The sequence below is a fragment of the Muscardinus avellanarius genome (genome assembly GCF_963383645.1).
Source record: "Muscardinus avellanarius genome assembly, chromosome: 12".
Classification (NCBI taxonomy): Eukaryota; Metazoa; Chordata; class Mammalia; order Rodentia; family Gliridae; genus Muscardinus; species Muscardinus avellanarius.
The window spans coordinates 30,219,680-30,280,627 of NC_137798.1; the positions used below are offsets into that span (position 1 = coordinate 30,219,680).

General features: G+C 49.7%; 4 protein-coding genes across 5 annotated transcripts in view; 1 reads left to right on the forward strand and 3 right to left on the reverse strand.

The window, feature by feature from the left end:
* The window catches only part of GMPR2 (guanosine monophosphate reductase 2), a gene marked incomplete at both ends in the record, with an annotated part of 7,203 nt that extends 4,769 nt beyond the window's left edge, over positions 1-2,434 (forward strand). The window contains 5 exons of the mRNA XM_080707106.1: positions 261-342; positions 424-530; positions 715-757; positions 1,875-2,034; positions 2,245-2,434. Of these exons, the coding sequence (XP_080563232.1) occupies positions 261-342; positions 424-530; positions 715-757; positions 1,875-2,034; positions 2,245-2,434 (582 nt within the window). The remainder of the gene's footprint in view (positions 1-260; positions 343-423; positions 531-714; positions 758-1,874; positions 2,035-2,244) is intronic.
* Positions 2,435-3,359: 925 nt separating this feature from the next.
* On the reverse strand, positions 3,360-5,824 carry TINF2 (TERF1 interacting nuclear factor 2; the record flags this gene model as incomplete). Of its 2 annotated transcripts, XM_080707272.1 has the most annotated exons (9): positions 3,360-3,482; positions 3,605-3,696; positions 3,791-3,858; positions 3,946-4,399; positions 4,796-4,892; positions 4,976-5,083; positions 5,175-5,276; positions 5,397-5,501; positions 5,633-5,824. In XM_080707272.1, the coding sequence occupies 9 exons, from the start codon at positions 5,822-5,824 to the stop codon at positions 3,360-3,362; spliced, it is 1,341 nt and encodes a 446-aa protein (XP_080563398.1). The 2 variants fall into 2 exon arrangements, with proteins under 2 accessions (XP_080563398.1, XP_080563399.1); XM_080707273.1 differs by lacking the exon at positions 5,397-5,501.
* Positions 5,825-18,814: 12,990 nt separating this feature from the next.
* TGM1 (transglutaminase 1) lies at positions 18,815-38,957 on the reverse strand (the record flags this gene model as incomplete). Its single annotated transcript, XM_080708078.1, has 15 exons — positions 38,785-38,957; positions 37,750-38,055; positions 37,413-37,601; positions 36,129-36,377; positions 35,708-35,826; positions 35,486-35,593; positions 34,919-35,093; positions 34,417-34,555; positions 34,175-34,278; positions 27,372-27,460; positions 26,716-26,869; positions 26,328-26,609; positions 26,019-26,179; positions 25,486-25,622; positions 18,815-19,040 (listed from the first exon to the last, which is right to left on the reverse strand). Exons 2-15 carry the CDS (start codon positions 38,048-38,050, stop codon positions 18,815-18,817), a joined length of 2,433 nt encoding a protein of 810 aa, XP_080564204.1. The 5' UTR covers positions 38,051-38,055; positions 38,785-38,957.
* Positions 38,958-42,877: 3,920 nt separating this feature from the next.
* RABGGTA (Rab geranylgeranyltransferase subunit alpha) lies at positions 42,878-60,560 on the reverse strand (the record flags this gene model as incomplete). Its single annotated transcript, XM_080707107.1, has 19 exons — positions 42,878-43,026; positions 43,900-43,987; positions 44,121-44,234; positions 45,152-45,268; positions 45,363-45,451; positions 45,592-45,680; positions 45,847-45,898; positions 45,987-46,092; positions 46,199-46,300; positions 46,620-46,702; positions 46,787-46,870; positions 47,640-47,843; positions 47,979-48,166; positions 48,353-48,477; positions 48,889-48,999; positions 49,160-49,172; positions 49,267-49,491; positions 49,578-49,701; positions 60,500-60,560. 19 exons carry the CDS (start codon positions 60,558-60,560, stop codon positions 42,878-42,880), a joined length of 2,124 nt encoding a protein of 707 aa, XP_080563233.1.
* Between the last annotated feature and the right edge of the window lie 388 nt (positions 60,561-60,948).

The window sequence follows — 60,948 nt, forward strand, 5'->3', positions numbered from 1 at the left end:
TCAGACGTGAGCTTGCTCCTTTGCCTCTCTGAATGCACCTCCATGTCACCTCAGTGTCTCCGCAAGGTCCTTTGAAGACGCTAGTGTAGAAGCCCTTAGAAGGCCCAGTAAAGGAGACCTAGACTACTTTCTTTGTAGTCACAAAGGGAAGGTCATAGTCTAGGCATACTATACATGAAAGCATACAAGCTTGTCTTCATTCCTGATCTTTAGGATGGAGACTTCCATTTAGGATCCTGATCTTGATTGCTCTGTCTTAGGCAGGAAACGTCGTAACAGGAGAAATGGTGGAAGAGCTAATCCTCTCAGGGGCTGACATCATCAAAGTGGGAATTGGGCCAGGTAAGCTGGTTCCATGGCTGCTCCTTCAGTGGCAGACACCCATGGAACATTTCAGTCTCACCCATGTCATTGTCTTCCTAGGCTCTGTATGTACAACCCGGAAGAAAACTGGAGTGGGGTATCCACAGCTCAGTGCAGTGATGGAATGTGCAGATGCTGCTCATGGTCTCAAAGGCCACATCATTTCAGTAAGGCCCAGTGTCTGGGTAGGGTACAAGTGTGGTGGCTCTAGTAGAAGAGGGGTCAGGACTCCCAAATTCTTGTCAGCTTTGAGGTGGGCCATTGGGACATCGTTGAAAGAGTTTGGGAAATCTGCACAGTCTTCTCACAGTGGTCCTTCTTTTTTTTTTTTTTTTTTTTTTTTTTTTGCAGGATGGAGGCTGTAGTTGTCCTGGGGATGTGGCCAAAGCTTTTGGTAAGGAAAGGCTATCGGGAGGACACAGAATTGTCCAAGGGTGTAGGCTAGAAGAAATTCAGGAAGTCATTCAAAAATTTTCATAATACGAACTAGTGATTCTGAAGCTTGTGGTATCTCCTGCAGCAAGCCAGCAGGGGAAATCCTAAGACTGATTTAGACTCTCCAAGTGTGAGTCAGGGCCCCTAGTTGTTGAACAGTATAGATTGCTGAGCCCCAGCAACTGAGGAATGAGGCTATAAATCTGTATTTTTGTTTCCCAGGTGATTATTTTTCTTCCCCCCAGTACTGGGGACTGAACCCAGGGGCATTCTACCTCTGAGCTACACCCAGAGTCCTCTTTTTTATTCTTTACTTTATTTATTTATTTATTTTGGTGGTACTGGGGTTCCTGGAAGCCCTTCTACCTCCGGGCTACACTCCCAGACCTATTTTTGCATTTTTATTTGGAAACAGAGTCTTCTAAGCCAGCGCGCGCACCTGGCTTCGAACCTGCGCAATCCTCCTGTCTCTGCCTCCCAAGCACAGGGATTACAAGCGTGCGCCACTACACCCGGCCTTATTCTTTACTTTAAAACAGGAATAGAGATCAGGAACAGAGCAAGCCTGTGTAGACTGGGAGTCAGCTAGGGAAAGAGAACTGGGAAGACTCCGGAGTCATTGTCAGGACTGAGTTTCTTTTTTGTGTGTGTGTACGGTACTGGGGATTGAACCCAAGGACATTCTACCTCCAAGCTATACTCCAGCCCTATTCTTTTTTTGTGTGTGTGGTACTGGGGGTGGAACCCAGAACATTCTACCTCCAAGCTACACCTCCAGCCCTATTTTTTATTCTTTATTTTGAAACAGGGTCTCACTGAGTTGCAGAGGGCCTCACTAAGTAGCTGAGGGTGGCTGCAAACCTGGATCCTCCTGTCCCGGCCTCCCAAAAGTTGGGATTACAAGCGTGCACCACCACGCCGGCTTTCTGTTTTATTCTTTATTTTGAATCTGGGTCTCACTAAGTTGCAGAGGGCCTCACTATAATGACTGAAAATTTGATGTGAGTTGCCTCTGAGTGTGGCTGTGTGGGTACCCCGGCCTAGATGCATGTTTCCTACCTCCTTGATTTTGGCAGGGGCAGGAGCTGACTTTGTGATGCTAGGTGGCATGCTGGCTGGGCACAGTGAGTCAGGTGGTGAGCTCATTGAGAAGGATGGCAAGAAGTACAAACTCTTCTACGGGATGAGTTCTGAAATGGCCATGAAGAAGTATGCCGGTGGCGTGGCTGAGTACAGGTATGTGCTCCACAGCCATGTTCCAGCAGCTTCAGGTTCTTGGAGAATATGACTATGTAGTGTGGTGGCAGAACTCATGGCTGCTGGGATATGGGTAGTATAAAGCTCAAAAGAAAAATAATGAAGTGAGGCTGAATGCTAAAGGCAAGAAGAGTCACTGTGCTTAAGGAATCTAGAATGAGAAAGTAATAAAGCTTTTTTTATTCCAAGGGCCTCAGAGGGAAAGACAGTGGAAGTTCCCTTTAAAGGGGATGTGGAACATACTATCCGTGACATCCTAGGAGGGATCCGATCTACATGTACCTATGTGGGAGCAGCTAAGTTGAAGGAATTGAGCCGGAGAACTACATTCATCCGGGTTACCCAGCAGGTGAATCCAATCTTCAGTGATGGGCGCTAGACCTGACTGTTCTGCCCTCCAAAGGCACCAGCACTTCACAAGAAGAACTCTCAAGTGGGCTTCTCACCTGCCCCAGCTCCTGTGGCTATGCACCTATCAGTTTCTATCGTCTCATTCCTGAGGGTTCCTGCAGTAACCCTGTACTCTATCTGCACACACAAGATGTCCAGGGCTCTCACTGGGGAGGAAGTGAGGAAGAAGACAGTGAGAAGATGAAGTAAGATGATCAAATGGGAATCTGGGGACCTAGCATCCCGAAGATTATTAAGAGGGAGAGGCATGTATTGATATATAAATGTTTTACATGGCCTTGGTCTGGAAGAGGCAAGCTTTGGAATCATGTGTTGTTAATCAGCTTCATTAAATAACATCTTTAGCTAAAAAGCTCAAAAGAAGCATTTCCAGATTTTAGATGTCTCAATAAAGAGAGATCCCATGGACTATAAAGAGACACTGGGGCTTTCTATATAAGGCTGGCATTTAAGTGCCGCTCCAAGGTAGGGAGATTGGGAATTTCCACTTTAGTGCCACAACCCCCAGATAACCTGGCAGCATGAGATTTGCAAATACATTCTGATGTTAGGACACAGATTTTCAAAACAGCAAAAGGACATTTTTCCTACATGCTCTCAACCCTGGTAAATCTTCTGGGCACATCTAAATAACATTTTTCAAAGAAGTAAAAGTCAAAGAGATTCTTCCAGCTCTAGAGGAGCTGGTTCTGCTTCTAAGGAATGATATCTACTGACCCAGGGATTCCCCTCCTCACATCAACACAGTTTTAACAAATCCAGATTTAATTACCGAGCATTACAGAGTTTTTAGTAATGTAATCAGGCAACCCAAGCCTGTTTCATTCCCACTAAACTGCTTGCAGAGCTGAGGAACCAGAATGCAGAGAGCACCTCAGTGTTATCATAGGGGTCTAGAGCTGTCTGCGGTCACAGCAAGGGACAGGCACTGTGCTGGGGCCAGAAGTGGGGAGGTATTCACAGAAGGTGGGGATCAAGGTGTCAAACTTTGTCTTCTGATAGTTTTCCAGAGACTCCTGTAGAGAAGGGAGCAGGGAGATCCTAACATTGGAAACTATGCTGAGCCCTCCCTATTCTGGAGCTTGTGGATTTGTCTTGTTCTGACACTCCTTTTCCAGCTTTCTCCTCTCCTACTCACCTTTCCTTCCCTCTGGCTATTTTCTTCTTCATCAGAGTCCAAAACCAAGTCTCCTATGGTAATGACAGAGCTGCACAGAGATGGAGACCACGCTGCAGGAAGGAAACCAGAATCAAACTACTTCTCGGTGAACACAGACCCTAAGAAAGCGGGCTGTCTGATCCAATCCTGACTCAGCCCACCTACCTGGTTTCTTAGCCCTAGGGGGCGATAATGAAAGTTTGAGGGGGTCCACGTAGCAATCCAAGCAATTCCTGAAGTGGAAGCAAGCAAAGGATAGAGTGAAAGAAAAGCAGGCAGAGAATGTGCTCCTGGTAGGGAGAAGCGACTCTTCTACTCACTCCTTTTGCCGTAGGGTGGACATGTCAGCAGGGTTTTCCTTCAGAGCCCGTTCCCCTCTGATGTGAGATGGACTCTTACACTTCCCAGTGGAGGCTGCTCTTGTGCTCATAGCACCTGCTGGGTCTGTTGAGCATACCCTATGCTCTTCTGTTTTCTCAGGGTTAGATAAGACCTGGGTTGGTGAGCCCAGATTCCTAAAAGGGAACAGCATGACTGTGGGGCGTTCCTTACGGCCTCCCCTTGCAGATGTCCATCGGGACCGGATTCTTCGCCGGCCTAGTGGGGCCAAATTGAAGTGGTGGCCAGCTAAGGGTTCTGGGTATTTTCTTGATTCTGTTCCCCGAAGACCAGGCTTGGCTTTCGGCTGAGGACTGTGGAGTGCTTGTCTCGGTTGCTGGGGAGGATTTTGTTCCGTGGGATCTGTTAGGTCCACTGGATCAGAAACAGAGCACTCTGAAAGAGAAAAGGATGCTCCTTATAAAGAGAACTGATAGTAATGGACTAGTTAAATCAGGTTTCTTGTGCTTCTAGCCCACCTGTCAAAAGGCTCACTAAAGCCGGGCATGGTGGCACACGCTTGTAATCCCCGTGCTTGGGAGGCCGAGACAGGAGGATTGCACAGGTTTGAAGCCAGCCTCAGCTGCTTAGTGAGGCTCTCAGCAACTTAGTGAGACCCTGTTTCCAAATAAAGTATAAAAAATAGGTCTGAGAGTATAGCCCAGAGGTAGAAAGCCTCTGGGTTCCACCCCAGTACCACCACAAAAAAAAAAAAAAAAAAAAAATTCACTAAAAAGGTGTCAAGCTAAACACTACACCCCAAATTCGCATTATCCAAGATGGTCCTGGTACCTGGAAATGGCCACCCCATGTCCACACCATATTGGCTCAAGGCAAGAGAAGAGGTGATAGAAACTCCAGGCTGCATCCAACTCAGCACATCCTGAAGCTGTGGACAGGAAGAGAGGCATAAGACTAGTCTTTACTAGAACCACCCCGCACTCTGCCTTTAGGTGTTCTGCCCATCAAAACCTGCTGTGCGCATGGTGGAGGCAATGCTTTCTCCAGTTGACACAAATATTCAAAAAACAGCTTTTCCATGGCAGCCAGGAAGGATTCCCCATACTCTTGTTCAAGTTCCTGCAAGGTGATAGGGGTTGGGGAGAGAGAAGTAGATGAGGATCAGAGAAAATAGGAGCCACCAAACGGCCTCCAAGCCATCTAGACTCACCTGTAGCTCTGAGGCTAAATCCACAGAAGCCTCGGACAGCTGCTTCACCTGCTGGCAAAACGTTTCCTGTGCTTCCAAAATCTTCCTCAGATTCTGCTCTGTCTGTTGAGGATATAAAAGACAGAAAAGTTGGGGAGACCAGGATCAAGTGGCCAGGAGCAGGAGCCGCTTTGCTGCATTAAGTGTAACTGGGGCTAGAGCATATTCCAGGGATTTACTCACAGCTTTAGGGTCCCGCACTACAGGTCCAGACTCTGAGAAGTGGTGATTCAGGGTATTCAGGACTTGGGCCCAAGGCCGGCCCTGCAGGATCTGCTCCACCACCACCTGCACGGTACTGAGTTTAGAGTCTCCACATCGGTGCAAGCTACCCTTTTCCAACTGATTTCACCCCCCAACCTTCAGCCCTCAGGTCCTCGCACCTCCCTCCCCTCTCCAGGTCCTACTCGCTTCAGTACCTTGGCCTTTAGGCCCATACACAGGCGTTCATGATGCCGGTACTGAACCAAGCCGGGAGCAGTAGCGCGCAGGGATCGAAGAAACTCCAGTACTCGTGGAAAGTGCTCCACGCTGCGACATCGCACAATCTGCCAGCAGGCAGCCGCGGTAAAGCGCAAAGCCGCGGGACCGGCTCCCGGAGGCGGGGCCATGGCCGGCGGGCTCCACCTCAGGGAGGTTCTTTCAGGCTTTTTCCATCCGGCAGAGTCCCCGGCCCCTCCAGGGGGCGGGTTTTCCGGCCGCCCTCCTTGGCGCGGGTCTTTAGTTCTGCGCCGGATCCATCGCGATCTAACCCTTCTATGGTCACTAGAATTCTGGGGTCTTCTCTGCAGCTCGCGCTGGAGCCCGAATGGAGAAGCAATTCGTCTCCAATGGTACCAGGAGGCTCAGCTTTAAACGCCTCCGCTCTCTGGAATTCAAGGGTACCTCACTTCCGCCCCTGCGACTAGTTCCGCTGCCCCGGAAAAGGGCGGTAAGAGAGAAACCACCAATGGCTGGCCCGCAGAGGGGCGTGTGACGCGTCATCAGGCCGCGCCGCGCAGGCCCCGCCCCTCGCTGTGACTTCGTGGGCCGCGGTGACGGCTGCACCCGCCCGGTCCTTCCCCTGCCTTTTTGAGCCTGCAGAGACATGGAACCCAGGGACATTTTACCTCCAAGCTACACCCCAGCCCGCCTTTTTATTCATTTATTTTTTTGAAACAGGTGTCAGTTGCAAAGGGCCTCACTAAGTTGCTGAGGCTGTCCTCGAACCAGATCCTCCTGTCTCAGCCACCTGAATGCTGGGATTACAAGCGTGCACCACCACGCCCGGCTGTCTTCTCACTATTTATTTATTTATTTATTTATTTATTTATTTATTGTGGTATTGGGGATGGAGCCCAGGGGCCTTCTACCTCTGGGCTACACTCCCAGACCTATTTTCTATTTTATTTGGAAACAGAGTCTCACTAAGTTGCTGAGAGCCTAAGTAGCTGAGGCTGGCTTTGAACATGCGTGATCCTCCTGTCTCAGCCTCCCAATGTCTTGTCACCCCCCATTCCTGGAACCCACAAGCTACACCTCCAGCCCTTTTTTTTTTAGTCTTTTTAAATTTTTTGAAACAGGATCTCACCGAGTTGCAAAGGGCCTCCATAAGTAGCTGAAGCTGTCTCAGAACCCGGATCCTCCTGTCCCAATGCTGGAACTACAGGCTTGCGCCACCATGCCTGGCACTATCTTGTCACTTTAAAAATATTTTTGTATTTATTTTGTGTGTGTGTACCTAGGGATTGTGCGTGTAGCGGGGTTTTGTGTGTGTGTGACTGGGTGGTTATTTATATTTGTGCGTAAATGGGGATTGTGTGTATAACGTCCAGTCCTATTTTATTTATTATTTTGGAACAAGGTCTAGCTAAATTGCTGAGACTGGCCTCAAATCTGCGGTCCTTCTTAGCCTCTCATATTGGGATCACAGGCATATCATCACCCTCATCCCCACCCCACTTCTGTCACTGTGTGTGTATGTGTGTGTGTGTGTGTGTGTGTTTGTTTACTGGGGATTGAACACAGAGGCATTCTACCTCCGATCTACATCCACAGCCCTATTTAAAAAAAATTTTTTTTGTTGTTTTGCTTTGAAACGGGGTCTTGCTAGGTTGCTTGGAGTCTCACCACATTGTCAGGGCTGTCCTTGAGCCTGCAATCCTCTTGTTTCAATTCTGAAGTACTGGAATTAGCAGCGAGCACCATGTCCAGCTGTCACTTTTTGAGACCCGATTCCTAGTTTGTAAACCAGGGATCCTACTACCTTCCCTGCTCATAGTCTTCACCCATTGAAATATGATTCTTTAAAACCCAGCTGTCAAAACAGTCTGCAAAGCCTTTCCAAGTGGCAGGGTGCTTCCATGGAGAATTCGGCAAAACAAGCCAGGCACCCACACGCCTGTAATTCCGGTATTTGGGAAGATCGCAAATACGCTGCCAGCGCACAGTAAAGTATCAAGTGTTTCAAAATAAAAAGCCGATTGTGGTGGCGCACTCTTGTAATCCCAGTACTTAGGAGGCTGAGGCAGGAGGATCGTGGGTTCGCGGCCAGCCCCAGCTACTTAGTGAGGCCCTCCACAATTTAGTAAGACCCTGTTTCAAAATAGAGAATAAAAAATAGGGCTGGAGGTGTAGCTTGGAGGTAGAATGTTCTGGGTTCCACCCCAGTACCACAAAAAAGAAAGAAAGAAAGAAAGAAAGAAAGAAAGAAAGAAAGAAAGAGAAATAAAGGCAGTAAAACAGGAGAGGACGTGCTCCCCTTTTAAAAAAAAATGAGAATGAGCCGGGCTAGTGGCCCATGCTTATACTTCCAGCAACTCCAGAAGCTGAGGCCAAAGGATCCTTGGTTCCAGGCCAGCTTTGGCAATTAGTGAGACCCTGTCTCAAAATGAAAAGGGCTGGGATGTAGCTCAGTGGCAGAGTACCCCTGGGTTCAGTCCCCAGTAACACACACACACACACACACACACACACACACACACACACACTTAAAGTTAATAAAATACAAATTTTGAAAATTATCAGGTTGTTAGCTTGGTTTTCTCTGGATGGTAGGAGTATAGGTAATTTTTGTGCTTTGTGTTATCTTTCCTATTTCATAGAGTATTTTTTTCTTTTTTTTTGTGGTCGTACTAGAGTTTGAACCTAGGGACATTCTACCTCAGAGATACACTCCCAGCCCCCTCTTTTTTTTTTTTTTTTTTTTTTTTTGCTAGGTTGCTAAGGCTGTCCTTGAATCTGCTATCCTCTAGCCTCCCAAGTACTAGAATTACAGGTGTGGGCTACTACTCCCAGTTGATATTTTTGTTGTTGTTGTTGTTGTTGTTGTTTGTTTGTTTGTTTTACAGTACTGGGGATTAAACCCAGGGTATTCTACCTCCAAGCTACATCTCCAGCCCTATTTTTTATATTCTTTATTTTGAAACAGGGTCTCAGTTTCAGAGGACCTCACTAAGTAGCTGAGGCTGGCTGTGAATCTGTGATCCTCCTGTCTCAGCCTCCCAAGTACTAGGATGACAAGTATGTACTACCACACCCGGCTCTGATAATTTTTATTTTTCCTGCAGTATTGGGGATGAAATCCAGGGGCATTCTATCTCTGAGCTACACCCCTAGCCCTGTTTTTAGTCTTTATTTTGAAACAGGGTCTCACTGAGTTGCAAAGGCCTCACTAAGTAGCTGAGGCTGCCTGCAAACCACGATCCTCCTGTCTTAGCCTCCCAAAGGCTTGATATTGTTTTAAAATAAATTTAAAAACGGATTTTTTAAAAAAATTTCAGATGTGCACTTAACTAGAGTCAGTCCCTTAATGAATTGACTATTTTCTTGTCTGTTTCTTTGTCATCTGCTTGGTACCTCTTCTTATTTCTGTTAACAAATACAGAACCTGCACACAGTATATAGAGTTTGTTGACTGAATTAGTTATTTGTCTTGGCCACCTTACAAGGATTTAGTGAAACTACTCATTCTTTGGGATGTTTCTTTTATTCTGAGATAGAGTGCCTCACACATTCCTGTCTCCACCTCAGATCAGTCTTCTGAGCTGGGCCACACATTTAACTACCCCTGGGACACCTAGTTCCAAAGTATCCCAAGATGGACACATGTGAAATCCTGGTTATTTTCCATTTTCTCCTTCACTTATTCCTTCTCTAATGGTCTTCCTTTATGCAGACTTGAGTTTTTGACATGTATAATTTCATCCTTTTTAGAGTTTTCTTCTAACATGTCTTGCAAAGGTGATCTACTGGTGACAAAATTTCCCAATCTTTTTTTTTTTTTTTTTTTTTTTTTAGTATTGGGGATGGAACATGAGTATTCTACCTCCAAGGTACACTCACAGCCCTATTTTTTAATCTTTATTTTGAAACAGGATCTTACTGAGTTGCAAAGGGCACTCACTAAGTAGCTGAGGCTGTGTTCAAACCACGATCCTCCTGTTTCAGCCTCCCAAATGCTGGAATTACAAGCGTGTGCCACCACATCCAGCTTCTTGTTTTTTATTTTGAAACAGGGTCTCAATAAGTTGTTGATGGCCTCATTAAGTAACTAAAGCTGGCTGCAAACCTGATATACTCCTTTCTCAGCCTCCTAAGTACTGGGATTACAAGTGTGCACCACTGTGCCCAGCTGTATAAATTTTAAGTAATAAGCACAGATTGTGCTTATATGCTAGGTCTTGTTTTAGGTTCTGGGACATGGTTATAAACAATACAGATGATGAGTGTGTGTGTGTGTGTGTGTGTGTGTGTGTGTGTGACTGTTTTTCAAACCCAGGGGCCTTCTACCTCTGAGCTATATCCCCAGCCCTATTTTATTATTTTTTTTGAAACAGTCTCCCTAGGTTGATGAGAGTCTCACTGCTTGCTGAAGCCGTCCTCAAACCTTCGATCCTCCTGTCTCAGACTTCCAAGTACTAGGATTAACAACCATGTACCACCACGCCCCACTGAATTCTCAGTTTCTTAAAGCTCATGTTTTAGAGAAAGAAAAGAGAATCTAATAAATATACAAATAAACATGGGGGGGTACTGGGAATTGAATCCAAGGGCATTCCATCTCCAAGCAACATCCTAGCCCTTTTAATTTTTGAAAGAAAGTCTCACTAAATTGCTGAGGCTAGCCTAGAATCTGTGATCCTTTTGTCTCAGGCTCCCAAGTACTGAGATTACAGCTGTGCACCCTTATACCCACCTCAAATAAACATTTTTTTTTGATGGTATTGGGGTTCTTGGAAACCCTTCTACCTCTGGGCTACACTCCCAGACCTATTTTATACTTTTTTTTTTTTTTTTTTTTTTTTGGAAACAGGGTCTCTTAAGCCAGAGAGGCTGGCTTCAAACCTGCGGGATCCTCCTGTCTCCGCCTCCCAAGCAGGGGATTTCAAGGGTGTGCTACCACGCCCAGCTCAAATAAACATTTTAAAGTTAAACAATAAGTAAGTGCTGTGTAGAAGCTGGGCATGGTGATACACACTTGTAATTCCAGCATTTGGGAGGCTGAGACAGAAGGATCAAGGTTTGAGGACAGCCTCAGCTACTTAAAGAGGCCCTTTGCAACTCAGTGATGCCCTGTTTCAAAATAAAGAATAAAAAATAGGGCTTGGGGTGCAGCTTGGAGGTAGAAGGCCCTGGGTTTCATCCCCAGTACTGCAAAAATAAAATTGTGTAGGGCACAAAATAAAATAGTGATATACTAGAGACTGATCAGATTGGATGGTCAGGGCCCAGACCCAGACAGCAGGCAGGGTTGGCCCATGGGCCTGGGGGAGAGCAGTCCTCCAGAAGGAAAAGCAGAGGACAAGCCTTGGACTAAGGGTGGAGAGTTTGAGAAGGGTAAGTCCCATGTGGCTGGAACAGAGAGCCTGGAGCTCGGGTGCAGACGAGGCTGGGAAGAGCCACAGGAGCCCAGCATCAGGGTAGGACTTTGAATCCCACAGGTAATGGGAAGGCACAGGAGGAGACCAGGGTTTAATTTACAGTTTAGGAAGATCGAAAGGAAACCCGCCAGAGCTCATAGCAGTTCCATAGGGAGATCATGAAACAGTGTAACTGGAGAGAATGAAGACTCAGATTCAGATGTATTTTGAAGGTAGAATTGATGAGCTTTGCTGATGGATTAACGATTAGAGTGGAGGAAAGGGAGGAATGAAGAGTGGCTTGTAGCTTTGGGGTTTGAACAATTGGGTCATTTTAGTAACCTTGAGATGGGGGAAACTAGGGCAAGAACGATCTGAGTGCCACATGCAGTTTGAGGTAGAATATAGGTTGTGGCTCCAATCTTATTCCAGAATGCGACATGACTTTGGGCAAATTACCTAACTCTTGCCTCAGTCTCTTCATCTGTAGGGGGAGTATAATAATACAGCCTACTTTATCAGGTTTTTATGAAGAGTACATGACATATATAGATGAGTACTTACATTCTTATTTATTCAGCAGGTGTTGAATGAGTTTATCTATGTACTGACTTCCATGGATGCGAGAACGAATCGACATAAATCACTGCTCCTGTGGAATTTATATTTTAGATGAGGAAGAGGAGACACAATAAACCTGCATAGTTAAGACATTTAGTGTAGCCGAGCTTGGTGGTGCACGCTTGTAATCCCAGTATTTGGGAGGCTGAGACAGGAGAATTGCAGCTTCGAGGACAGCCTCAGCAAGTAGTGAGACTCTCATCAACCTAGTGAGACCCTGTTTCAAAATAAAAATAAAAAATAGGGCTAGGGATATAGCTTAGTGGAAGAATGCCCCTGGGCTTAATTCCCAGTACCATAAAAATGTTATATATTCATATATGTATATATATGAATATATGAATATATGTATATATATGTATATATATGAATATATGTATATGTATATATGTATATACATATATAGTGTGTGTATGTTTTTGTGTGTGTGTGTCTGTGTGTCTGTGTGTGTCTGTGTTGGATGAGGATAAATGCTTTGGGAGAGAAAGCAGGAGGAAATGGTAGTGAGGATGGGAGTGGGCTGCATTCTAAAATGGGATGGCCAAAAAAGTCCTTATTACAGATGAATGGATAGCAAAACTTTGGGAAATACACACAATGGAATTCTATTCAGCCATAAAGAAGAACAAAATTATATCATTTGCAAGAAGATGGAAAGCCCTGGAGAACATTATGTTAAGTGAGATCAGCCAAGCACAGAAGGAGAAGATACATATGTTTCCTCTAATATGCCCAAACTAGGAAACACAGAGGATACCAGTGGGACTCCAGATAATGGAGGGGAAATATCAGCAAAGTTTGAATGGAAAGATAGGAGAGGAGGAAGGCTAATCTTGATTAATGAGGGTCTACATCTGAACATGTGTAAAATTATGAATATGACATGGTTACCCTGGACAATCATTGGTGGGAGGGGGGAAGGGAAAACGGAGGCGGCGGGGGGAAAGGGCACCAAATATAGTTTAAATGTATACCATTTATGTTCAATAAAAAATTTATTTAAAAAAATTAAAAAATAAAAAAAATAGTAATCTTAAGCCAGGCATGGTGGCGCATGCTGGTAATCCCAGCATTCAGGAGGCTGAGACCTGAGGATCGCAGTTCATGGACAGCCTCAGCTACTTAGTAAGGCTCTCTGCAACTTAGTGAGACCCTGTTTCAAAATAAAGAATAAAAACAAAAAACAGGGTAGGGGGTGTAGCTTGGAGGTCAAATGCCCCTGGGTTCCATCCCTAGACCCGCAGTACTAGAGATTGAATCCAGGGGCATTCTACCTCCAAGCTATACCCTAAGCCCTAATTTTTATTCTTTATTTTTATTTATTTATTTTTTATTTTATTTTATTTTTTGGTGGTACTGGGGTTCCTGGAAGCCCCTCTACCTCCAGGCTATACTCCCAGACCTATTTTTACATTTTTATTTGGAAACAGGGTCTCCTAAGCCAGCGCGTGCAGCTGGCTTCGAACCTCTGCAATCCTCCTGTCTCTGCCTCCCAAGCACGGGGATTACAAGCGTGCGCCACCACGCCTGGCCTTTTATTCTTTATTTTTAATTTTAATTTTAATTTTTTTTGTGGATCTGGGGATGAAACCCAGGGGCATTCAACCTCTGAGCTACACTCCCTGCCCCCACTTTATTATTATTATTATTATTATTATTATTATTATTATTATGTGTGTGTGTGGTACTGGGGGTGGAGCCCAGAGGCTTTCTACCTCCGGGCTATACTCCTAGACCTATTTTTACATATTTTATTTGGAAACAGGGTCTCACTAAGTTGCTGAGAGCCTCACTAAGTAGCTGAGGCTGGCTTTGAACCTGCGCCATCCTCCTGTCTCAGCCTCCCAAGCGCAGGGATTACAAGCGTGTGCCACCATGCCCTGCTTATTATTCTTTATTTTGAAACAGGATCTCACTAAGTTATGGAGTGCATAACTAAGTAGCTGAGGTTGTCTGCGAACTGTGATCCTCTGGTCTCAGCTTCCCGAATGCTGGGATTACAAGGGTGCGCCACCATGCCTCGCTCTATTCTTTATTTTGAAACAGGGTCTCATTAAGTTGTGGAGGGCCTCACTAAGTAGCTGAGGCTGTCAATAACCAAGATCCTCCTGTCTAAGACTTCCAAGTACTGGGATTACAAGGGTGTACCACTACATCTGGCTTAAAATAGTAATCTTTAAGAAAAGGCCTTAAAAGCTGGCTGGTGGTGCACACTTGTAATCCCAGCATTTGGAAGGCTGAGACAGGAGGATCAAGGTTCAAGGATAGCCTCAGCTACTATTTAGCGAGGCCCTTTGCAACTCAGTGAGACCCTGTTTCAAAACAAATTGGAGGTTGAATGCTCCTGGGTTCCATCCCCAGACCCGCAAAAAAATAAAAAAAAATAGGGCTGGGGGTGTAGCTTGGAGGTAGAATGCCCATCCCTACATCCCCAGTACAGAGAGAGAGAGAGAGAGAGAGAGTCTCTTAAAGGAGGAGAGAGGGAAGAACACCGGCCATACTGGTGTATGGGGAAGAGTGTACCAGGTAGGGGAAACAGTAAATCCAAATGCTCGAGGTAGGAGTGGGCCTAAAGGGCTCCCCATATACCAAGAGAGATGAAGGGGATGCTGGAGGTCAGAGGAGTGGGGCCATCCCTGCAGGGGCTACAGGGAAGTCTCTGGCTTCTGTTCTTCACAAGATGAGGAGCAAAGTGGATTGGTGACATGACCTCCATGACATTTAAAAGCCCGCCTCTGACTGCTAAGCTGAGAAGGGACAGGATGCAGAAGGGCCAATGAGACAGCTGGTGTGTTGGTCCAAGTGAAAGAGGATGGAGGCTTGGACTGTGGTGGGCAGATTGGAGAAAGAGAATTCTGTAAGCCAATAATACAAGGAATTATATATGTAGCATGTCAGATGGTAATATGAATTATAAAGAAAAATAAAGCATGAAGGGCAATAGGGAGTGTGGAGGGAGTTGCAGTTTTAAAATAGGATGGTAAAGCTGGATGAGGTGGCGCATGCTTGTAATCCCAGTGCTTGGGAGGCTGAGGCAGGAGGATCACAGGTTTGTGATCAGCTTCAACTACTTAATGGGGGTCTCCTCAACTTAGTGAGACCCTGTTTCAAAATAAAGAATAAAAATTAGGGCTGAGGATATAGCTTAGACATAAAATCCCCTGGGTTTAATCCCAAGTACGGCAAAATAAATACCTATATGCATGCTTACATTCATACATACATAAAATAAAAAAATAGGATGGTAAAGCTGGGTGCTGTAGCACATGACCAGAATCCCAGTACTCGGGAGGCTGAGGCAGGAGAACTGTAGGTTCAAGGCCGGTCTCAGCAATTTAGCAAGAGCCTTCTTCCTCTTTGTTTTGCTTGTTCTATTGTTGTTTTGTTTTGTTTTTGTTGTTGGGCGTTAAACCCAGGGGCATTCTACCTCCAAGCTACACCCCTAGCCCTATTTTATTTTTATTTTGAAACAGGGTTTTGCTCCATTGCTGAGAGCCTCACTAAGTTGCTGAGACTGATTTTAAACCTGTCTCAGCCTCCCAAGACCTGGGATTACAGGCATGTGCCAGCATACCTGACAAGATCCTGTTTCAAGATAAAATAGGGCTTGGGGTGTAGCTCAGAGGTAGAATGCCCCTGAGCTCAACGCCCAGTACCACACATGTGCACATGCTCACATACGCACAAAGGTCTTCCATCTTTGCCATGGCTTCTAGGTAAGGAAGACCCAGATGGTCACACTTCAGCAGGACTTAAAGGAGGCGAGTCATGGAGACATCTGTGAAAGAGCTTCTCAAGCAAGGATGCAGCTCCGCAGGTGCCTGAAGCAGGACTGGGCCTGGCACTGTGTCTGGAAGCAAAGGGGCAGGGCCTGGTGCAGACTGTGCCTGGGGTAAGAAATGGGGTGAGGCTGGACTCTGGCTTTGGGTGAAGCCAGTAGGTTTTGAGCAGTGGGCTGACATGATCAGGTTCCCTCCGGCTGCCACGAGTTAGGTAGAGAATAGATGGGCAACGGGGAAGCTGGGAGAATGATTGGGAAGCGGCCGCAGTATTCCCGGTGAGATGAGGCAGCGCCGGCAGGGTGGTGGCTGCGGAGGCAAATGGGCAGTCAGATTCTGGACCGTCAAGATTTGCTGACAGACTGGATGTGGGATGTGAGAGAAAAAGGAAGCAGGGATAACTCCAAGATCTCAAGGCCAAGAAACTTGGGGAGGTGGAGCTGCTGTTTACTAGGATGGAGAGCTGCAATTGGATACGCTGGAGGGACACCACGATTTGATTCTGAACACATGCCACCTGAAGCATGCATTGGACATCCATAGAGATGTTGAGAAGGTAGGTGTATAAGTTTGAGGGGATCTGAGGAAAACAGAACTAACTCCTCATGAAACAAGTATAACTGCTAAAAAAAAGACCAACCTAGCCAGGCGTGGTGGCGCATGCTTGTAATCCCCGCTCTTGGGAGGCGGAAACAGGAGGATCGCGCAGGTTTGAAGCCAGCCGCGCTGGCTTAGGAGACCCTGTTTTCAAATAAAAATATAAAAAATAGGTCTGGGAGCGTAGCCTGGAAGTAGTAGGGCTTCCAGGAACCCCAGTACCAAAAAAAAAAAAGACTGATCCATCCAGTCTTTTTATTTGGAAACAGGGTCTCACTAAGTAGCTGAGGCTGGCTTCGAACCTGTGCGATCCTCCTGTCTCAGCCTTTCATGCGCAGGGATTACAAGCGTGCGCCACCACGCCTGGCTTACCATCCAGTCTTTTTAAATGTTTCCACTGGGCATGGTGGTGGTACAGGCTTGTAATCCCTGAGACAAGAAAATCACAGGTTTATGGCCAGCCTCAGCAATTTAGTGAGACCCTGCTTCCAAATAAGAAAATCAGGCCAGGGATATAACTTTGAGGTAGAATGCCTCTGGGTTCCATTGCTAGTGCCAAAAAAAAAAAAAAGTTTCCAAAAGAATACCTAGTACTGTAGAAAAATATTCAACATAAGTTGTGTGTGTGTGTGTGTGTGTGTGTGTGTGTGTGTGTGTGTGAAACCAATACATGAAGCACAATGCCAACAGTTACAGTTATATTCTTAGGCAAGTACTTTACCACTGAGCTACATGCCACTCCTTTAAAAAAAAAGACAAAGCAGGGTGTGGTGGCTCATGCATATAATCCCAGTACTTAGGAGGTTGAGACAGGAGAATTGCAGGTTTGAAACCAGTCTCAGCACTGGGTGTAGTGGTGCACACCTGTAATCCCAGTATTTGGGAGCTTGAGACAGGTAGATTGCAGGTTCAAAGCCAGCCTCAGCAACTTAGTGAATCTCAGCAACTTAGCGAGACCCTGTTTCCAATAATAAGAAAAAAAAAATCAGCCTTAGTAATGTAGCAAGATTCTCAAGCCGGGTGTGAGGGCGCACACTTGTAATCCCAGCACTTGGGAGGCTGAGACAGGAGGATCCGGATTCGCGGCCAGCCTCAGCTACTTAGTGAGGCCCTCTGCAACTTAGTGAGACCCTGTTTACAAAAAAATTTAAAATAGGGCTGGGGGTGTATCTTAGAGGTTGAATGTGAGTTCCATCCCCAGTACCACACACACACACACAAAAGATTCTCAGCAACTCAGCAGGACTCTGCTTCAAAATAAAAAATAAGGATGCTGAGACAGGAAGATCACAGCTTCAAGGCCAGCCTCAGTAACTTAGACCCTGTTTCAAATTAAAAAATAAAGCTGGGAGTGTTGGCACCCACTTGTAATCCCAGAATTCAGGAGGCTGAGACTGGAGGATTGTGGTTCGCAGACAGCCTCAGGTACTTAGTGAGGCCCTCAGCAACTTAGACCCCTGTTTCAAAATAAAGAATAAAAAATAGGGCAGGGGGTGTAGCTAAGAGGTTGAATGACCCTGGGTTCCATCCCCAGACCCCCTCCCCCCACACACACAAAAAAAAAATAGGGCTAGGGATATAGTTTGGAGGTAGAATGCTCCTGGGTTCTATTCTCAGTAACACAAAAAATAATAATTAAAATAGGGCTGAGCTGGGCGTGGTGGCGCACGCTTGTAACCCCCGTGCTTGGGAGGCAGAGACAGGAGGATCGCGTAGGTTCAAAGCTAGCTGCGCGCACTGGCTTAAGAGACCCTGTTTTCAGATAAAAATGTAAAAATAGGTCTGGGAGTGTAGCCCAGAGGTAGCAGGGCTTCCAGGAACCCCAGTACCACCAAAAAAAAAAAAAATAGGGCTGAGGGTGCATCTCAGAAGTGGAATGTCCCTGGTTCAATCCCCAGTACCACTCAATTAATTAATTAATTAATTAATTAATTGCAGAGTGCCTCACTAAGTAGCTAAGGCTGTCTGGGAACTGCGATCCTCTGGTCTCAGCCTCCCAAGTGCTGGGATTACAAGCGTGCGCCACCACACCTGGCCTTATTCTTTATTTTAAAACAGGGTCTCTCTGAGTTGCAAAGGGCCTCACTAAGTAGCTGAGGCTATCTGTGAACTGCGATCCTCCTGTCTCAGCCTCCCAAATGCTGAGATTACAAGTGTGTGCCACCACGCCTGACTAACGGGTATATTTTAAAATAAATATTAGAAGGTGGGTTTGCCAGGCGTGGTAGCACACACTTGTAATCCCAAAAAAGGTTTGTTTTATTTTCTCGGAAAGTACTCCAGCCTATGTCTACCTCCAATTTATTTCTACAAAAGGAAATTTAGGTCTTTCTCTGCCACAGTGGGTACCGTGGGAACTGGACAGTCTTGTCAAACCCCAGGGCCTTCAGGAGGGAGGTGGTCAGCCACAGCACTGGGCCGGGGGAGGTGGAGGGCTGCCCGGACACTAAGCTGGCCCTGCCCCGTGGGCTACTGAGCGGGCACCACCCTGCCAGCCGTGATTCTCAGAGTCAGGGAACAGCACGCATCCCTGGCACACACTGGCCCCACACGCCTTGACCTGGCATGGACTGACAGAACAATGGCTTCATTAAAAAATAGTTTATTGTCATCCGTGCCACCCAGTGCAGGTGTAGCCTGGCTCCCGCCCCGGGTGCCCCAGCCTTCCCACCTGCGCTCCTGGGGAGCCGCTCTGGGGTGGGCCCCCATCTTGGGGCAGTGTCCTTGTTCATCTGACTCCAGTCCCATTGTTCCTGGTCCAGGGCTAAGCTCCGCCTCGAGATGCCATGGGGATGGTCTCCCCTGAGCGACTGTCTCCTCCAGCTTCTGACAATACCCCTCCCCCAGAGGCGGGGGCCACGTCCACCTGGATGACGCCGTGCACTTGAGACAGCTGCGGGCTGTCCAAACTGGCAATGAGCTGGCGGGGGCCCGGGCGCACAGGCACAAACGTCTGGCGCAGCGTCACTGTCTCGTTGCCCCCGATGTCCCTGTGGGTAGAGACAGGGTCATGGGCTTAGACACATGGCGAGAAGTGGGGGTAAGAAGTGAGGGCATCCAGGAAGGAAGGAGGGAGAGGTGGGGCCATTCAGGCGTTTCTAGGATTAACTAGAATGTCTACACCCATGGTCAGGACAAAGCCTGAACCCCAGGGCTGCCTCCACGTGGCCAGATCAGCAGCCATATATCCAGCTGCCTGAGCCAGAACTCTCCCTGTCTGCCGGAACTCTTCCCAGGGAGCTCCCACACCCACCTGGACAACCTGGACTGCTGGTGCCACCCAGAGGCGCTCACAGCCTCCCTTCTTCTCCATCCCCACCGCTCCGCCCCGGCCAGACCATCCCATCTAACAGTGTTCTGAAGGCCAAAGAAACTTCAAACAAGACTGTGGGACCCGACACAGTATTGCCAAATCCTTTCGGCTTTGCCAAAAGAGTAAATTAAGGAAAATTAATTGCTGGGTGTGGTGGCACACACCCCGTAATCTCAGTACTTGGGAGACAAGAGGATCACAGGTTCAAGAGCAGCCTCAGCAGCTCAGCAAGCCCCTGTTTCAAAATAGGAAACAAGCTGGGTGTGGTGGTGTATGCCTGTAACCCCAGTACTTGGGAGGCTGAGACAGGAGGATTGCAGGGTCGAGGACAGCCTCAGCAAGTAGTGAGACTCAGCAACCTAGTGAAGCTCTGTTTCAAAAATAAAGAGTAAAAGGGCTGAGGAGTATTGCTCTAAGGTAGAATGACTCTGGCTTGCTTCTTTCTTTCTTTCTTTCTTTCTTTCTTTCTTTCTTTCTTTCTTTCTTTCTTTCTTTCTTTCTGTGGTACTGGGGATGGAACCCAGGGCCGTCTACCTCCAGGTACACTCCCAGACCCATTTTTTATATTTTATTTGGAAACAGGGTCTCTTAAACCAGCTGAGGCTGGCTTCGAACCTGCGCGATCCTCCTGTCTCAGCCTCCCAAGTGCGGAGATTACAAGCGTGTGCCACCACGCCCAATGACTCTGGTTTCAATCCCCAGGACCGCAAAAAAAAAAAAAAAAAGCGTTGAGGATGTGACTCAGAGGCAGAACGCCCCAGGATTCAACCCCTAGTACCAAAAAAAATTGTACACGTGTGCACACACATGCACACGTGTGTGTGAGAGAGAGGGAGAGGGAGAGGGAGAGGGAGAGGGAGAGAGAGAGAGAGAGAGAGAGAGAGAGAGAGAGAGATGAGGTGTAGCTTGGAGGTAAAATGCACCTGCGTTCAATCCCCAATACCAAAAAAAAAAAAAAAGAGGGGGGGTGCAGTGGAGTATAGCTCAGTGATAGAGCGCTTGCTTAGCGTGCATGAGGCCCTGGGTTCAATCCCTGGTACCAAAAAGAAAAAGAAAATTAATTATGTACAACAATTCTATTTTTAAAAATGTGCTCAGACACACATACTACAGTGTCTTCCTTTCTTCATGGCCCTCTGAAAGTCTATCTCTCTGGGAATCAGGATTTCACGAGGTTTTTTTTTTTTTTTTTTTTGGTGGTGGTACTGGAGATGGAACCCAGGGCCCTATATTTTATTCTTTATTTTGAAACAGAGTCTCACTGAGTTGCAACGGGCCTCTCTAAGTATCTGAGGCTGTCCTTGAACCACGATCCTTTTGTCTCAGCCTCCCAAATGCTGGGATTACAAGTGTGTGCCATAATGCCCGGCTCTTGTTTTTTTTTTTTTTTTTTTAAATCTTATCTCTGGCCACTATTTAACACAAGCCTGCCTTGAGCTCCAGCTTTGGAGAAAGACCCTGGGTAGTCATCACTGTCTTCCAAGGGAATGTGCCAACATCCCTTGCTCTGAAGATGAGCTTTCTGTGGGTAAAGTATTTTGCTCAGAGCCTGTCTCTAAGAGGTTTTCCTGGGCTGGTCTACTCCTTTTTCTATTACTTGTTAGCTGTGTGATTTATGACAAATTACTTCACTAATCTTTACTTTCTCATCTATAATATTAGAAGTGAATATAAAATGATGTGGTGGTATCAAGATGCCTTCAGAGTGAGTGCCTCTGTATGCTACGTGAAAGGGGGAAGGAGTGTCATGATAGGAAGTTTAACAAGTCTATAACTTAAAAAATAGATTATAGGTTTTTCAACTTGGAGAGAGGGTGCTGAGAATCTAACTCAGAGGTACTCTACTCTAAGCTATATTCCCAGCCCCACCCCCCATAGGCCCTCACAAAGTTGCTAAGGCTGGCCTGGAACCTGCGATCTTCATTCTCCCAAGTACTGGGAATACAGGTGTGTGCCACCATGTCCCGCTAGATAGGTTATGTTTTGACTGGTTATAAGTTTGCGTTCTTAGCAGGGGGTGATAGTGCAAGCTTGTAATCTCAGGCTGAGACTGGAGGATTGCAGGTTCTAAGACAGCTGCAGTAATTTGGCAAGGCCCTCTGCAACTTAGTGAGACTCTGTTTCAAGATAAAAGTTAAATAGCCGGGGCGTGGTGGTGCACGCTTGTAATCCCCGCGCTTGGGAGGCGGAGACAGGAGGATTGCGCAGGTCCGAAGCCAGCCTAGCTGGTTTAGGAGACTGTTTCCAAATAAAAATATAAAAAAATAGGTGTCTGGGAGTCTAGCCCAGCGGTAGAAGGGCTTCCAGGAACCCCACTACCACAAAAAAAAGTTAAATAGGGCTGAGAGTGTAGCTCAGAATGCCCCTGGGTTCCATCCCTAGTAACACACACACACACACACACACACACACACACACACACACACTGTGTTCTTGTTTTTTGCCCTCTTCTCTCTGTAGATACAAAGTTGGAGTTATTTAGGCTCAGAATAGCCTTCAAACATCTATTTTAACTGCATCCCTACAGCTTCAATTAGTCTGAATACTAAGGCAGGAGGATCACTTGGACCCAGGAGCTAGAGGTCAGCCTGGGACACCTACTGAGATGGTCTCAATTTTTTTTTCTATTAAAAAGGTCTTTTTAGTTAGATGTGGTGGCATAAATTGGTAATCCCAGCACTTGGGAGGCTGAGACAAGAGGATCACAGGTTTGAGGACAGCCTCAGCAAGTAGTGAGACGCTCAGCAACCTAGAAAGACCCTATTTCTCCCTTCCTTCCTTCCTTCCTTCCTTCCTTCCTTCCTTCCTTCCTCCCTCCCTCCCTCCCTCCCTCCCTCCCTCCCTCCTTCCCTTCCTTTCTCCCTCCCTCCTTCCCTTCCTTTCTCCCTTCCTCTCTCTCTCTCTCTCTCCCTCCCTCCCTCCACCCCCCCTCTCTTTTGCTGTACTGGGGAGAGAATCCAGGAGGATTCTACCTCCGAGCTACACCCCAAGCCCTATTTACTTTTTATTTTGAAACAGGGTCTCACTGAGTTGCAAAGGGCCTCACTAATTATCTGAGGCTGGCTGCAAACCGGGATTTTCCTGTCTCAGCCTCCCTAATGCTGGGATTACAAGCGTTTGCCACCATACCCAGCTCAAAAGACCCTGTTTCAAAATAAACAATAAAAACTCCCAGTACCACAAAATAAATAAATAAGTCTTAACTATAGTTGAATTGTAATGTTTTAGAAATTAACCTTTATATTCCAGTAACTAACATTTTTTTCCAAAGAAACTGCCTTCTAGTTTCCAGCTGGGAATGTCAAGGCCCCTTCCTGCCCTGGTCTCTATCAGGTGAGGCTTTTGCCATACCTCTGTTTTTGTTTGTTTGTTTGTTTGTTTTTGTGGCACTAGGGGTGGAACCCAGGGGCTTTTCTACCTCTGGTCTATACTCCCAGACCTATTTTTATGTTTTATTTGGAAACAGGGTCTCACTAAGTTGTTGAGAGCCTCACTCAGTAACTGAGGCTGGCTTCGAATCGGTGCGATCCTCCTGTCTCAGCCTCCCAAGCGCAGGGATTACAAGCGTGCGCCACCACGCCTGGCCATACCTCTATTTTTTAAATTTAAGCGGAGTGCAAGTCAACTGCCCAAGTGCAATGTGCCTGTGATAGCATGCAAATACTCCCTGACAGCTCCCTAACAAGGCCACTGGGGCTAAGACATCCCTGTGAGTACTCTCCTTCTGCTATACCCATTCAAACATGTTGCCAGGACTTGAAACATTTAAAAACTCTTCTTGGGCTTTTTTTTTTTTTTTTTTTTTTGGTGGTACTGGGGTTCCTGGAAACCCTTCTACCTCTGGGCTACACTCCCAGACCTAATTTTTATATATTTTTTAAATTTGGAAACAGGGTCTCCTAAACCAGCGCGCGGCTGGCTTCAAACCTGCGTGATCCTCCTGTCTCCGCCTCCTCAGCGCAGGGATTAAAAGAGTGTGCCACCAGCCCGGCTTCTTAGGCTTTTTGTCACAAAAGTTTATGGTTTTGTAATCCCAGCATTCAGGAGGCTGAGACTGGAGTACTGGGATTCACGGACAGCCTCAGCTATTTAGTGAGATCCTCTACAACTTAGTGAGACCCTGTTTCAAAACAAAGAATAAAAAATAGGGCAGGGGGTGAAGCTCGGAGGTCGAATGCCCCTGGGTTCTATCCCCAGACCCGCAAAAAAAAAACCAAAGGAGAAGTTTATGTTTGCTTAAGCATAAACACATATATATGCATGCACACGCTCATGTACACACACACACACACACACACACACACACACACACACACACACGGTCAGTTGCTCCTTTTCTGAGTGCCTCATTTCTGAATGAGAGAACACGATTACCCACCTGTTTGTTTACCTTGTTAATTAGTCTCAGCTCCAGATAACTTCAGGCTTTTACAACCAAGGTCAAATCCACCCCCGAAGAAGGAAAATCGGCCACTCTTAAGGACATGCTAGAGAGCATGATTCAGGCTCCGGGGGAAACTCCCAAGAAGGCTTGGAACAGACTTCCAGCCTCCCTGTGACTGTTTTGATGGTGACAACAGTCATCTGGAGGAGTAAGTTCTGGAATGTTTATTAAGTGGCCAGTCACCACTCTGCGGCACGCCTAGTGGTATAATGGGGTTCCATACCACAGGCTTTGATGTGCAAATGAGAGGCGAAATAACACCCTTCCTGGAATCTAATACATCTGAACCAACAGCCTCCTCAAGGCTCCCAAATGTTCTGGAGGCTCTGGTCTGGGTTCACAGCAGACAAGCAGCCATAGAATGTCTACGGAGCCTTGAGAAACCGTCAACCAACTCGTTTCCTGTAGGCGGAGTGGAGGCTGCCGCTCACACAAGCCCCTCAGCTGAGGAGAGGGCCAGGGTATTTTTTGCCTGCCTTTTTTTTTTTTGTATTGAGGATTGAACCCAGAGGCATTCTACCTCCAAGCTACACCCCCAGCCTTTTTAATTTTGAAACAGGATCTCCCTAAGTTTCTGAGGCTGGCCTCAAACTGGAGACCCTCCTGTTTCAGCCTCCCATGTACTGGGATTCAAGTGTGCACCTGCTGCCAGATCTCCCGATGCCCAGTACAAGGGCCATTTCCTGACTTTCAGGCTTGGGCAAGAGTCAAAGCCCTGGAGGGACTGCTGAGGGCACTGGCCCTGGGGAGCCCCCAGAGATGGGCAGGAGGTGCCCTCCACCCTGCTGGGCGATGTCTCAGGGCAGGACTAGCAGGCAGAGTACCTGGAGTCTCATGCTCCACTGAATAACCTCTGGCTACCTCTGCAGGGTGACAGGAGGACACTATTTGTAACACATTTCAACCTTCTCGTTGTTGGTCTGACATCAAGAGTAGCGGCCACACCAGGAGGCGTGATGGGCTCTTTCCCCGGAAGCTGGTGCTCAGCCCATCTGGCACAACCCGGGCGTTAAGTTTGAGAGCCTGGGCAGTATGTGTCTGCCCAGAGTCTGCCCCTTACGAGCCCCGAGTCCCTGTGAGACATGGCCACCAGCTCCCCTCTATGTAAAGTGTGTGTAAATGGGGGGTGATGACAAGAATAAAAATAGCTAGTCACTGAGCACTAACCTTGTGCTATGAAGGAAGGACCTAGGACCAGACACTACGCCCCCCTTCCCCTCGACAGGTGAGAACTAGGAGGCTTAGAAGAGCCACATCACTTGCCTGAGGGCACCTGGTCAGAGGGGATGGAGCTGGGACTTGAACCCAAGTCTCTAGGGTTCTACAGCTTTGCTTTTAATCACATGTCAATCTCTAATTTACTTTAAAGGGCTTCTGTGATCTCCAAATGAGATAATTTTGCTGAAAGTGCCTGGTCAACTCAGTGCTGGGCAAATGTTAGTGACAGATTACTAATGACTCCGGCGTGATGTTTCAGCTCCCTAATGAGGTGGCACGGCCGGGCAAGAACACAGCGTGCCAGGGTGCCACGCAAGGCAGGTCTCCGTAAATGCTGGTTGGACTGGGCTGAACTGGAGTGAGGAGGGATTGCTAGCTGGCCCCAAGCTGCTCTGTGGGGTCCTGACAGAGAGCTGGGGCCCGGGGCCACGGCAGGGATAGGAGGAGAGGCTGGACTCACCCGACGTTGAGGACTTTGGGCCTCTGTAACCCGGAACCCTCGAGCCGGAAGACGACGTTGGTGAGGGTGATAGGCAGGGGGTTCTTGAAGACAATCTGTACTTCGCACTCCTGGCCAACCACCGCTGCTCCCAATAACTGAGAGAGAAAGAGACCCGCCCCACAGTCAGAGACCCTGTTTAAACACACTGGAACTGTACACTGCACTTGAGGGAAAACTCCTTAGAACCCAAACCTCCCCTGAGTCTCAGAGTGTGCTCCTGAAAAAAAAGTTCCTCAAAAGTCAGAGAGGAAACGTCCAACCCGCTTCATAACTAAGGCTACCACAGAATCAGGGATACAGAACCCCATTTTACAGATGAGGAAAGCGAGGCCCAAGAAAGAGCCCAGAGCTGGCCCTTAACCTTTTTCTCCTAGAATGGCTCATCAGACCAGTCTGTTCCCAGCTTAGCACCCTGCCACCTTCTCCAATTTCCCTCCGCACCTGGCCACCGCTCCCTGAACACCCCTCAGGCCCCAGCAAGCTGCACTCACCGAGAGGGAGAGGTCTGGGGTGCGCACACGGAAGGTGTGCTGCTTGGCCAGGACCTGCCCGCTCTCCTTGACGTGGCCAGACACGTTGAGCAGCATGGCCCCCTGGTCCACCAGGTGGGGCCGGTATTCATTGTAGGCCACCGGCATGGTCACGCGTTCCGCTGGGCAGAGGAGGCATGGTCACTCAGGCCCGCTTCCCCAGAAATGACCTTCCCAGGGGAGCCCCCCTGCCATCATTCTGGGGTCTCCATGTCCACAGCCCCGGGTGCTTGGCCATGTAGGGAGCAGGCCCGGGTAAGGGACACTTACACGCTCCTGGTGCCAGTGCCACTTCCTTCTTGCTCTCCTTAAAGATGGAGCCGTTGACACCGGTGTAGAAGGTGACAGAAAGGTAGAGGTGCATCTTCACAGTGCGGCTGCTGCTGCCGCGATTGGTCAACACCACGGAGACCGTCAGGTCCTGCCCCATCACCGCATCCTGGGCCTCCACCTGCATCGACACATCCTCGGCAGAGTCTCGGGTGGCGTACACATTGGGTTTGCTGCCATGGGCAGCTGCCGTCTCCACGGCCTTCCGCTCTGCTTCTGAGCCTGGGGGTTGAAGGTCAAAGGTGAGGCTCCAGCGCTAGCTGGCCGGGGCGCGAGAGCACCCAGCAGGGACACTTGGCATGGAGCTGGTGGGCTGGGGGAATGGTACCTTCTGGGTGCTTATACTGGTGGGTGATGTCTTCCCGCATGTTGGAGCTGATGCCCTTTGTGACAATGAGTGTGCCAATGGCCTTTTCCTCCACGTACACGATCTTGAAGCTGCCATCGTCCTGCCGCTGCCAGTATACCTTGTCACTATTCACCTGTTAGAGAGGCAATAACAGGAGTGGATTGAGCGGGCCAGAGGTCTGAGGGCAGCCCTGACCCCCGAGCCTTCACCCAGCCCCAGGGGCTGTGGGCCCAGCCTAGGTCCTAAGGGTAGAAGCTTCATGGTAGGACCCAAGTGGAAACTTCCCAGGTGAGCCAGACAAGCCCAGAGAGCAGGGAGCAAGCTGGTCTGAGAGGCTCATTGCAGTGAATTTTGACATTAATAACAGTAATCCCTTACGCTTGTTCACTGGCTTTACGACTTATGAACCAGTTTCATAACCATTATCTCTTTTGATCCTGAGCACAGGAAGCAAGGCAGCCATTATTATCCCCCTTTTTACAGCATATGAAACCAAGACTCTAGAATGAATGACTTGCCCAAGGTCATATAGCTAGTCAGTCAGCGGTGAAATCAGGACCAGAGGACACAGGGCTGCAGCCAGCGCTCTGGTCACTCCAAACTGTCCGAGGAGGCACCCAGAGCCCAGCCCTCACCTCTGCAAAAATGAAGGGCGTGTCATATTTCATGTAGACTAAGCCATTCTTGATGGATTGCACGGAGCAGGGGCCACAGCAGAAGATGCCTAGGGAATGAGGCAGGATGGAAGTGAGGAATCTGAGGCTAAGAGGGACCCGCAGTGCCTGGGCAGAAGCCACACGGGGCCCCAGGCCCACCTTCCAGGCCCAGGACCCACTGGCTGGCAGTCTCCAGACCAGTCGATAGGTGCCCAGCCCAACTAAGGAGGGAAAACAGAAGGGAGTGGCCGCCAGCTTTCTGCAGCCCAGCCCGCTCTGCAGAAAGACACTGTTGGGGCAATCGTGCCCAAGCCCGCCTTCACTGCCTTGTCATCAGCACAGGTATCTGGGCTGGTTGAAGTCAGGTGCCCACTGTCTCTGACCCCCAGAGGAAGGGACCCCCTTCCCTTTATCAAGATCGACCCAGGGCCCATGGTGACTCTGCTGGCTAGGAAAATACCATTCCAGAAAAATTCAGAACATCATCTCAGCTCTGCAGTCCACTCTGTCCTCTTTACTGGGGAGTAGTGTGTGTGTGTGTGTGTGTGTGTGTGTGTGTGTGTGTGTGTGTGTGTGTTGGTAGGAAAAAATAGAGTCTGTCCTTATTTATGGGAAGACTTCCTGGAGGAGAGGGGCTGAGGAGGGGAGGAGAGGCAAACAGGAAGTGAGGCCATCCAACCAGGAAGAATCTTAACCACACCCCACGCTGTGGCCTCCTTCTACTGCGGAGGAAAGAGGTCCAGCGAGGTGATCTTGTATGTCAGCCAGAAGGCGCTGATACTTACTGAGGGGCTACCGTGCTCGGGGTTTGCTGCTAGTCCTCCTGGACACACGATTTCTCACTGAATCCTCCAGCTGCCCTCTACGGTATACATCATCCCCATATCGTACACAGGACACCACCGCCCAAAGGGGCAGGGAATCACTCATCTATGAAGTGATGGTGGTGCGGTTCCCGGCTTGGCCGCTGCCCGCCACCCAGCCCACCACCTCTCAGATCCCCCAGTGCCTGAGAGGTGGTTCTAGCATCACAGGCATCTCTGGGTTGCACAATCCAGGGGCATCAATTACACAGATGTTTGAGAGGGAGGGGTCTGAGGAGAGCAGAGTAGGAATGCGGAGCAGGCCAGGGAGGGGCAGGAGGGAAGCGGCTGGAGGGGCGGCTGCACTGCTGGAGCTGGAATGACAAGGTTGGAAGGAGGTGGGACCTGTTGAGAAGCTAATGTGCGGTAGGCTTCATTTTTGCAAAAATGTGTAGGCGGTCACAGAAAAGAGGTAAGAGGCCACAGGGCCACATTTTAGGGCTGGGTTATAGGGCTACTCTCTTCCTTTATATTTATTTATTTATTTATTTATTTATTTATTTATTTATTTTTTCAGTACTGGGGATTGAACCCAGGGGCATTCTACCTCCGAGCAACATCTCCAGCTCTTTATTTTGAAACAGGGTCTCACTAAGTTGCAGAGAGCCTCACTAAGTAGCTGAGGCTAGCCTCGAACCTGCGATCCTCCTGTCTCAGCATCCCAAGTACTGAGATTACAAGTGTGCGCCAGCACGCCCGGCTTGGAGCTGTTCTCTTTAAACCTACCTGAACTCTCCTACACTGTATATATATACTATATAGCGAACAATGGAGTCATCTGGAGAGAACTCGGTAAAAGCGAGAGTGCGTGTCAACAAGGGAGAGTCAGGACTGGATTTGCTCTGTTGCTGACCCAGTGCACTGTGACCCAGACACAGTCACTCCACCTCTGCTGGTCACCGTCCCTCATGTGTCTCCTAGGGCTTGGAGTGGGTCCCCGCTGAGTGATCTTCAGAATCGCCAGGGGAACTTTGAAAAGTATGGACTGCAGCCAGGCGTGGTGAGGCACGCTTGTCATCCCAGTACTTGAAAGGCTGAGACAGGAGGATCGAGGGCGTGAGGACAGCCTCAGGAAGTAGTGACACTCTCATCAACCTAGCAAGACCCAGTTTCAAAAATAAAAATTGAGCCGGGCGTGGTGGCGCACGCTTGTAATCCCCGCGCTTGGGAGGCTGAGACAGGAGGATCGCGCAGGTTCGAAGCCAGTCTCAGCTACTTAGTGAGGCTCTCAGCAACTTAGTGAGACCCTGTTTCCAAATAAAGTATAAAATAGGTCTGGGAGTATAGCCCAGAAGTAGAAAAGCCCCTGGGTTCCATCCCCCATACCACACCACACCACACCCCCCACACACACGCACACACACACATAAATAAATATTGGTGGGCGTGCTAATGCATGCATGTAATTCCCAGTAGTTGGGAGGCTGAGACAGAGGATGACAGTTCACAGCCAGCCTCAGCTACTTGGTGAGGGCCTCTGCAACTTAGTGAGACCTTGTTTCAAAATAAAGAATAAAAATAGGGCTGAGGTGTATCTTGGAGGTAGAATGCCCCTGGGTTCCATCCCCAGTACTGCAAAATAAATAAATAAACAAACAAGTAAATAAAATTTTAAAATAAAATAAAAATAGGGCTGGAGAGCTGGGTGTGGTGGCCTTGGAAGACTGAGACAGGAGGATCACAAGTTCTTAGCCAGCCTCAGCAACTTGTGAGGCCCTCCATGACTTAATGAGACCCTGTTTCAAAATAAAAAATAAAAAATCAGGAGTAGAGTTCAGAGATAGAATGCCTCTGGGTTCTATTCCTGGTACCACAAAATAAAATAAAATAAAATAAAATAGTGCTGGGGCGTAGCTCAGAGGTAGAATGCCCCTGGGTTCAATCCCCAGTACTACACACACACACACATACACACACACACACACACACACACACACACACACACAGAGGCTAAAAATATAGATTGCAAGATGGGTATGTGGGCACATACTTGTAATCGCAATGCTTGGGAGGCTGAGACAGGAGGATTGCAGGTTTCAGGACAGTCAGCTATGTAGCAAGACTTTTAGAATATCGCAAGACCTTGTTTCAAAACAAAAAATAATGTTGGGCATAGTGGTGCATGCTTGTAATTCTAGTACTTGGGAGGCTGGGACGGGAGGATCGCAAATTTATGGCCAGCCTCAGATATTTAGTGAGGCCCTCTGCAACTTAGGGAGACCCTGTTTCAAAATAAAGAATAAAAAATAGGTGTATCTTGGAGGTAGAATGCCCCTGGGTTCAATCACAGTGTCAAAAAGAATAAATAAAAAGGACTTGGGGTAGCCAGGTGTGGTGGCATATTCTCATAATTCCAATACTTGGGGGGTGAGACAGGAGGATCACAGGTTCAAGGCCAGCCTCAGCAACTAGGAAGACTCAGCAACTTAAGAGAGACCCTGTTTCAAAATAAAATAAAATAAAATAAAATAAAATAAAATAAAATAGGGCTGGGGGTGTATCTTGAGAGTAGAATACCCCTGGGTTCAATCGAAACAACAACAAAAATAAGACAAAAAAAAACCCCTGAGTCTAATTCCCAGCACTACACCCACACACAAAAGAAATATATATGTAATATAAATATATATGTAGTATATAAGTGTAATATACATTGTTTACTTATCTACTTATTTATAGCTAGACTCTATCCTTGGAAAGTTTGATGTTTTAGGTTTGGGGTAGGGCCGCAAAAAGAAGGTAGAAATTTACTTTTTTTGTGATATGAGGGATTGAACCCAGGGGCTTTCTACCTCTGAGATACACCCCCAGCCCTATATTCTATTCTTTATCTTGAAACAGAGTCTCATTAAGTAGCTGAGGCTGGCCATAAACCTATGATCCCCCTGTCTCAGCCTCCCAAGTACTGGGATTACAAGCGTACGCCACCATGCCTACCTTAGAAATTTACTTTAAAAAATTCTCCTAAGCCAGGCGTGGTGGTGCACGCTTGTAATCCCTGCGCTTGGGAGGCGGAGACAGGAGGATCACGCAGGTTCGAAGCCAGCCGCGCTGGCGTAAGAGACCCTGTTTCAAAAATATAAAATAGGTCTGGGAGTGTAGCCCGGAGGAAGAAGGGCTTCCAGGAACCCCAGTACCACCAAAAAAAAAAAAAAAAAAAAAAAAAATCTCCTAAACTGGGCGTGGTGGCACACAGTTTGTAATCCCAGCGCTTGGGAGGCTGAGACAGGAGGATCACACCGGTTTGAAGCCAGCCTCAGTGACTGAGTGAGGCTCTCAGCAACTTAGTGAGACCTTGTTTCCAAATAAAGTATAAAATAGGTCTGAGAGTATAGCCTGGAGGTAGAAAAAACTCTGGATTCCACCCCTAGTACTATGAGCACACACACAAAAATCTCCTAAAGCCAGGCCTGTTGGCGCACGCTTGTAATCCCAGCATTTGGGAGGCTGAGACAGGAGGACTGTGGTTCAAGGACAGCCTCAGCTACTTAGTGACGCCCTTTGCAACTCAGTGACACCTGTTTCAAAATAAAGAATAAGAAATAGAGCTGGGGGTGTAGCTCTGAACTAGCATGACCCTGGGTTGCATCCCCAGTACCACAAAAGAAAACAACAACAACAAAAACTCTTAGATTGGAGGTTCACAGCCAGCCTCGGAAACTTAGTGAGGCCCTGTTTCAAAATAAAGAATAAAGCCGGGCGTGGTGGGGCACGTTTGTAATCCCCGCGCTTGGGAGGCTGAGACAGGAGGATCACACGGGTTCGAAGCCAGCCTCAGCTACTTAGTGAGGCTCTCAGCAACTTAGTGAGACCCTGTTTCCAAAAAAAAGGTCTGGGAATATAGCCTGGAGGTAGAAAGCCCCTGGGTTCCAACCCCCAGTACCACCATAAAATAAATAAATAAATAAACAAACAAACAAATAAATAAATAAATAAATAAATAATAGGGTGTAGCTCGGAGGTAGAATGCCTCTGGGTTCCATCCCCAGTACCGCCAATAATAATAATAATAATAATAAATAATAATAATAATAATAATAATAATAATAAATAAATAAGTAAATAAAGCCAGTGTGGTGATGCACGCTTGTAACCTCAGTACTTGAGAGGCTGAGACAGGAGGATCACAGATTCAAGGACAGCTTCAGCAAGTAGTGAGACTCATCAACCTAGTGAGACCCTGTTTCCAAATAGAAAATAAGCCGGGCGTGGTGGCGCATGCTTGTAATCCCAGCGTTTAGGAGGCTGAGACCAGAGGATCACGGTTCGTGGACAGCCTCAGCTACTTAGTGAGGCCCTCCTCAACTCAGTGAGACCCTGTTTCAAAATAAAGAGTAAAAGATAGGGCAGGGGGTATAGCTCAGAGGTAGAATGCCCCTGGGTTCCATCCCCAGACCCGCGAAAAAAACAAAACAAAACAATAAATAAAAAATTGAGCCGGGTGAGGTGGCACAGGCTTGTAATCCCAACATTTGGGAGGCTGAGACGGGAGGATCACAGTTTGCAGACAGCCTCAGCTACTTAGTGAGGCCCTTTGCAACTCAGTGAGACCTGGTTTCAAAATAAAGAATAAAACATAGGGCAGGGCAGGGCGTGGAGGCCCATGCTTGTAATCCCCACACTTGGGAGGCGGAGACAGGAGGATTGTGCAGTTTTGAAGCCAGTCTTGCTGGCTTAAGAGACCCTGTTTAAAAAAAAAAAAAGGTCTGGGAGTGTAGCCCAGAGGTAGAAGGATTTCCAGGAATCCCAGTACCACACACACACACACACACACACAAAAATAGGGCAGGCGGTGTAGCTCAGAGGTCTAGCTCAGAATGCCCCTAGGTTCCATCCCCAGACCACCACCCCCCAAAAAAATAAATAAAAAATTGGGCTGGAGGTATAGCTCGAAGGTAGAATACCTCCGAATTCAATCCCCAGTACCATCATAACAAATAAATAAATTAATTAATTAATATAATAAAAACAGGGCTGAGGGTGTAGCTGGGAGGTAGAATATCCCTGAGTTCAATGCCTAGTAACACACACACACACACACACACACACACACACACACACACACACACAATTGGCTGGGGGTTTAGTATATAGGTAGAATGCCCTTGAAGTCCATCCCTACTACAGAAAAGAAAATAGTGAATTTGTCCATGGAGGAAGTCCTCTCACTGACTATTCTTGAATTTTCTTTTTTTTGCAGGTCTGGGGATGGAACCCAGGGTCATTCGACCTCCAAACTACACCCCTGCCCCCCCCCCTTTTTTTTATTCTTTATTTTGAAACAGTGTCTCATTAAGTTACCGAGTGCCTCACTAAGTAGCTGAGGCTGTTCGCCTGTGATCCTCTGGTCTCAGCCTCCCAAATGCTGGGATTACAAGTGTGCACCACCACACTGGCTTTATTCTTGATCTTTTTACTTTTTTTTTTTTTTTTTTTTTTTTTTGCGGTTCTGAGGATGGAACCCAGAGGCATTCTATCCCCAAGCTACATCCTTAACCCTATATACCACATCCAGCAAATCTTTTGACTTTTAAACCATTGGAATATATTAGCTATTATAAATAAATACAAGCTGGCTGTGGTGGCACACACCTGTAATCCCAGCATTTGGGAGGCTGAGACAGGAGGATCTTGGTTCACCAATACCCTTAGCTACTTAGTGAGGCCCTCTGCAACTTAGTGAGACCCAGTTTCAAGATAAAGAATAAAAAATAGGCCTGGGGATGCAGCCCAGAGGTAGAATGCTCCTGGGTTCCACCTCCAGTACTGCAAAATAAATAAATAAATAAATAAATAAATAAATAAATAAATAAATAGGTAGTAATAAGCTAATGTGCGTGGCGGTTCAGTTGGAGTGGGTTACCCAGCTGGAGGAGATGGGGAGGGATAGAGTCCATGAGCTCCCAAGTCCTGCCTTACCACTGCTGGTCTCCTGGGGCGTGGCGTCCACAACCTGCCACCCATCAAAGCCCGAGGGCAGATCCGGCCTCTTCATCCAGCAGTCATTCCACACGTGGAAGTTCCTGGATGGACGTGGAGGGACAGCTGGGTCTGAGACTCTCACCCTGGGCACCAGGCCTGGCCCCGTCTGCCCCTGGGTCCCAGCCCCAGGTCACCGTTCCTCAGCGGTTGTGGCCGTGCGGCCCCAGCCCAAGGCTCACCACACAGAATCATGGTTCAGGTGCTCCAGTGGCTTCATGTTCTCATCGAAGTAGATGTCCATGGTGAGGGACGTGTCTGTGTCGTGCGCGGAGTTGAAGTTGGTGACGGTGCGGGTGGCGAGACCCAGGCATCGCAACACTGAGAAGGAGCCAGAGTGGGGTTCAGGGCAGAAGCGGGGGGGGGGCAGCTGAGGCTTCAGGCAGGGGGGAAAGGGTAACTTAGCTTGCCAAGATGGGCATGGACCATCAGGGCCAGGGGCCACTGGGCCACAGAGCCGTTGGGGTTAGGCCACCTGCCTGGCTCAAGCCTGGTGCTTCTTCCTCCCCTCCCTGAGGCCTCTTTCTGTTGTTAGCACTAATTAATGATAATTAAGGCCAGCCTATCACCCGCCCTTGCCTGCACCCTGTGCCACCGTCGCCTGGGCTGGGCAAAGATGGAGCCTGGTTTCCCTCCTGCCTCCTTGTAAGGCCCAGACCACTCCCGTCCTGGTCCCTCTACTACCTGTGGTGGTTACTCCAGCAAAGACCCAGCACTGGCCGTAGGGGACGGAATAGCCGGTGCGTAGATAGCTCAGCAGAATCTCCACGCTGCCCACCCACGCTGAGGGGTTGGTGCCTCGGGAGTAATCGCCAGACCAGTTCCCAATCAGGACTCCATTGTCATCCAGGGAGTTCACCTGCCCAGGACAAGATGGGAAGGGCAGAGTTGGGGGACAGGCTCAGGACCTGGCTGGGCCCCCAGCCCAACCCCTGACCCTAAAACCGCCCCTCACTCCTAAAAGCCTCAGGATCTGGGCATCGGCCTCTCCCCTGAACCATCTGCCCCCTCCTATCCCCGGTTTGACAAAGGAATGTGAACCCTGGGTGTGCCAAGTTGTGGGTTTGGCCCTACATTCCACAGGAGCTGGGACAGGAGCCAGGAAAGGTGTGGGGGGGCAGGCAAGGGAAGAAGAGGAAGAGCGAGACCCCTTTGCAAGGGCGGGGGCTGAGGGAATCCAAGGGCAGGACCCCGGGGCAGGGGCAGCGGGAAGACACAGAGAAGGGCTCTGAGACGAGAGTGATCACTCACCATGGCAGAGATAACCCGGGAGACACTGACTGGGTCCCCGCGGCCTCCGTAGGGCATCCCCCGCCGGTCCAGGATGTACAGGCAGGCATCCAGCACCCCGTGGTCAAACTGGAAGGAGGGAGGGCAGAGGTGACCACACACCGCTCTGGAGGTGCGCAAATCCCAGGCCAGCACCCTGCTCCGCCCTCTCTCCCCTCAGTGCACACGGCCTGGCCGCCATACCTGACCATAGTTCCAGGTCCGCTCGCCAATCTGCGCCTCAGTGCCGTAGTAAATTCTCCCAGACTCATTAAGCACATACTCCTGCCGCCAGTCCTCGTGGTCCACGTAGACGATGTCCTCTGTGTCCCCAGAAAACACATACCTGGTTTTCTAAACTCTCCCTGCCCCTTGGCCCCATCTGCAGAACTCATATCCACATGAGAAAATGGGCTGCCTCCAGCCGGACAGGACTGCGTTCAGGAAGGTCAGAGGGAGCGTGATGTTGGCCGAGCCAGGGCCCTTTATCAGGAGAAGGGAGGCACGTCATCTTTCTACATTGGAGGCTGGCTTCTCTTATGTCCAGGCAACTAGGGGCCTGCTTGGATCCTAGGAAAGGAGGCCCTGACCTGCCTACCCTCTGCTGCTGCTCCGGCTGGCTCACCTGGGCACCAGGGGTTGAAGAGGATGTAGATCTCGTTGTGGGGGTCAAAGGGCAACTGGAACTCCCCAGCCTCTGAGCGGGTGCGGACGGTGAACTGGAACTTGCCGATGATGGCATTGGGCGAGGTGTGGACGCGCAGGTTCAGATTCTGCCCATTGGCCTTGGTCACCTGGGCCTTCCAGCCCCCGCTACCCCCCTTGCCCACTGGGATGATCACGTGGGTGCCCTTGCCCACCTCGGGGTTGTTACCTAGAGTGGAGAAATCAGCAATTAGCCAGTGAGGCCTTGCTTGGGAGTGGGGATGGAGCTTTAGACTTCTCCCAGCCCCACCCAAAATGTCTATGAGCCAGTGTGTATGTGTCCCCAAGCTGGGTCACTCTGTGACAGTCTCCCTCAGAGCTGTTCTGTGTCCGCCCGGTGACTGCCCACATGTTAGGGCAGAGCCCCAGTCTAACGTCCCAAACCTGTTCTTCTGACATTGAACTCAGAGGTAGGGAGGGGAGACCAAGGCCACTGCCACCCTCTGCCTGCCCGCCTGTGCCAGTCCTGGGTTGGGGAAAAGAGCCACACTGGCTGGTAGAGATTCCCCTGCACTCGTAGGAAAGGGCAGTCCATTATTGAAGGCCAACTCTGCCTGCTCCCAGGACTGTGGCTTCCAGAGCCCAGGGCATCCCTGGTGGAGGTGGTGGGGTACCTAGGAAATTAGAGGCTGGGGTGGGCAAGGTCAGGCTCTAATCAGAGGGTAAGAGGAGTCGCCCGCCCCCGGCAGCTGCATAATCACCAGCCTGAGCAGTCAACGGGTCACCAAGCAACGCCGTGAGGGAGGCACCTGCCCTGGGTCATGGGACAGGGACAGAGACAGAGAGAGTCAGAGAGAGATAGAGAGAGAGAAAGAGATAGAAAGAGAGATGGTGCCATCTCCAGCTGCATTTATGCCACCGCCCTGGGAGTCAGGTCTTTGGCCCCTGAGAGCTGAGTGTGTGTGTGTGTGTGTGTGTGTGTGTGTGTGTGTGTGTGTTTCAGACAGATGGAAAGAGAGAACCAGCTACATCCTGGAGAAGGAGAAGACCCAGAAAGAAGGGCACGGAGGCCAGCCCTGAAGAGCAAGTGCCTTGTGACAGATTCCCTGGATCCCGGAGGAGAGGGAGCTTCAGAAAACTGCAACACTAACATCTTCCTGGAGTCACATCCCTAGAGGTGAGTGTGTGGCAGAGGCGATGAGTGGAGGGCATGGACTTAAGACCTCTCTGGTCTGAATGCCCTTCCCATCCAGGACCCACTCACCGATGAGCAGCTCAAGGGCGATGCGATCAGAGGACTCATATTCCCGGTTCAGGAAGAGGATCACATGGAAAGGCTGTCCGCGGCGCACAATCAGCTCGTCGTACTCGAACTCATCCGTGTGGTGCTCTCGGCGGTTCTGGTCAGAGCGTGAGCTCAGCAGATCCACGCCAGTCACCACCAGCATGCCCTCTGCAAAGTCACATCTCTGGGTCAGAGAAGCACCCACGAGGAGCCAGATCTCCCTCACTAGCTTCCCAGACCCCGGGAGATGCCAGAATGAGACTGGGGTCCCCTCGAAGCTTATCAGCCATCAGCTAAGGCAGACCGGTGGCCTCACCTCGGATGGTGCCATCTCCAGCCGCATTTACACCACCGCCCCGGGAGTCAGGTCTTCGGCCTCCCCGAGAGCTGGACCCTCGACTTCTGGGCCCAGAGGGCACAGGCCCCCAGTCGTCATCATCGGTCCTATTCCGGCACGAGCAGCAGCTACAGCAGCGAGCCCAGAAGGACCGGCCACTGCTGCCTCCTCCTGGGCGAGAGCGCCTGTCCCGCTCTGGCTCTGGCTCTGGAGAAGGTGTGGTAGGGGGCTGCAAGGGGTTCCCGCCCCAGCGGCCCATATCTGAGCGAGGGCCTTCCATGGTGCCTGTGAGGAAGAGGCAGGGAAGACTCTGATAGCCACTCAGATCTCCTGCACCAGCCGGTGCTCTCAGAAACCTTCCATCCTGAGAGCTGATCCAGTCTCAGCCTGTCAAATGAGGCAATCTGACCTTGACTTGCAGACTTTCCTAGACCCGTCAGAGACCTTCCTCAGAGACGCCATTCAAATTCACCAGAGAAAGTCTCCCACAATGCAGAGGAAAGCCTTCCCTCTATCCCCACATAGATATGTACCAAATCACATTAAAAAAAAAAAATCCAGGTGCCTAGTAGAGAAACCCGCTCCAGGACCCATCTGAGGAAATGCATGCAGCTCCTTGAATGAACACCTGTCAAGACCAGAGCCCCTCAGGTCCCAGGCGCGGTCCCTCCACCTGCTGACTTTTCAATCTAGAGGTCCACGATGCTGACAGCTTCTAAGGACCTATTTTTAAAAATGTTTAGCAGAGATTTCCCCAGTTCAAGGTGTCCCATATGATGACCCACGGAGTGTGGAGGGTCTGGGGTCCTCCAAATTCCTCACATCAAGGAAAACCCAGCAGGGCTGCTGGGAGGGCAGGGGCGTGGCAGGTGGGGAGCGGGTGCTGGGTCCAGGACAGCTGCATCTCAGCCCAGCTGACAGATCCCCGGGGCCCTTGCTCTTCCTCTCTGTGGCAGGACCTTGGTGTTGTGCCCTCAGAGGGTGACACCTCGGTGACCACCTGGAGCTCCTCACCTGGCAGCGGTGTTGGCAACGGCAGCACCAAGTCCCTGGGCCGGGGCGGAACAGGTCCGGACTGATGGGATGGGACGGGATGGACGGGCTAGACGCCGCCGGCCGGCCGCCCGAGTGGAAGGTGTGGGGCGGGCCGGTAAGTGGTTTATGAGGGGAGGGAGGGCGGGGCCGGGCTGCTGGGAAGAAGGGGAAGCTGGTTGCTCCATCCCCTGGGGGGTGGGGGGGAAGGCGCCTGGCCTCTGGGGCCGTCTCAAAAGATAGGGGCGGGAAATGGGTACCAGCCACACCCCCTTCCCCCTTTCTAGGAATAGGGTCAGAGATGGTGCTCGGGTGGTGGCGGGCCCGGGTCTGCTGGGGCTGAAGCTGGGATGAACAGGAAAGGCTTTCGTGAGCCCTCAGCGTGACGGAGCCCATGCTGATTCTTGCAGCTGGGTGTGTGGACAGCAGTAGAACATGAGCCCAGTCCACCCACAGCCCTGTCTGGCGGACCTTCCCTCCCCAAGCTGAGGATGCCTTCCCCTGCTCTCACAGACCCCTGCTGCCAAGCTCCCTTGCAGCCCAGGCTGTGCTCAGCCCTGTGAAACTGGCCCACAGACCGGGTCCTGGAACTCATCCGACCCAGGGAGGTCTCAGCATCCCGGGCTGCGGACTGGTGACATCAGTGGCCAGGCCCTCAGGCCGGCTCCACCTGCCAGCCCCTGACCTGCTGGCTCTACCGGATCTTCTGACCCCCCACCCATGTGACGCCTTCCTCCAGCGGCTCCACAGTCCCCAGCATGAGTGATCTGCCTCTCAGCTTCTTGTGTCTCCTCTTAGAGACAGTGGGGGTGGGGTGGGCTCAGAGTAGAGGCGATCTCTTGTTTTCTCCTCCCAGTATGGGAGTGGGAACTGAGGCCCCTTCCCCAGGCTATAACATAGCCCCTTCTCTTACTGAGAGGAGTGTCTGGTCAGCTGGAGTTGAGGATTCTCCTTCTTTTCCATCCTGAACTTCTTCCTGGGAATCCAGACCAACCGGCTCCAGGCGCCTACCCTACGAGCTTCCTAACTCCACCCCTGGTGCTGGAAGAAACACCTGAGATGCCACGGAGACAAGCCCAAGGCAGAGGAGCCAGGTGTCTTCAGACAGGCTCTCTTGGGTCCTGTTCTTGTGCCCATCAGCCAGGGCCACCTTCCCTTGTCCCAGCTCTGCCTGTGGGCCACTGAACAGAAGATGATAATGTAATCATTATCTTCTGTTCGCTAAATTGCTCATCTGTAGAGATGTATCGGGTAGGAGCAGGCAGGGAGGTACTTTCAGGACTGGGCGCAGAAAAGCTCCAGGAGCTGGCAAGGAGCCCCCCTCCCCCCAGCCACCCTGATTTTTTTCTTGTCCCATTGCAAACCCCAGAACCTCCAACAGCCTCAATATCCACACACTGGTATAAATCAAAATTCTGGGCCAGCATGAGGCAGGTCAGCCAAAGGGCTTCGCTGTGGGGCTGTTTGCCTTATCGCCTGGATACGGGAAGGGGCAGGGCCTACGGTGGCCGGATGTGTGAGAGCCCTTGTGGGCCCAGGCACATCCCAGAGAAGCAGGAAAATGCCTTTGTCACATTCTCTCTCTCATTTCAGGTTTTTTTCTTTCCCACCCAACTAGGTTTGACTCAGTGCCCTAGCCCTCATGCCGCTCCCTTTTCTCTCTCCTGTAGGCCTGGTGCCTCAGGGTTTCAGAGTCAGGACAAGGTGTGGGTGAGGGGGTCAGGGAGCAGAGGCCTAGCCCAGAGACTCAGGGAGCTGAGGCCAGGACTCTGACTTTTTTTTTTTTTTTAACTGAGGATTAAACGTAGAGGCATTCTGCCTCAGAACTACATACCTGGCCCTATTTAATTTTTTTTTTTTTTTTTTTTTTTTTTTGTAGTAGCAGGTATTGAATTCAGGGGCATTCTATCTCCAAGTAGCTTGGCAGCCTGTGGGAGCCTCTCCATTCTTTATTCCTTTTTTTTTTTACTCTATTTTAAAACAGAGTCTTGCTAGGTTGTCTCACAACCTGCCGAGCCTATCCTTGAACCTTGCAATCCTCCCGTCTCAGCCTCTCAATGACTGAGATTACAGGGTACGCCACCATGCCCAGCTGAGTTTTTTGAGACAGGGTTTTGCTAAATTGCTCAGGGTCTTGCTAAGTTGCTGAGGCTGGCCCTGAACCTGCAGTCAGTCCTTGTTTTAGCCTTCCAAGTGCTGGGAGTACAGGCCTGGACCACCAGGCGTGGCTTTCCTGACCATTTTATATTAATACAGAAGAGAAGGCTGGTACTAAACAGAGGTGTAGATTACTTTGGCTTCAGCACCTAAGAGCTCAGCAACCCTGGGCGAGTCTTTACCAGCGGTTGCCTCATCAGTACAAATGGGCATAATCACCTCATTCCTGCCAGCTCGAGGATCAAATGGGATCAAGAGTTTCTAAAGGGTTTTCAGCCACAGACTGCTGCTCATGGGGACTGATACTGTTGCTGTAACAGGCAGGGTGGAGCAAGGGTGCCCTGCCCTGCCCTGCCCCGCTCCGCCTGGGCTGTGAAGCACCTGGGACTGCTCGGTTTTGGTGAATGAGAACCATGGCAAACAGGGCATCTGAAAGGGGCTGAGGACACGGGGGAAACATTCATTCATTCATTCATTCATTCATTCATTCATTCATTCAGTAGTACTGGGAATCAAACCCAGAGGCATTCTACCTCCAAGTTTCATCCCCAGGCCTGTTTTTTATTTTTATTTTTAAACTCACTCTCATTAGCTGAGGCTGTCCTCAAACATGCAATCTTCCTGTCTCAGTCTCCCAAATACTGGGCTTAAAGACATGCACCACCACACCCAGCTCCAGGAGAAACATTTACTTATTTATTTATTGTTGTAGTAGGGATTGAATCCAGGGGCATTCTACCTCTGTTATACCCCCAGTCCTGTTATTTATTAATTTACTTATTTATTTTTGTGGTACTGGTAATGGAACCCAGGGGTATTCTACTTTTGAGCTACATCCCAGCCCTATTTTTCATTCTTCACTTTTGAAACAGGCTCTCACTGAATTGCAGAGGGCCTCACTTAGTAGTTGAGGCTGTCTGTGAACAGTGATCCTCTTGTCTCAGCCTCCCAAAATGCTGGGATTATAAGCATGCGTCACCACGCCCAGATCCTGTTTTTTTTTTTTTTTTTTTGGTGGAACTGGGCATTGAACCCAGGGGCATCTACCTCCGAGCTACACTCTCAGCCCCATTTTTTATTCTTTATTTTGAAATAGGGTCTCACTAAGTTGCATAGGGCCTAAGTAGTTGAGGCTGGCTGTGAACCTGTGATCCTCCTTTCTCAGCCTCCTAGGTACTGGGATTACAAGCATACACCACCATGCCTGGATACTTATTGTGGTATTGGGGATGGGATCCAGGGGAATTGTACCTCTGAGCTACAACCCCAGCTCTAATTTTTAGTCTTTTTAGTTTTGAAACAGGGTCTCACTAAATTGCGAAGGGCCTTACTACATAGCTGAGGCTGTCCATGAATGGGATTACAAGTGTGCATCACCACGCCTGGCTGGGCTTTTTATTTTTATTTTGAAACAATGTCTTGCTAGGTTGATCAGTCTCACTACTTGATGAGGTTGTCCTTGAACCTGTGATCCTCCGGTTTCAGCCTCCCAAACCTCCCAAATACTGGGATTAAAGGCATACATCACCATATTTGGCTCCAAGAGAAACATGTATAAACCCTTCCAGTTGGGGAGACTTTCAGCTGTTTTGTACCTCTGCCCAAATTAGAACCTGATCCCAATCTCTAACCCAGGCTGGAACCTGGACCCAATCTCAAACCAGAAGATAAATTCCTGAATTCTCCCCCAAACCTTGACACTTTGGTCTCCATGATAGGGAACAGCAAGGTAGAGAACATTAAATGAAAGCAGAGATACACCCAAGTCTCTTCCTTTCTTTCCCCAAAATATGTGGCAGTAGTAATGGGGGTAGTGGCAGAGTGGTGGCAGAGACAGCATCTTGGCAACCTGAGGGGGCCTCTCCATTCTTTATTCAGTCCCAATAAATTAAAGTGCAAGGGTGCGGGGTGGGGCCTCTTAGGTGAGGATGCTGTTTACGGAAGGCAGCAGTTCCGACAGGTGCTCCAAGATGCCTCCTTCTTGGCACAGTGGGTTACCCTGCAGGCTGACGAGGACCAGCCTGGGGCAGGAGGCAAGAGGCTGGAGTGCTGCAGGCTGCTGGAGGCCTGGGCAGGAGCGTCAAGGAAAGCTGGCAGGTTTCCTCTGATCCATCGGCCCCAGGGGCCCTTGAGAACTGGGACTGCTGCCTGGAAGCCTGCTCGCTGATGGTCATCTCCCATGTTGCCCTGGAGGGAGCGAGGCTCTAGGTGGAAGCTGCAGACACCCACCCTCAGGGGTGAGGCAGAGCACACGAAACAGGCCAGGTGTGGTTCCAGGAATGGTGGAGACGATGGCAAAGTAGAAAACTATTTGGGCTCTAAGCATTTTCTATTCAGCAACGATCCCGAGCAGGAGTACAGGTGCAAGGTTGTTCTAACTTCCAACTTTTTCTTCTTTTTTTCTGGTACTGGGGATTGAACCCGAGAGGCATGCTACCTTGAAGCTACACCCCCAGCCAAACTTTATTTCTTATTTGGAAACAGGGTCTCACTCAGTTTGCTGAGAGCCTACGTTTCCCACACTGGCTTTGAACCTGCGATCCTCCTGTCTCAGCCCCCCAAGTACAGGGATTACAAGTGTGCGCCATCATGCCTGGCTTCTGACTTTCAAGTTTTAAAAGAGGAATTAGAGTTCCAGATTTTTAAAAATATAAAACTTCTCGATTTTCATAATATCACATGGTCCCCGAGAACATGTGCTGGTTGTCCGTTTGTGAACTCTGGCTTGAGAAAGTCACTTACACTGCAAAAATCCACCAGTGCGAGTTAATGATAGCCCCCGACAGCCCCAGGCTGTCATGTCCCCTGGGCTCACACTGCCAGAGCGCCTGTCTCCTGCCCTGCTTCAGGGAGGAACCCTGTCTGTGTCTGCGGTCTGCCCCTCCCAGGGTGCACCTCACCCTACCCTATGTATTGTCTGCAAGGCAGACAGAAGGATACGGTTGTTGCACAGTGACAGCTCCTGCAGCCGGGGCAGGTTGGCAAGGCCGTCCAGGGACTCTATGGCGTTATCACTGGCCTGCAGCACCTGTGGAGGAGGGAGCCAAAGGCCGTCACATAGCCATCTGTCAGCCCAGGGCGATCTGCTCACAGTGCACAGAAGGGCTCGTGGGGTCAGGCTGGGAGATGGAGGGTAGACCACAGCAGAACGAGTGTTTTACCTCAAGGCAGCGAAGAGCAGCCAGGGCCGGGGGCAGGGCTCGGAGACGATTGTGTGACAGGTCAAGATGGGTGACCAAGAGCAGCTGTTCCAGATGGCAGAGCACGGTCAGATCCTGGGGTGTGAAGGGGATGAGATACCACATGGTCTGGGGGAGTGTCCTTAGCCACCGGCCCCTGCAGACCGCTGAGGAAAGCTCGCCCTGCAGTGCCTGCTACCGCAGAGAGTGCCAGGGGCTGGGTGGCCAGTGGGAGTGAACGGGAGGACGCTAGGGACAAAGGACAGTGGAGGGTGCCAGGGCGAACCAAGACTGCAGCAGGAGGGAGCCTTCTGAGTCAGGAGAGGGGCTTGCCAGGAGCAGAGGCGGGTGGGTGATGGGCCGGGAAGACTGATCAGGAAGGGCAGATAACAGGAAAAGTGGAACCTGGAAAGCTTCTCCTGCATCTCAAGAAACTATGTGAACTTAGGGTTTGGGGCCTCCAGGGTGAGAGCACAGGAACGTGTGGGAGGGGCGGGTGAAGGGTCACTCTGGAGGAAGAATGAAGATGTGGTCAGCACAGTGGAAGGCGAAGCCTGAGGCCCTGGTGACTCAGGATTTGAAACTGGGAATCCAGAAGGAGGAGGGCCAATGACAGAAAGAAAGGCCTGAAGCTGGCCTTGGTGGTGCACACTTGTAATCCCAGCATTCGGGAGGCGGAGACGGGAGGATCGCGGTTCGCAGACAGCCTCAGCTACTTAGTGAGGCCCTCTGCAACTCAGTGAGACCCGGTTTCAAAATAAAAGAATAAAAAATAGGGCAGGGGGTGTAGCTCGGAGGTTAAATGCCCCTGGGTTCCATTCACAGACCCCCACCAAAAAAAAAAAAAAAAAAAAAAAAAAAAGGCCTGGGAGGGGAACAGGCTGAAAGGACGATGGATGCAATCTGAGTCAGGCAGAAGTGTCCAGAAGGGAACCTGAGACTAAAGGCAAAGCCCGGAGTCGCTGAGGCCAGTGGGCGAGGGCCTCAGGGAAGGCACGCCCGGTAGCCCATACCTTGTGAGCCAGGTGCAGCACACGCACCTCCGCGTACTCCATCTTGAGCACGCTGTTCTCCAGCAAGAACTTGCTGCGCAGGTCATCCAGGTAGGCTGCCCTCATCGGGTCCACGGCCTGGCGGGAATGGGTAGGCAGGTACGTGTGTCAGCTGCCTTCACCCAGCCCACGGGGCCTGTTCCCCTGGCCTGTTCCCACAGGCACAACTTGCCTTAAGGGTCTGAAAGTACTGCAGTGTCTCCTTCTCATATAAGAGGGGGTCCAGGGCGCGCATGAGCAGGATGATGGTGAGCAGGCACCCTGAGGACAGGCCAGGGAAAACAGGTGTTCTCCTGCAAACTGCCCTCTTGAGACCCTTCCTCCTCTCCCCAGGGGGCTGCCCTGGAAAGGGGCTTCCTTAGAGGGTTTCTGGGAAGCGGGCTTGAAGGAATGGACCTCACATTTATTCTCAGGCTCCAGCTCCTGAAGCTCCTTACAGGATTCGAGCTCAGACTGTAGCACCGTGGACTTCTCCACTGACAGCTCACACCTGGGGGCGGGCAGGGTGGGGAGGGGATGATGCCCACAGTCCTGGGGTACAGGTTATCCCCAACATCCAGTCTGAGACCGTCTACCCCAGGACCAAGCCTTCAGCCCCAACTGCCTGATGGCCAAAGTCTAGAGCCCCCTCCTCATCTGTGCGCTCCTATCGTCACCTGAACAGCTGCTCATCAGTAGCCGAGTCCCGACACCAGCCCTCCGGGCGGCCTGAGAGAAAGGGTAGGTAGAAGATACCCGTGAGGGGAGTGGAGGAGTTGGGTCTGCTGAAAGAGCTTGGGGCTGGAGGTTGCATTACCTTTTAAAAGCACACATTCCTTCTGGGCATCGCCTGCCGTCCAAATGACACAAAATTTATGTTGGGGCAACTGGTCGTTGAGGGAGGCGGCAGGCAGGTCACAGAGCTGGGAGCGCTGGGTCAAGGAAATGCCCCGGCCTCGCCACTTTTCGGACTGTCCCGCCCTAGCCCTGTCCCAAGAATTCATTTTTGCCCCACCGATCCTGGGATACCCAGATGTGGCTGGGCCGGTTCCTGCCATCCGGGGTTCTCCAGTCCACAATCAGGGGTGAGTCATCCACCATGAGTAGCAAGGTTTCCATCCTGGAGCCCACCTATGCCAGGTGACAAGAGAGACCCATCAGCCCCAGGCCCACCATCCTGCCATTCTCTCCAGCAAAAGCCACAAGACTCAGCCAGGCGTGGTGGCGCACGCTTGTAATCCCAACATTCGGGAGGCTGAGACCGGAGGATCGCGGTTCGAGGACAGCCTCAGCTATTTAGTGAGGCCCTCTGCAACTTAGTGAGACCCTGTTTCAAAATAAAGAATAAAAAATAGGGCAGGGGATGTAGCTTGAAAGTCAAATGCCCCTGAGTTCCATCCCCAGACCCGCCAAAAAAAAAAAAAAAAAAAAAAAAAGCCACAAGACTCACTAGGAGGGGCCGCGAGAAGGACACAGTCAGACAGGCCTCGTCCCGGCTCACGTGCAGGCAGTGCAGAGTGTTCTGGGGGTCCGCTGGGGAGAGACACAGCCTCAGGTCTCCTACAGCTTCCATTCCTTCCGAACCCCAAACACCTGACCTCTTTCTCCACTGCTCACCTCGGCCCAGAAGCCAGCGGTGGTAGAACCAGGCACTCTGATCACTGGGGTCGGTAAAGAAGGCATTTTGTACCAGCTCCAGCTCTGCAAGGGCCAGGGAAGCATGGGGCTGTGGTCAGCATGCTGGTGGCCTCCTGGCCGTCCTACCAATCCTCCCTCTCCTCGGAGTACTTCCAGCCCGCAGTCGCACTTAGGGGCTTCATGTGTCAGTTTGTTTGTTTTGTTTTGGCTCTGTGTGTGTGTGTGTGTGTGTGTGTGTGGTATTGGGGCTTGAACCCAGAGGCATTCTAACTCTGGCTACACCCCCAACCTGATTTTATTTCTTATTTGGAAACAGGGTCTCACTAAGTTGCAGAGGGCCTCACTAAGTTTCCAAGGCTAGCTTAGCCTCCCAAGTACTAGAATTATAGGTGTGCTCCACCACACCTGGCTCAGATGTCAATTCTACTTTCCTCATTGGACATCTGAGATCCTTACAGCCAAGGACTGTCTAATGCACCCCCAAAGACAGCCATGAAGCAGGTGCTCAATAAGTCCAACTGGCTACTGGGTGTGGTGGTGGCGCACGCTTGTAATCCCAGCATTTGGGAGGCTGAGACAGGAGGATCGCAGTTTGTGGCCAGCCTCAGCTATTTAGTGAGGCCCTTTGCAACTCAGTGAGATCTTGTTTCAAAATAAAGAATAAAAAATAAGGCTGGGGGTGTCACGTGGAGGTAGAATGCCCCTGGGTTCCATCCCCAGTACCACAATAATAATAATAGTAATAATAATAAACCCAACTGGTGGGTTCAGGAACAGGACCAAAGAGGCGGCATCTCTAGAATCCTAGCCAGGATCTTCTGGCCCTGCTTACCTTTGAGCAGTACCTCCTCGGGGAGGCGCCCCTGTGGGCCAGAGTCTGGCTGGGGATGCAGCTGGGGCAAGAGGCAGGAGCGGTAATGCCAGGAGGAGTAGTTGGAGAAGTTTCGGGTGATGAGGCTGTCAGTGAAGGCTAACTCCTCTGCAGGGGGCACAGCTGCCTGTGCAGCCACGAACCGCCGATAGTCCCAGCAGTGAACTGGGGGAGGGTGACAGTACATCTCAGAAGCAGGGCCCATCCTGACCAGCCCACCCTACGCTGGGCATTACTGAGGGCCCACTACCAGGATGTGGGGCATGTGAAGGCTGTGGGGACAGAATCTTTGGTACGTACAGTTCCGCTCGTCCACCTCAAGGAAACGGGCACATAGCTCCAATTCCCGGGCCCAGTTGGGCTCAGGCAGGCGGCTCAGCAGCCAGCAGCGGTGGTGCCAGGTACCATAGGACTTAGGGTTCACACGTAGGCAGCTCTCCAGGAAGCCCAGTTCTGCCTTCACCAGAGCAGCCAACTCCTCTGGGGACCTGCAGCCAGAGGGAAAGGGGAATCAGGCCCTCCAACACCCAACCTCAGCTCACCCCTCACTTTCTGCACCCAGCCTCCCACCACCCTATCTCTGTACTCCTGTCTCCTTCCTCCTCCAGCACTGGACACAGGCAGGACAAAGGAGGGCTAAGGCAGTCTTCCTGGGACTCGGAACCCTGACATACTTCTGGGCCTCCAGCTGCTGGAACACCTCTCTTCGACAGTTCCAGAGGGTGGCAAAATCAGGGTTGGCTCCCAGGATCTGGCTTGTCAGTTCCAGCACAGATTCATCCAGTTCTCCAGCCTGGCGCTGAGAAGACAGGTTTCAGGATGAGAGATTCTTCCACTGCGGGACTAAATAACATCAACTACCCAATATCATGTGAATCCCATACTATACAAGTACTATGCAAAGCCCGTTATGGCTTTACAGGTGATGCACATCTGTAATCTTAGTACTTGGGAGGCTGAGACGGGAGGATTACAGGCATTCTCTCACCTAATCTTCACAATGTTCTTAGGCAGTGGGTGAAATTATTAGCCCCACTTTACAGATGGGCAGACTGAGGCACAAAGCAATTCAGAAGCTAGCCCAAGGACACACATCTAGTGTTGTGAAGGACCCATATTTGAGCAGTTTGACTCCGGGGCTTTGATCTTGGCGTCAGTTTTATACTGAGGGGACCCCCCCCCTGGGGTCGGGGCTACTTCTGAGCCCCACCTTCTGGAAGACGGCTCGAGTGGCTGACTGGTAGAGCTTCAGTTTCTGCTCCCGCTCTAGCCTTTTGGCCTCTGCCTGCTCTTCTGACGTCTTCACCTTCAGGCGCCCGTGCTAGACATGGCCAGGTTGGAAGAACGCAGGGTGCCGGGCAGGGTCAGGCCGGCACAAGCCCCCACCATAGAGCCCCAGGTTCGTGTGGGGCAAAGGAGACCCGGCCACGCGGGGCGAGGGCATGGGGATGCGGCCGAGGGGCTGGGCTCAGGGTTCTCACCATGGTGCCGGCTCTGCGGTCAGGACCGGGGAGGGGTCCAGAGGTAGCCCTGAAGTCTGGGGAGAGAGGTGTCAACCACAGACCCCCGCCCCCAGGAAGCTGCCCACGGGACAGGGCGCAGACCCCCGGGATGCGGGGGATCCCGGGACAGGCGCTGCGCCCGCAGGAGGAGGCGCTCACGAGGACGGGTCCTCCGCCCGCGCAGCCCTCCCTGCAGCCCGATCGGCCGGGGCAGCAGCCGAGCCCGGGCACCGGGGCACCGGGAAGCGCTCGGCCGCTCCCCGCCCGCCCCGCCGCTCCCAGGCACCGCCGCCCCCTGCGGGCAGACCCACCTGCGCTGGGAGGAGGCGCAGGACGCGGCGCTGCGGTGGCCACCGAGCCCGGACGCTGGCTAGAGCGGCGCCACACCTCCGCTCACCGAGCGCAGCGCCCTCTGCAGGCCCGGGGAGGGACCGCGGCGGCGGAGGCCCCTGGGAAAGCGCCCGGGTGCGAGTGCGCAAGCGCGGCCACAGCGTAAGCGGGAAAAGAGCTAAAGAGGCTTTCTAGGTAGCGACACAGCCGCAGTCGGATTGAAGGTTTCTCCAACACCCGGAAACCCACACCCTTGCTCCACTGACCTCACTGTGGCCACACAGGCCACCTCCCAGTTGTCAGATCTAACGGATGGGGTTTCCTGCCCTTATCTTCCCTGACCTCTGACCTCAATACTCACTACTACTAAGCAGGCTCGGATGGATGGTACGGATGATTGAGCCCAGAGGCATTCTACCTCTGAGCTACGCCCCCAGACCTTCTTATATCATCATCATCATCATCATCATCATCATCATCATCATCATCATCATCAATTAGTTGTTGTTTTGAAACAGGGTCTCACCAGGTTGCTGAGAGGCTCGCTAAATTGCTGAGGCTAGTCTTGAAGCTGCAATCCTGTCTCAGCTTCCCAAGTACTGGGGTTACAGGTGTGCACCACCAGCGTGGCGATTTGCTGACTTCTTTATGTTTGACACCCTTTCTTCGTTTCCCCGGCACCTTTGCCTCGCCTAAATGATCGTCAGGCCTCGTTGCTCACTCCTTTCCACTACACACGCCATTTTTGGGAGGTTAGCACAACCAAGTCTGGTTCAATATGGGTTAAAGTTGGAGTAGTTGGCACTCCCCAAGACCTCTGTCTTTGGCCTACAGATCTTCTGGCCCTACACTTTCTCTGGGTGACTTCATCCACACTCATGGTTTTAATTACTACCTAGAAGCTGATGACAACCGAATTTATACCTCCAGCCCAGATGTCTAATGAGCTTCAATAATAATAAATATGCAGTCATGTATATGTATATGGGTGCCACACACTAATATTCACATACATACACATATTCAAAACGTACTGGCTGGGCTTGGTGGCATATGCCTGTAATCTCTGTATTTGGGAGGCTGAGATAGGAGGATCGCAGGTTTGAGGACAACCTTGACAAATAGACTCTCATCAGCCTAGAGAAACCCTGTTTCCAAATAAGGAATAAAATCAGGTTGGGAGTGTAGCTGGAAGGTAGAATGCCTCTGGGTTCAATCCCTAGAAACATACACACACACCCCTATTGGGCACTGAATGTGATAGCATATGCCTGTAATCCCAGTATTTGGGAGGCTGACACAGGAGGGTTGCAGGCCTCCTGAAGCCAGCTTAAAGCAATTTATCAAGGCCCTCAGCAACTTAGAACATGTTTCAAAATAAAAATAAGATAAAATAGGGCTAGGGATATAGCTCAAAGGTAAAACTCCCCTGAGTTCAATCCCCAGTAAAAAAAGAAAATCTATAAAAATCCTTTGGGAGCTGGATGTGGTGGTGCACACTTGTAATCTCAGCATTTGGGAGGCTAAGACCGGAGGATCGTGGTCGCAGACCGACTCAGCTACTTAGTGAGGTCCTTTGCAACTCAGTGAGACCCTGTTTCAAAATAAAGAATAAAAATAGGGCTGGAATGCTGGGCGTGGTGGCACACACTTGTAATCCCCGGGCTTGGGAGGCTGAAACAGGAGGATTGTGCAGGTTCGAAGCCAGCCTCCACTGGCTTAAGAGACCCTGTTTCCACGTAAAAAATATAAAATAGGTCTGGGAGTGTAGCCTGGAGGTAGAAGGCCTCTGGGTTCCATCCCCGTACCACCAAAAAAAAAAAAAAAAAAAAAAGCCGGGTGTGGTGGCGCACACTTGTAATCCCCGCGCTTGGGAGGCGGAGACAGGAGGATCGCGCAGGTTCGAAGCCAGTCTTGTTGGCTTAAGAGACCCTGTTTCCAAATAAAAATATAAAATAGGTCTGGGGAGTATAACCCGGAGAAAGGTTTCTAGGAACCCCAGTAATACACACACACACACACACACACACACACTATATATATATATATATATATATATATATATATATATATATATATATATATAGTAGGTCTGGGAGTGTAGCCCAGAGGTAGAAGGGTTTCCAGGAACCCCAGTACCACCAAAAAGAAAAATAAATAGGGCTGGGGGTACAGCTCAGAGGTAGAACTCCCCTGGATTCAATCCCCAGTAAACACACACACACACACACACACACACACACACACACACACACACAGATGTGGCTATTTCTGTTGCCATTCACTGCAGTAGAAACCACAAAGGCCAATAGTCAGACATTTAGTCAGGGTGGAGGGGAAGCAATGTTACCAAATGGTTTTTGGAGTCTGAAGTACCTCAGGAATACCCAGGTGGTATCCAAAAGATTTTTCTTTTCCTTTCTTTTTCCTTTTCAGTACTGGTGATTGAACCAAGGGCATCCTACCTCCAACCTCTACCCCCAGCCCTATTTTTTATTCTGAAACAGGGTCTCACTAGGTTGCTGAGAGACTTGCTAAACTTCTGAGGCTGTCCTTGAATATGCAATCCTCCGGTCTCAGCCTCCCAAGTACTGGGATTGGTGTGCGCCATCACGCCCAACTCCTTTCCCACTTCTTGTTCTCTCTTGAATACCCTCTTCATTCCTGCTACAACTAAAACTGTTGAAAATCTTTTCAATGTTCTCCACCTCCACCCTGTGCCCTCTCTTGTCAGTTTATCCTCTGTGCTGCTAGATCAAACGTGTGTGTGTGTGTGTGTGTGTGTGTGTGTGTGTGGTGCTGGGGACTGAACCCAGGGGCGTGGCATTCTACCTCTGAGCTACACCCCCAGTGGAGGGCCTCACTAAGTAGTTGAGGCTGGCCACGAACTTGTGATCCTCCTGCCTCAGCCTCCCAAGTACTGGTATTACAAGGGTGTGCTACTATGCCCAGCTCGTTTTTGTTTTCTGAAACAGGGTCTAAGTTGCTGGAAGTCTCACTACATTGCGGAGGCTGTCCTTGAACCTGTAATCCTTCTGTCTCGGCCTCTCAAGTACTGAGATTATAAAACGTGCCACCAGTGCCTGGCTTGCTAGACTTTTATATATGCTGCCAAAGCAGCACACCGCCCCCTTCTTCCCGTACCTACTGTAATTCTTGGTTGTGTGCCAGTGTCTCCAGTCATTTTTTTTTTTCTCCTGGTACTTGGATTGAACCCAGGGACATTTTACCTCCAAGTTAAACCCTCAGCCCGATTTTCTTTCCTACTTGGAAACAGGTCTCACTAGGTTGCTGAGAACCTCGCTAAGTTGCTGATGATGGCTTTGAACCAGCGATCCTCCCATCTCGGCCTCCCAAGTACTGAGATGACAGTGTATGCCACCACCCCCGGCCAGTGTCTCCAATCAATGAAAGTTCCTGGAGGACAGGCGTCATACTTTCTTTGTCTTGTCTCTCTAATACTTCACCTCAGTTTTTAGTGGTTTTTTATTAGTTGAATGAATGAACAAAATATCACACAGTGAGGGCTGGTCTGACAGTGAGTGTGGTCGGCATCTCGGGATCAGGGGGACATCTGCACGGCCTAGACCAGGTCAGGAGAGTCTCCTGGCAGAGTCCTCATGGTGTGTGTGTGTGTGTGTGTGTGTGTGTGTGTGTGATGATTTTTTTGTGTGTGGGTCTGGGGATTGAACTCGGGCATTCGATCTCCGAGCTACAGCTCCTGCCCTATTTTTTATTCTTTATTTTTTAAACAGGGTCTCACTAAGTTGCGGAGGGCCTCACTAAGTATCTGAGGCTGTCCGCGAACCGCGATCCTCCTGTCTCAGTCTCCCAAATGCCGGGATTACGGGCGAGCCACCACGCCTGGCTGATGATTATATTTTGAGACAGGGTTTTGCCATGTTGCCTAGGCTGGTCTTGAACTTCTGGGCTCAAGAAATACTCCTGCCTCAGCCTCCTGAGTAGCTGGAACTACAGGCACCCACCCATACCACTGCACGGAGCCACGTGATGTTTTTGCAAGAAGTGTGTGTCCATTTGGCACATGTATGTTTATAACTTATATCTGAGTAAAAACGAATGACTTTAAATCTATTTTTTGGGGTACTAGAGGTTGAACCCAGAGGCAATCTACCTCCAAGCTACACCCCCAGCCACATATATATATATATATATATATATATGTGTGTGTGTGTGTATGTGTATGTGTATGTGTATGTGTATGTGTATGTGTATGTGTATATATGTGTATATATGTGTATATATGTGTATATATGTGTATATATGTGTATATATGTGTATATATGTATATATGTATATATTTTTTTATTTTGCAGGTCTGGGCATGGAACCAGGGGTATTCAACCTCCGAGCTACACCCCTGCCCTATTTTTTATTCTTTATTTTGAAACAGGGCCTCACTAAGTTGCGGAGGGCCTCACTCAGTAGCTGAGGCTGTCGGCGAACCGCGATCCTCTGGTCTTAGCCTCCCAAATGCTGGGATTACAAGTGTGCGCCACCATGCCCGGCTCTCATTGTATTTTTTATTTTGAAATAGGGTCTCACTGAAGGTGAGTGGTATGTATGCCTGTAGTCCCAGCTACTCAGGAGGCTGAGGCAGGAGTGTCGCTTGAGCCCAGAGATTAAAGACCAGCCGAGGCATCATGGCAAGACCCTGACATAGGTCGCCGAAGGACGTTGCTAAGTTGCTGAGGCTGGCCTCAAACCTGCAATCCTCCTGTCTCAACCTCCCAAGTACTAGGATTATAGGCATGTGCCACTAAGCTTGATAGCTTGAAATCTTTATATTTCTTTCACACCTCTTTCAGGCCCTGGAAATATATATAAAGTGCCCACTATATACCATTTCTGTTTCTGGGTCTTATAACAAGTTACAGAGAAAATGGGAACTTTCTCTGGCCTTGTGTACTTGCAGACCCAGTCAGCAAAGAGTTACTGGACTCACTGGTTATGTCTGTGCCAGGCATCTGGTGGGAGGCAGAAGCAGACTGGTTAGGAGCACAAACCCTGGTTACAAATCCCAACTCAGCCACTCACCAGCTATGTGACTTGGGGTGCAAGTAACTCACCAAGTGGAGTTTCATCTATCTCTTAGTTCCTTCAACAGTAACACAGGAAAAATATTACTTGGCTACTTGAATTGTACTTAAGGTTAAATAAATAATCTATGTAAAGTGCTTAGAATAATAACTGCACTGAGGAAGGGCTCAGTAAATAGTAACAAGAGCAGTAATAATGACCCTTATTATTTCTAATCTTGAAGACAAACATGCAGAGAAACCGAGGCTCAGAAAGACTGAATAACTTGCTGAGGGCCACCCACGGAATAAATAGCCAAATGGAAGCAGTGCCTGCACCCACGGAATAAATAGCCAAATGGAAGCAGTGCCTGCACCCACGGAATAAATAGCCAAATGGAAGCAGTGCCTGCTCTCGAGCAGTCCTCCCACTTCGCCACCTGCTTCTGTTTTTTTTAACTACCACCTGTTCTTGCTTCCTGCTCTGTATACACTCCTATGTGCAAAATGCAGCTGGGACACATGCCCACAGGCGCAGGGGTGCCAGGTACGGCCTTACATCATAGTCACCGAGGAGGAAAGGGGGCGGATGACGGCCGAGGTAAGCAAGAAGTGTTTTTTAGCAATTAGCAATCTTGAAACTGTGAAGGATGAGTCAGGCAGTCTTAAGAGAGGAAGTGAATCTCATGGAAAATCTGCATTCAGGAAGGTAGGGCCTGACAAGGCGTGGTGGCGCGCGCTTGTAATCCCAGCATTCGGGAGGCAGAGACCGGAGGATCGCGGTTCGTTGACAGCCTCAGCTACTTAGTGAGGCCCTCCGCAACTCAGTGAGACCCTATTTCAAAATAAAGAATAAAAGATAGGACAAGGGGTATAGCTTGGAGGTCGAATGTCCCTGGGTTCCATCCCTAGACCCGCAAAAAACCAAAACAAAACAATAAGAAAAAATTGAGCCGGGTGTGGTGGCACAGGCTTGTAATCCTAACATTTGGGAGGCTGAGACGGGGGAATCGCAGTTCGCGACAGCCTCAGCTACTTAGTGAGGCCCTTTGCAACTCAGTGAGACCCTGTTTCAAAATAAAGAATAAAAAATAGGTCTGGGGGTGTGGCTCAGAGGTAGAATGAATGGCCCCGGGTTCCATCTCCAGTGCTGCAAAATAAATAAATAAATAATAAATAAATAAAAAGAAGGTAGAGCCTGGGCCAGGCCTGATGGAGCATGCCTGTGGTCCCAGTGCTTGGAAGGCTGAGACAGGAGGATCACTGGTTTGAGGTCAACCTTAGCAATTTAGTTAAGACTCTCAGCAACTTAGCAAGACCCTGCTTCAAAATAAGTAAAAGCTGGGCATGGTGGCGCACGCTTGTAATCCCGGCATTTGGGAGGCTGAAGACAGGAGGATCATGGTTCTTGGACAGCCTCAGCTACTTAGTGAGGCCCTTTGAAACTCAGTGAGAACCTGTTTCGAAATAAAGAATTAAAAAAGAGAGCTGGGCGTGATGGCGCACGCTTATAATCCCAGCATTTGGGAGGCTGAGACGGGAGGATTACAGTTTGAGGACGGTCTCAGCTACTTAGTGAGGTCCTCTGCAACTTAGTGAGACCCTGTTTCAAAATAAAGAATAAAAAATTGGGCAGGGGGTGTAGCTCGGAGGTCAAATGCCCCTGGGTTCCATCCCCAGTACTGCCAAAAAAAAAAAAAAAAAAAGTAAAATAAAATAAAAGGGCTGAGGGGGGCGTGCCTCATCTATAGGATGCCCCTGGGCTCAATTCCCAGTACCAAAAATAAAATATAAAATAAATAAAGTAGAACCTGGGTTTTGGAAAGAGGGGGCAGAAAGGGCATTTCAAGCATGTGATATGACGTGAAGGTGGGGGAGAGAAAGCCAAACAGACTTAGTTGGCTGGCAGAAATTGAGCAAGGTGCTTTTGGAGATAAGAACAATGGAATTGATGACAGGCCTCTTGCTTAAAGGCAAAAGGATCTGCCAAAAGTTATCTTTGGCCTCCTCTGTGAGATAAGTGGGAACCGTGCAGGTGTTCAGGGCCACTGCCTGATGATTTTGAGGAAAGAACTGTGCTGCCCTGTGCCTGGAGAAAGAAAACAAGCAATTATTAAGTGTCAGCTGAGCCCCAGACAGCTTATTTAAGGCATTCACTATGAATGTGAAGCAGGTATTATTATCCAGAGCTTCCAGAGAGGAAGCAACCTATGCTGAGGGTTCACAGAGGCTGCGTGGCTTGCTCAGACTCACTCAGCTGGGAACACACTGGCCAGAACTCAAACCAAAGCCTGGGTGTTCCCTGTAGAGGTAGTGTCAGGGGCAACATGATAACTTCTGTGGGTTCTTGGCTTCCGTGGCGAAAGAATTTCAATACACGTCAGTCAGAGATAAAGGCAGAGGTTTTATTTATTTTTTTTTGAAGATTTAAAGACGTTTATTAGAAAGACAGAAATACAGAAAATAGAGATACAGCCCCATGCCAAAATGGCATGAGGGGGTGACTCGAAATGAATACACCCAAGGCAGAGGTTTTAATTCAAGTAAAGATACATGCTCAGGGAAAACACTGCCCATCTCGAAAGCACGAGAGTGGCCCAAGAAGAGAGGGTAAAGAGCTGCAAAACCTGCCCCAGAGCTGCCTCAAAATGGCCCAAAGAATGGCTTAAAATGGCTCAGAGCTGCAAAATGCCCAGAGTGTCCACGAACTGGCCCCAAAATGGCCACAATGGCCCCAAGATGGCAAAAAGCTCCTCTGAACTACACTTCTGATACTATAAGATCCCTCTAGAGAGGGCTGGTGGCCTCTTTCTTTGAAGCTTTCTGGTTCACAGAAGATAAAAATTCCTTTTGGGCCAGGACTCTTTCCAGAGCAGAGACAGGGCTGTCCAGCTGTGGGGCTCTGTGAACCAAAAGTGTGACTTTAGCCAGGCATGGTGGCGCAAGCTTGTAATCCCAGTACTTGGGAGGTTTAGACAGGAGGATCTGGGTTCCTGGCCAGCCTAAGCTACTTAGTGAGGCCCTCTGCAACTTAGTGAGACCCTGTTTCAAAATAAAGAATAAAAAATTGGGCTGGGGGTGTAGCTCGGAGGTAGAATGCCCCTGAATTCAATCCCTGGTGCTGAAAAAAAAAAAAGCGTGACTTTTTTTTTTTTTTGGTGGTACTGGGGTTCCAGGTAACCCTTCTACCTCCGGGTTACACTCCCAGACCTATTTTTTAAAAATACTTTTTAAACTTTGGAAACAGGGTCTCTTAAGCCAGCGTGGCTGGCTTGGAACCTGCGTGATCCTCCTGTCTCCGCCTCTGAAGCGCGGGGATTACAAGCGTGCGCCACCACACCTGGCAAAGTGTGACCTTTTTGAGCTCAAGTTTAATCGCCTCAGGAATTTCCTGAGTCCTCCATTATGATTAAATCCATGGACCTGACTTTTTTAGAATAACCAAATTCTGTTAAAGATTCTAGATTTTTTTTTTTTTTTTTTTTTTTTTTTTTTGGTACCGGGAATGGACCCAGGTGCATTCTACCTCTGAGCTACACCCCGAGCCCTAATTTTTTTTTTTTTTTTTTTTTTTTGTTATACTGGGAATGGAACCCAGGGGCCTTCTACCTCTGGGCTACACTCCCAGGCCTATTTTATATTTTATTTGGAAACAGGATCTCTTAAGCCAGCTGAGGCTGGCTTCGAACTTGCGCCATCCTCCTGTCTCAGCCTCCCAAGCGTGGGGATTACAAGCGTGCACCACCACGCCTGGCGCTACTTTTTTTTTTATTCTTTATTTTGAAACAGGGTCTCACTAAATTGCAGAGGACCTCACTAAATTGCTGAGGCTGGCCTCGAACCTGCGATCCTCCTATCTCAATCTCCCAAGTATCGGTATCACAGGCATGCACCATCACACCTGGCTCCTTTTTATTTTTTATTTTGAAATGGGGGTCTTGCTAAATAACTATGCGCTGGCCTCAAACTTGCGATCTTCCTGTCTCAGCTTCCCAAGTACAGAGATTGCAGATTGGTGCCTAGTTGAACTTGAGCCTTTTGAGATCTGGAGCCCTGGTGTTCCTTCAAGTCAGCTGCCTTTTCTTCTGCTAATCCTTTCTACACACACGTGTGCGCGCGCGCGCACACACACACACACACACACAGCCTCTCAGCCCCTGAGCAGTCAAAGAGCAGAGATGGTTTGCAGGGAGGAGAGAGACCAGGAGCCCTAGGGCAGGCCCAGTCAAAGCTGGGCTCGCTGCCATGCTTGGTCAGAGGCAGTGGGAGTTAGTAGGAGGCAGGTACTAGAGCTACCACGAGGCCCTGAGCGCCGTGGGGCAGTGTGTGTACTGACTCTGTTACTTAAGATTTAGTATCAGAGCCGGCTGCCATAGTATTCTGGGTGTCAGGGATCCCGTACTAAACCCCAGACCCACTGCCTCTGCCTTGCTGGCACTTTCGGTCTAGTGCAGCCCTGCCCACTTTCTGTGATGATGGGAAAATGTCCAAGATCTGCATTCTGCAATATGGTTGCCACTAGTTCACGTGGCTGCCCAGCACCTGATATGTGGCCAGTGCCATGGAGGAACTGAATTTATTCCTTCCTTCCTTTCTTCCTTCCCTTTCTTTCTCTCTTTCCTTCTTTTCTTTCTTTTCTTTTCTTTTCTCTTCTCTTCTCTTCTTTTCTTTTCTTTCTTTCGTGCTGGTGATTGAACCGCAGGGCATTTCTACCTCTGAGCTACACCCCCAGCCCGATTTTGTTTTTTTATTCTTTATTTTGAAACAGGGTCTCATTGAGTTGCCAAGGGCCTCACTAAGTAGCTGAGGCTGTCCTCAAACCGCGATCCTCCTGTCTCAGCCTCCCAAATGCTGGGATTACAAGCATGTGTCCCCATGCCCGACTTCCAGTCCAAGTTTTTCATCTTTATTTTGAAACAGGGTCTCACTAAGTTGTGGAGGGCCTCCTTAAATAACTGAGGCTGGGTGCAAACCCAGATCCTCCTGTCTCAGCCTCCCAAGTACTGGGATTACAAGTACGCACCACCTTGCCTGGTTCTTGAAACTGAATTTCTAATTTCATTTCATTTTAATTAATTAATTTATTTATTTATTTATTTTGGTGGTACTGGGGTTCCTGGAAACCCTTCTACCTCTGGGCTACACTCCCAGACCTATTTTTCTTATACTTTTTATTTGGAAACAGGGTCTGTTAAGACAGCGCGGCTGGCTTCGAACCTGTGTGATCCTCCTGTCTCCGCCTCCCAAGTGCAGGGATTACAAGTATGCGCCACCACACCCGGCCATTTTAATTATTTTAAATCCAAATAGCCATGTGGGGCTCATGGCAAGAATTGAACGAGAAGGTCTTGTGGTTGAACCTTCTAAGCTAGAACAGGACACAGGCCCTCGAGGTCCCACAGAGGGGCCACCTTGCCTGGACTCTGGTTGAGTTAAGGCGCTTTTCCAGAATGGGTGACACGTAATGGTTTGCAATCTTTTTTCTTACACTCCAGATGTTTTTTACTTTTCTTGTAAAACTTTCCAGTGAAGAAGAACATTTGGAAGAAAATGGCGGTATTAGAGGCAAGATGGCGACGTGGCGCCCGCCACCGCACGAAAAGTGACTTTTGGAAGAAATACCCCAGAAGAGATCAGAAAGTAGACTGCTCCTGCCACACATGCTCAGGAATTTTTTTTTTTTTTGGTGGTACTGGGGTTCCTGGAAGCCCTTCTACTTCCGGGTTACACTCCCAGACCTATTTTATATTTTTATTTGGAAACAGGGTCTCCTAAGCCAGCGAGGCCGGCTTCAAACCTGTGCGATCCTCCTGTCTCCACCTCCCAAGTGCGAGGATTACAAGCGTGGGCCACCACGCCCGGAAATGCTCAGGAATTCTTGACAACATACTCTGTAAGAAAAATGTTCCAGGTGCATGGGAGGGAGCCCAGCATGGTGGGCCAGGCTCACCGCGCTGCGGGGCCTCGGTGCTCATGGCCAACGCGCTCCTCTGTGCCGCGCTGGGGGCCATGGTGTGAATGGAGCCGCAGATCTCTGTGGTGAAGCTGTGGGCCTCTGCTGCTGGTGGGTGATAAAATTAATTGCTGCTAAGTACTCGGGCTCCTAGCTTCTGCAAAGACACATACTGTTTTCTTTTATTAAAAAATATTGAAGAAAAAATGGGAACCTCTGTAGACATCCTGCTCACTGTGTCAGGGCCCGGGCCTTCTCCACAGCGAGGCTGGGACCGGGGCCTGCTCCACACGAAGGGCCAGCGGCCCCTGCGACCGTGCAGTCAGGAAGCACTCGAAGCTGCTGCTGCTTCACCTCTGCTCTCAGCAGACTCCCATCCAAGTGGCTGTTACTTAAAAAATTAGTTGAGAGTGGATCATCTAATCAACGTTACTCATCTGGCTTTC